Raw genomic sequence first — 60948 nt, 5'->3', positions numbered from 1 at the left:
CCCGCTCGCATTGTTGGGATTTGTGCCCTAAAGTCTCATGTCCAATAGTTTGTAAACAACTTTGTACGAACATTTGTGATGTATAATATAAATGATATTTACATCACTACTTGACTTTGCACATTTAGATTTTACCACAAACCAATAAACTTAATATCCCTGATTATCTGTATGTAACTTAATTATGTATGTGGTGACATACAAATGGATCATTTCTTGAGTGATAACTAAAATGATCTGTAGTATATGGATATAGAAGGGAAACTTTATCCTGGTAACGCTACGGATGCGGACCGCTTTGTGGAATGGTTACAAGTGTTGTGACTTGTCACAGATGGTCTGATCCTGATCATTCATGTAGGGACATGGGAGCGGGGGCATCCTATACAAAGAGTTTGTATAATATCTGACCACGAAGTGTTAACGTCTCGTCATATAACACCATTCATAACTGAGACTTCACTTCACTAGGATGACCATAGGTAACATGACCTCAATCCTGAGTGAGTTGGGAACTTCTGCCATTAAGGGCAGTCCTTTGATTTGCATGGGTGCGAGTGGCCAGAACGCTGACTCAAACCTACCATTTTGGGGATTCGTCTTATTTGGGAGCTGGGAACTCAGCTACACAAGATGGAATTCACTCTTTCCCCGAGACAGAGGTAAGTAGATAGATAACTCCCCTAAGGGCTGGTTCCAGGGCTTGAACGATGTGGCGCCACGCACCTTCTCATTACCTGAGAGGTGTTCACATATAGAAGGACTATGTTGTATTGTTCATTAGAGGGATCAGTGTTACTTAAGGAGGTAGATGTAATTACAGGGACAAAATGGTAAATTGGCCTGCTATAATTACGAGCATATGTGAAGGGTCATCGTACTGATGATTGGTTATATTCAATGTACATAGAAATATATCTATGGCAAGAAGAGTTCAACTGTCGGTCTTTAGTGGAATGTCTAGCAGTTAACGGATAGTGGATATCGTGACTAAAGAGTTTAGTCAGCTATTCATATACCGTTGGAGCTTCGAGCCATAGGTCCATAAGGTCTCCTTAGTAGCTTGGATACAAGTTGAGAGTCATTTTTTGGGTCAATTTGAAATGTTCAAATTGACAAGAGAGGGTTCAATTATATATGATATAATTGAACGAGTTAATTAAATATGATATAATTAACTTTATGTATGAGATACATTAATTTGGAGGAAATTGATATAAATATGATTTATATCTAGTAGAGGAAAAATATTATAATTAATATATGATATTAATTTATAAGTTATGAATGTGATAAGATCACATTCATTGGACGGTTATAAAAGAAATAGGAAGGCGCCTCTTCGTTCTAAATAAAAGATGAGTGCATTATAAATAGCAGATGGTGTGTTGATCTCGGGGTGCGCGGATATTGTGAAAAAGATAGTGTCATCGTTTAGAAAATCAGTGCCTATACGATAGTGACTGCACGATCGCTTACATATGCGATATTGCTAAGCGATCGCATACTGATTACACCGTTGCGTGTTATTATCTAAACGATTGTTTACCTTTTTCCTAAGCGGTCGTTTAGCTCCTGATATTTACTAAACGGTCGTATAGACGATCGATTAGTTTTTCTTATGCGATCGTTTGGACGATCGCTCACCCTTTTCCTACACGATCGTTTACCTTTTCCTACACGATCATTTAGACGATCACTTACTTTTACTACACAATCGTATAATTCACCTAAACGATCAAGCATATTGTCTATGCGATAGACGACTGCATCTCCCACTTACTTGATCGTTGTGTACGGTCTCTCTTACTCCTTCCCTTTACCAAATCCGAACAAAGCCCACACTTTGGATTCTCACTCCAAGAATATTGAGGGCTCTGAGTGTTGTTGTCTTCTTCGTTTCCTTCTGTTTGAAGGGTGACTGTTTGAGGTAGACGGTTGGGCTTCAGACTCATTGTGAAGAAGAAATCTTCATCTGGTATGATTTCTTGATCTCTTTAGCATTATGAAAGTATGTTTGAATGTTTATGCAGTAATTCTGTCACAATGAATTGGAAAGATCCGCTTCCGCTCATAGGTACTCTTGAATAAGAGTTCCTTCACGCATGTCCCCTACACGAATGATCAGGATCAGACCATTTGTGACAAGTCACAACACTTGTTACCATTCCACAAAGCGGGCCGCATCCATAGCATTACCAGGATAAGGTTTCCCTCTTATATCCATATACTACAGACCATTTTGGTTATCACTCAAGACATGATCCACTTGTATGTCACCACATACATGCTTAAGTTACATACAGATAACCAGGGATTTTATGTTTAATTGTTTGTGGTAAAGCAAATAAAACATTCGACTGAGCAAAAACAAGATGTGGAGTAAATATCATATATTATACAACACAAGAGTTCATACAAACTATTTACAAACTACAGGACACGAGACTTTAGGGCATCAAGCCAACATTAAGATGGCAACACGTTTCAGAATACCCGTAGCCAACCGATTTCCTGATCAAGTAACGAGCTTGGCCCATATTGCTAATGCAAACAAGATTGTGAAGGAGAAGCTTACCCCAAGGAAGTTAGACATGTTCAAGAGAATCATTTTTGGGCGATTTGTAGATGTTGACATGGTGTTTAACAGCCCAATTATCCATCATATGTTGATGAGAGAAGTGAAGAGGATGAGATCTGACTCAATGTCATTCTCTGTTTGTGGAAAGGTCGTCACTTTTTCGAAGGATGATTTTTTGTTGATGACTGGTTTGTGGCAATTTCCAACAAGAGTTGATCAAAATGAGCAGTCCTCGTATGAACTTGCAATCAAGTATTTTTGTAATCGAGTGACGAAGGACACCTTACATGTTCGTCTACTTGAAGAAAAATAAAAGGAGTTGGAGTTTGAAAATGATGAGGATGTTATGAAGATCACAATAGTTTACTATACTGAGGTTGCAATGATGGGAAAGAACAAACGAAAAAAATGCAGTGGATCTTAAACGTTTTAAAGACGTTCAAAACATAGAGTACTACAACAGTCTTGATTGGGGTACCATTATTTGGGAGAGGACACTGAATGCCCTAAAGACTATGTTGAATGATAAGAGTAGTCTATACAAGACAAAGGTGAAAGGAAATAAAAATTACGTTGTGAAGTACTCTATGTGTGGATTTCCATAAGCGTTCCAGGAAAATTTGCTTAACATAATAATCGTGTTGTTTGATTTAACATTACTATTGTTCTTAATATATGTTAAATTTTATTTAGATATGGACGTACGATATCCTAGCTGCATCAATAGTTGGGAACATTGTGGAGCGAAGGAGCAAGGTGGCTTTGCCCTGCATATTACGATGGTCATGCTCTCACTCAGTGTCCTTCAAAGTACTCGAGAAAGAGATATTCGAGTCTAACAATGTACATTTACTCTATGCATAATATGTTTATTTGGTTGTTAAATTGACACTAACCAGTTTACTAGGTTGTTAATGGAGATAAAGGTTAAAGAGGGTATTGTCATGACAGACACTGAGAGGGAGTTTTGGGATACCCTGTAGGAATTTATTAACAACAGTGGAAGCAACAAGGATCATTTAAGCACTCTAAATCATTGATTTTGGCAAAATATAAAGCATGCTCTTGCGGAAAACAAGTGAGTTTCATGATATACCTTTGTAGAACCTCTTCAAAGCACGAGCTTCAGCTACAATCTTCTCCAAATCTTGTTGCAGACCACCTCAAGATCTTCCCCACTATTCTTTTGGTGCTCTAGATTGAGTTGTGGGACTAAAAATAAGCTTGAATCAAGGGATTATGGAAAATTACTCACAGTAGTAATCTTGTTGAAGAACACTTTCTTCAGCACGAATTTTCTCTAAAATTCTCTCTTGATTGCATACCTCAAATTCACTCTAATCTCTTTAATATATTGTAGATCATCATGCAATAAAGAGATTTGCATGAGTTACAGCTCATGCTTGGAGTTAATGAAGAAGAGGAAATAGAAAATGTGTGAGCATGAAGAAGATGGATAATGGAAAAACTTGTTTTTCCATTTTGTGTATTGTTTTATCAAATTTTCCAATTTTATCTCAAAGTCAAAACTTGATTTTTTCTTTAAATCCATTTTGATTTTAAAACTGAAAAACTTTAATTTTATAAAATTAATTTTTAAATAAAACTTAATTAATTTAATATCAAATATTAAATTAATTTTTATTCACATCCATCTTTATATATTTAAATCATATTTAAATATAAATTATTTTATTCCGTTTAATTCTCAAATTAAACATGTAATTATATCTCATAAAATTAATAGTTTCCTTAATTTTAATTTCAACGTTTCAAATTAACTTATCACGCTATTCTAGAGCTAGTCCAATTACGAGCTAGTAAGGGAACCTCGCGGACCTACAGATCATAGACTTCAACGATCCAAAATTAATTGGCTAAACTCATTAGACCAGATTATTCCTCATTCATTAACTAATGGGTCACTCCACTAAAGCCCATAGTTGCACTCCCCTCATTGTAGATATATTATGTCCACATGATTTAACCATCATCAGCAAGTCGACCCTTCACAGGTTGTTCGTAATAACGACTGGGTCAAATATCTGTTATACCCACGAGATTACGTCTTATTTCTCAAGTTCCTACTGATCCTCTAATGAACAACTGGTTTGTGATTCAATCACTAAATCAAACTCTCTCAGCCTAGTGAGAAGGTGGGGACCTTTGTTCAAGACATGGATTCAGTACTTGAGAGCACAACCTTTCTTCTATCCCTAAATTGGGTAGGCGTGAACTCCGTCTTGCACCCTATGTCCCCAACTATCTATTAGGTCTTACCCCTGAAATAGGAGACTTATTGAGTCGCTATTGAGTCAACCCTCACCTATGCAAATCTAAGGATAATCTCGAATAAACAGGAGTTCATAGTTAGCTTAGGATTAAGATCGAGTTACCTAGGTTATCTAGATGAAATAGTCAGTCTTATACAGTAAACAACATTATAAAGTAAGAGTGACTTATTTCTTGGTTTGATCTTATGTAAATTCATTGCATAGGATGCTCCCACTCCTCATGTCATAACATGTACAAATTAGGATCACATCTTATGTAGCACTTTACAACTCTTTGTAACAATTACATAGTAGGTCGCATCAAATAGTGTTACCAGAATAAGGTACCCAACCTTATTCATGTAATGTACTATGGATCATTTTGACTATTTACTCAAATTTGGTCCACTCTTATGTCTCCACATAAAGTTCAAGTACTCATATAATAGTCATGGGTCTAAGTTTATTGGATTTAGACTTTCATACAATTTATAAAATCAATAATAAGTTTATTGATTATAGAAAGTGTTTATCATTTTACAAACTGCGAGTTTTAGGACATAAAACCCAACAATACTCCCACTTGGACTAAACTCCAGTTGATCAATATATACAATGTTGAGTTTACATAGAGAGAATAAAATATACAAATACAATAAACTAGGGCATTACAATACCCATAATTCTCCCACTTGCCCTAGTGATACAAAACTCGTAGTCCTAGTTCTACTAGGTGACCCTAAACACTTTAACCGAAAGGGTATTTTTAAATGGATAAGCAAAGTTGTCTTGTGAAGCAATTTGGGTGATGATTACGTTTCCTCTGTGTACAATCTCTCTGATTAGATGATACTTTCACTTGATATGCTTTCCTCTTTTATGGCTTTGTGGTTCCTTTGAATTTGCAACTGCTTCACTGTTGTCACAATAGAAAGTGACAGGCAGATGCATATTAGAAACTACTTCCAGATCTGTCAGGAACTTTTTGAGCCATACTGCTTCTTTTACTGTTTCATTTGCAGCTACATACTCAGCTTCCATTGTGGAGTCAGCAATACAACTTTGCTTGATGCTTTTCCACATAACTACTCCTCCGTTTAGAGTGAATACTAACCTCGAAGTTGATTTCCTCGAATCAATATCGGTCTGAAAGTCAGAATCAGTGTATCCGGTAAGGATAAGATCCTAAGCAACATACACGAGCATATAATCTCTCGTTCTCTGAAGATACTTGAGAATGTTTTTAACAGCAGTTCAATGATCATATCCGGGATTGGACTGAAATCTATTGACTATTCCTATGACATAGCATATATTGGGATGAGTACACAACATTGCATACATTAAACTCCCTACTGCTAATGTATATGGAATTTGATTCATCTCCTCAAGCTCTTGAGGTATCTTAGAACTTTGTTCCTTAGACAGGTGAATTCTGAAGGAAATTTTAAACATGAGTACTCATGAGCGCAAGTGGATCTTTCCGATTTCATTGTGATAGAATTACTACACCTACATTCGAACAAACAGATATGCATTGTAAACACTAATTACCGGCATGCTTTAACAAATAAAATACAAAAAATCGAGTAAACGTATCAGTTAAAGACTTTCTTCAATCAAGCTCGGTCTAGCAGAAGCGAACTTCTCACACTCATTATCGTCCAGCAATCGGTTGCCTACCAGCACAACGGTCCTCTACATGATCAGCCGTGCACAAACAAACAACAATCGAGGACGACACCACCACTCGAAGCCCTCAGTATTCTCGGAGTTAGAATCCAAAGGGTGGACTTTGATGGAATTGGTAGAGGGAAAGAGGAAAAGCGATCATGTAGAATGAACAAACAAATGGGAGAAAGGGACGACTATCGTATAGTCGGGTGCTTGTCGTTTAGGTCAGGGTACACGATCGTGTAGTAAACTCTAAACGATCGTCTATCAAAAGGTAAATGACCATAGTTCTGCTCGTGTGCTAAACGATCGTGTAATAAACTTAAGCGATCATTTAGAAATCGCGGGTGTTCGTTTAGTACGCTCTGCTCGCATGTCCCCTACACGAATGATCAGGATCAGACCATCTGTGACAAGTCACAACATATGTGACCATTCCACAAAGCGGACCGCATCCGTAACGTTATCAAGATAAGGTTTTCCTCCTATATCCATATACTACAAACCATTTTGGTTATCACTTAAGACATGATCCACTTGTATGTCACCACATACATCCTTAAGTTACATCCAGATAACCAGGGATTTTAGGTTTATTGGTTTGTGGTAAAGCAAATAAAACAAATAACTGAGCAAAATCAAGAAGTAAAGCAAAATATCATATATTATACATCACAAGTGTTCGTACAAGCTGTTTACAAACTACAAAACACGAGAATTTAGGGCATCAACACCAACATCAACTATGTGTCCCCAAAAAGAATTTGGTAACTGAGCGAACTCATCATGGAATGAACCATGTCCAACAAGGTTCTGTTTCTTCTTTCTGCCACACCATTTTGTTGAGGTGTGCTAGGGGCTGTGAATTGAGACTGAATTCCATGTTCTATCAAATAGTTCTTGAATTCTAAGTCCATATACTCACCACCTCGATTCGATCGAAGCGTTTTAATCTTTTTACCTAATTGGTTTTCAATCTCAACCTTATACTCTTTGAACTTTTCAAAATTTTCAGACTTTTGGTGCATTAGGTAAATATGCCCATACCTAAAATAATCATTTATCAAACTGATGAAATATTCATATCCTCCTCTCACTCTAACATTAAAGGCCCACAAAGGTTTGAGTGAATCAGCTCTAGGCGTTCTTTGGCTCTAAGACCTTTTCCAGAAAAAGATATTTTTTTTCATTTTACCCTCGAGACAGGACTCACATGGTGGTAATGAACTTTCTTCCAACTTATTTAGATGACCGTTCTTAACCAATCTCTCAATCCTATCAAGATTTATGTGACCCAGACTCAAGTGCCAAAGATAGGCATTTGGAGAAATCTTCCTTTTCTTATGAGTCCCAACGGTTTTAAACATCTTTATAAAACGGCTTTGACCTCAGTTGATTTTAACATATACAAGTTATTTTCTAATTTTGCAGAGCAAATCTATTTACTTTTTTTATTGATGAACACATCATCATTTTTGAAATAAACATTATAATTTTGTTCCATCAAACAAGTGATAGATATTAGATTCCTTTTCATTGAAGGAATATAATATACATTTTTTAAATAAATGTATTTATTTCCTATAAATAACTTTATATCTCCCACTGCTTTAACTGAAACAACCTCCCCGACCCCTACCTTAAAGATTGTTTCACCTTATGTCAATTGTCTCTAGGAACTTATTTCCTGTGAGATAATACAAATATGATTAGCGGCACCTAAATCAATTATCCAGATTTTATCGTTTTCCACTAAACATGCTTCGATAACAAGTAAATCATATTTATCTTCGTGTTTGAATTTTGCACTCTCATCTACATAATTCAAAATCTCAGATAAGTTGGGAGATAGAGGACAATCCCCTATTAAAGCCCTTTTGGTGTAATCAACCGCTAGTAATTTGTTTGTTAATTCGATTTTACTGTTATTTAATTCGGATGTGAGTATTCTAGAAGAATTTGACATGCTGATAAAATTCAAACAATTTCTAATTAGCAAATTGCAACTAAATCCAAAATCAAGTTTTAGAAAAAAGTAATAATGTACTCATAACCATTATTTATTTGCAACGATATTTTAGTGAGTCAGATTATGTGCTACCGAGGGGCAGTCAGATACTCCTTCACTAAAGCAAACAATTTTGACCAAACACTATCTCTGGAACAACTCTTATTTCTATTGTCTCCGAAATAACTCTTATTCCTATAGTCGTTTAGTTATCATTTTCAGTCAAGATCTTTACTGACAATTTAGTAATTCTTGTAAGTGTGACCCGCCATTTTTAGATCTTATAGGATGGTATGAATATGCCTCCGAAATAGAAGACAATATCCAAGACGGAACTATAAGACCCTATTCATTTTACTGAAGCCTAGGTTGTTCCGAATTCTATGTTACAACCCTCTGAGGGGATAGCCATCGTTAAACGACTAGCATGGGCCGCCTAAAGCAAACCAGCGAGCGCAACATAGGAATCTCACGGTTTAAACTAATGGAGGAAACCGTAGGATATATTGACAATTATCCTTCACCCACTTACTATTAACCATTTCCTCTATTTACCTTGTTATTGACTCATACAAAACACTTTTCGAATGGGGGTCACTCCCAGGGTGACACGAAATGTCATATGAATCTCACGGTGTAAATTATGTAGAGACATGGTAGTTGAAATCTATATATCATATAATAGACTCATGTTTGAATAACTTCCCCTTATTCACTGTAATCTAGATTTAAGTTAAAAAATACTTTCCGAATGGAGGTCACTCCCAGGGGGGCACGAAGTACCGCTTAAATATGGATTGTGAACTCTTAGGGACACGAGAGCTAAGAATAACATATCGTATATGTTATTAATCTCTCACTCAAGTTTTCTAATAACTATATCATATAGAATTTATTAAACTGCCACTTAAGTGTTATATTGAGTAGATTTATACTTAGGTTCTTTTCGGCTAATAAAACAACCCTAAGTCTATATGGTTTATCCAAGTATAACTCTTATAATTGGATTTTAACCTACGATGTGTAGGTGATAAACCATTTTATTACCTCACGTCGCACACGTATGCTTATAAAACCGGTTACCAACACTCTATAATTCAGCCATAATCTCCAGGTAGGAGGTATTCCGTAAGTACCCCCAGCCTTAGATAGGATTATATACCGGTTGAGTTTGTAACCTGAGTTTTATAAGTTTTAACTATTAAAATAGGTGGTCTGTAACACCTCGCACATTTTTTTAGTAATAATGTAATTTCAGTAACTTTATTATTTGGAATTCCAGTAATTGTTATTAGTTGGAGAGCATTTTTAGAATTTTGGACTTCAAGTGTAAGTGTGGGAATTTAATTGTTGGCATGAAATTATTCAAATTGGAAATTAATGGCAGGAATTAATTTTCTTTTGAAATGGAAAGGAATTTAATAGTATAAAATGGAAAAGAATTAAATGTAATTAAATTTATTTCCTTTTTTGTTTTATTATTATTATTATTATTGTTTTTTTTTTTATAAAAAGTCAAACCCCACCCCCCTTTTCTTCCTCACGTTCGTGAGCCCGTCTGACGCCGCTCAAAGCCACCACATCAATTTCTTCTTCATGACCTCCGTCCACCATTGCTCAAGCGTCGTTCGCCTTTGTCGTCATTGGATCTATCGTTTTGAGTAATATTTCTGCCGTTTGGGTTTGTTTTCGGTTGATTCTTGAATACTCATTTACTTTTGGCATCAATTGGTTGATACCCATTGTGTTTCAACTTTGGATTCAAGTTTGTGAAGGTATTGAGGTGTTGTTCAGTGAAGTTGGAGTTTGTATTAGCGAGTTTTGGTAAGTTTTATGCTTTGATTACCCTCTTGTGGATTAATTTTGGTTGTTGAGAAATTTTGGTAAAGTCATTTGGAAGTGATTTTTTTGACGAAGCTACATATGGATAATTTATTTGAGACATTAGTAGTGAAGTATGTATTTGATTCAAGCTTTAATCATGTAAGCCTAATTTCAAATTATGATTAGGGGGTTGGTTCAAGAATTTCATTCAAGATGAAGAAGAGTTTGGTTTGCTAATTATTTGGGCTTAAAATTGGAGGTTTGGAAGGTGAATTCGAATTGGACCACACCTTAGGTAAGGTTATCTGGAAATATTTTGTAATATTTGGGTGTTTGGATTTTGGCCTTAACTATTAATTTTAAAGCTTGGTTTATGTTTAGGCTTGATTAAGGATTCAAGAATTTCACAAAGATTCAATTGCTTTTTGGTTCGACCTAATATCAAGGTAAGTAATTTTACTACTGGAACTGCCCACGGGCCAGACATCATATGTATGCTAGCATGATAAATGAATATTATGGCAGAATGACAGCATGATAGATTGATAGTATAATATGACAAAAGTATGTTTTAGTACGAGATCTGAAATATTTAGTTGTGCACATAGAAACTTGAATGCTAGTATGAGATGGTATGTGATTCCATATGGTTGTATTTGATCTGATGATGTTGAGACATACATGTATGTTGTAGAACCATGATGTTGAGGTATATGTGTATGTTGTAGAGCCATGAGGTTGAGGTTTATATGTATATCATAGATTTGTACAGTGATGATTATGATGTTGAGACCGTGCAAGTGTCCTTACTGATTAGTTAGATGCCTATTAGATTTTATGTCTCCTTCGGTATTCACCAGTTTGTGCTCCTTCGGGATTCACCAGTTTGTGTCTCCTTCGGGATTCACCAGTTTGTGTGTCCTTTGGGATTCACCAGTTTGTGTGTCCTTCGGGATTCATCAATTTATGTGTCCTTCGGGATTCACCAGTTTGTGTCTCCTTCGGGATTCACCAGTTTTGTCTCCTTCGAGATTCACTAGTTTGTGTTTCCTTCGGAATTCACCAGATTGTGTTTCCTTCGGGATTCACCAGAGGTAGTGGGCATACTTAACTTCAGTAGGATAGAACTCAGTCTCCCCTTTATTTCATGTGTACATGTGTCTCATGAGGACTAGAGTAGTTTATAAGTTTCACCAGAGGTGGGTATCTAGAGGACATAGATGCCTAGCCTAACCCCAGTAGTGAGGTTACTTACTGAGTATTTTATACTCATTCTTTCTCATGTTGTTGTTTCAGGTAAGGGTAGAGATGCACCGGCGATGGACAAATAGAATTCGTGATCGAGCCACTGGGACTAGTTTTTACGCTTCCGCTCATGAGATTTAAAGTTCTTTTCATGTTCCTCTTAGCTTTTAGTTTTGATGCTTAAAACTTACTTTTAAGAATTGTTTTTCAAACTTATTTATTATCCTTTATGATTTATGGGTACCCTACTATTGTTTTAATATTTGAATTTAATGAAATACTTTTGAACTTACCTTATTTAATTAGTATTTATTTCGCCAGAACCGAGTGTCGTTTTGAGTTCCATGCATGCATGTATTTAGTAACAGCCTAACTTAAGTCATAGGGGGTCGGGTCGTTACATGGTCAACCTACGTGAGCATGCAACTTTTGTTTATGGATTTTAAACGTCTAACCCAATTTTATAATAATTTATAAAACTTTAGACATGTTAAACATCCATAACATACATAAAGGCATTCAATATTTAATATAACACTTATATTAAATACAAGAAACCCTAACATGCATACTATATATGATAACAGAATATAACATACTTTCAATGCATGTAACATGCTTCCTATGGTGGGATTTTAAATCTAAATGGCATACTGTATGCACATACAATATTTATTTAATTATAACATACATAAAATGCATAAATAATTAAACACAGACTGATATGGTTTTAATTTTGACATAAACAAGCAAACAAAAGTCTAACTATTACAAACAGCTTCAAAACCGTCTTTGAACCGCTCGAACCGCTCCAAACAAACCCAAGCATCTCGAATCGGACTGAATAAGTCTGAACCAGACCAACAAAGTCTGAACTGGACCAGCCAAAAACACTTCGAGGCTGAACCGACTCCTTTTGGTTCAACCTCAAAGTCTTGCTAAGGCCAATCGTGTAGCGCTAAAGGCAATCGTCTAACACCATTGCCTTGTGTTGAAAAGAGGTACACGAACGCTTAGTGTCATCTGTCTATCACATAGAGCAATCGCTTAGCTCTTGGGTAGAACTACACTATTGCTTGACACCATCGCCTAACGCTTGATGTCATCATTTAGTATCCGTCGTAGCTAAATGATCGCTTAGCTCTATCGTATAGAACATCATCGCGTCGTTCAGCACCGTAGCTAAACGATCGTGTAGTTCCATCGTATAGAAACTTCAACGCATCGCTTAGCACCACATCTACACGATCACTCAATGCTATCGCATAGCACTTCATCACATCGCTTAGCGCGCGTCGCAGCTACACGATCATGTAGTGCCATCGTATAGAAAATCCAACGTATCGTTAAGTTCCCACGCAAAAGCTAAATAATCACGTAGTGCCATTGCATAGCATTTGACTGCATCGTTTAGCTCCCGCAGGTACACGATGGTTTAGAGTTCAACATCACAACAACCAGCACCCATTGCTATACAATTTTCTAGCTTTTCTTCACATCATGTAGCGCTTGGAGCTAGACGATCACTTAGCAACTGAACCTCAATAACGATTTTAAGCAGAAGCTGAAAAACTGGAACAGCAGCTCGACTTCCTTCACTTGTTTCTTCAATTACATCTTAATTTCAACTCTAATGACTCCAAATAAATTACAGACTCTTGCTAACACATAAAAGCTCATCAAACAAGAGCCAATTACAAATTTAAATGAGAAATTAAAGAGAATTAAAATGCCAAAACTCAGAAAACCATATCAGTGCATCAGTTTCATATAACTCATATAAAACACCCACCACACCAAAATTAAACTGAATTGAATGCTTATATGATGCTCTGATACCAATTGTAGGAATGTATCAACAACAGCAAAAGCAACAAGGATAATTTAGGCACTCTAATTCATTAATTTTGGAAAAATATAAAGTATGCTCTTGTAGAAAACAAGTGAGTTTCATGACATACCTTTGTAGAACCTCTTTAAAGCACAAGCTAGAGCTACAATCTTCTCAGAATCTTATTGCAGACCACCTCAAGATCTTCCTTACTATTCTCTTGGTGCTCTAGATTGAGTTGTGGGACTAAAAAAAGCTTGAATCAAGGGATTATAGAGAATTGTTTATAGCAGCAATCTTGTTGAAGAACACTTTCTCCAACACGAATTTTCTCTAAAATTCTCTCTTAATTGCATATCTCAAATTCACTCCAATCTCTATATATATTTCAAATCATCATGCAAGGAAGAGAGTTGCATGAGTTGCAACTTATGCTTGGAGTTAATGAAGAAAAGGAAATGGAAAATGTGTGAGCATGAAGAAGATGGATGTTTTTCCATTTTGTGTATTGTTTTCCCAATTTTTCAATTTTATCTCAAAATCAAAACTTGATTTTTTCTTAAAATCCATTTTGATTTTAAAATTAAAAAAATTAATTTTATAAAATTAATTTCATAAATTAAATTAATTTTAAATAAAACTTAATTAATTTAATATCAAATATTTGTTTTACCCCCGAGATTATGTCTTATTCCTCAAGTTTCTACTGATCTTCTAATGAACAACTGGTTTGTGATCCAATCACTAAACCAAACTCTCTCAATCCAGTGAGAGGGTGGGGCCCCTTGTTCAATATCTGGATTCAATACTTAAGAGAACAACCTTTCTTCTATCCCTAAATTGGGTAGGTATGAACTTCGTCTTGCACCCTATGTCCCTAGCTATCTATTAGGTCTTATCCCTGAAATGGGAGGTTTATTAAGCCGGCGCTGTTGAGTCAACCCTCACCTATGCAAATCTAAGGATAATCCCGAATAAACAGAAGTTTATAGTTAGCTTAGGATTAAGATCGAGTTACCTAGGTCACTAGATGAAATAGTCAGTCTTATACAGTAAACAACGTTGTAAAGTAAGAGTGGCTTATTTCTTGGTTCGATCTTATGCAAACTCATTGCATAGGACGCCCCCACTCCTATATCATAACATGTACAAATTAGGATCACATCGTATGTTGCACTTTATAACTCTTTGTAACAACTATAGAGTAGGCTGCATCCAATAGTGTTATCGGAATAAGGTACCCAACCTTATTCATGTACTAAAGATTATTTTGACTATTTACTCGAACCTGATCCCCTCTTATGTCTCCACATAAAGTTCAAGTACTCTTATAATAGTCATGGGTCTTAGTTATTGAATTTAGACATTCATGCAATTTATAAAATCAATAATAAGTTTATTGATTATAGAAAATGTTTATCATTTTACAAACTGCGAGTTTTAGGACGTAAAACCCAACATACCCCAATGGATAAATGACCTATATTTGATCTAGGTGCCGAGGATGATAGTGCTGAAAGTAGCAATATGTCGAGTAGTGATGGGGGTAGTTCTGAAAGTGAAAGTGACGGTGATGATCATCGTGGAGATGACAATGATGAATGTGGAAGGGTGGAGGGAGGGGATGAACACGAGCATTCTGAGCATGAGGATACTGAATGTGGAAGGGTGGAAGGAGGGACATACACACCTAGTGATGATATGTTTCATGATGTGGTGGGGGACGTACGCAATGAGGACAAGTTGAACCCACCTGATGTCCATCTTGCGGACTCCCATAGAGAGCGGTCTGTGGATGAGGAGTGTCTTGAGTGTATTGCCTGCAGGGAGGGAGCCAATTCCAACGATTCTATTTATTCGTACCTACGGACCATTAACAACTCACTATCGAGGTTAGATGGCCATATATCGAGTTTAGATAGTTGTGTATCCAATATGGAGGAAAATATGATAGACGTGAAAGGACAATTGTCGGCCATCCTGTCACTATTGTAGTCTATGTGCAAGGTTTGCATTTACTATAATTTTATGTCTTTACGTGTTCATGAACTCATCATTTTACTTTACTAATTGAATGGTTCCACGGTGAATGAGGAGACGACAAAGTCACCCATCCCATCTCGGGATCCAGATACCACTAATGTGATTGCCTTTGATACTCTCATCCCCCCTGTAGAGCCTCAAAATACCACCACTTCACCTAGTCCCATCCCCCCTCTAGAGCCCGATACCACCACAACATCACCAACTGACGTTGAACCTACAGAGGCCGAAGTCCCACAAATAGAGCCTGACATGTCTGCCTTACTCACCATGCCACATATAGAGGTCGACATGTTTGACATCCTAGAGGCCGACACTTCTGGCATTGTTACGACCACAGAAAGAGTGGCACTGGTGAGTAATTTATTAATCAATAATCTTTGTTTATATTTTTATATTTCTTGATGAGTAACTTTTTGTTATATGTTTATGTAGGAATCTCAAAGAACTACTCATAAGAGGAAAGCTGTTGATAAATATACACCTCCAGCTCAAGTAAAGAAGAAAAGTGTGATTAAGCATCCTCTCCCAGGTGTAGCTACATCACTATCCAGAGCGATTGTCGCATACAACGTAGCACATGACGTTCCACACAATATCGTTACAGAAATAATGGGTTGGATCTCATACGAGAATACTGACAACGAGGTTCGAGAGAATTCCTTTAAACCACTTGCCAAATAAGTCTACGAGGAATTGATTTTCCCAAGTTCGTGGGTCGAGTGCGATATAAGTTTCCTAGTCTTGATTTCTTTACAGTTGAATATCTTGTACTTTACTGACATTGTAATTTTTTGTGCAGACCATAAATACTTTATTTTATTTTATGAAAGAAAAAATTTATACCTGACCTGACATGTGCATGCACAAGTTCACTATCTTGCCAATTGGTGTAATGGTAAATTTTGATATATTTTATTGTGCAGAGTCATTTTACTATGATATGTTTCGTTACTTAACTTCTCATTTTATTTGACAGAGTCACCTTAATGCTCGTGGCGGATATTTAAACGAATAAAGAATAAGACACTTCTGGAGGCTGCCCTAGCATGGGAGGATGAAGCATGTACAAGGACTACACCGGTAAATTCGATGTCAAATGGGTAGATGTGGATTTCGTTTATGCGGCAATGAATATCAGTAAGCACTGGATAGTCCTTGCAATGGATATTGACAGAGGCCACATATTCGTGTTCAATTCACTTTCGTCATACACACCAATGATAAAGCTGGTGAATTGGCTAGATCCATTAACTGTCACAGTACCATTCCTACTTCACTACTGTGACGTGGATCGTTCAAAGTCGGACTTATCCATAGCCCATTGGAAAATCTCGCGACCTATGAACGTCAACATACAACACAGGTTGCTTGATTGTGGCATCTTTGCAATAAAATTACTAGAACACCTGGTGACTGGTGCTGATCCGTCCGTAATCACTCAGGAGAAAATGAGTAAATATAGGATGTAGTTAGCGTGTCAATTATGGGCGAACACTCCATATTTTTTTATATGTATAGAACATGTATTTTTATTATATTTTTTTGTGTATGTAAAAACATGTATTTTTTATGTATGTAAAACGTATATTTTTTATGTATGTAAAAGATGTATAAAATCATTTTATCAAAGTTCAAAGTTCAGAGTTCAATATTATACATTTTATCAGAACATTTATAATTGAGCTACTGCTCTTTTCATTATATCAATGGTATATAAAACATTATATCAAAGTTCAAGGTTCAAAGTTCGAACACTGAGAGAGCGAGATTTTGATAGAGAGCAAGATTGAGAGAGTGAGACTTTGAAAAAGTAGAAAGTATGTTACAACATGAATATTGTTATTATAGAAATACTCCAGTTTGTTATTGTTTTTTGTTGACAAGATGAAAGTATGAATTATGAAGTGTTACAAGTATGAAAAACTAGAAAGTATGTTACAAGATGAAGTTTGTTACAAGTATGACGTATGAAAAACTGATCAATGGTATTTATAAAAAATGAAATGTTACAAGTTAGTTATAAACTAAACTATATGAAAGGTGTTTGTGTCACGGTTTCTGGCATTTTCAGCACGTCACATGGTTGTGAGCGGTTCGCTACAATTTTGGCGGTTATGCCTATAATTCCCACACCGACCACATTTCATTTGTCTGCGAAATTCTCCTCTGGATGGTATTCTTCTCACTCTCCATTGCCGAATTGTGCCACAAACTTCAGAGGAAGAATAATCTTTTCTACATATTCATGAGGTATCTTCCATTCAGATATGTGGCCAAGTGGATTTATAGGCTCTGCATACGTAGTCATTAGAAAGTCCACTGTATGAAATCGACTACAAAAACTCTGGATGGGTATATTTTGTTCCTTGGTAGCAACAATTGCATGCGAACACGGGATATCAAGTGAGTCGAATTCCTTACATATGCATTCCTTCTTGTGAAGATTGACAATACCGTCCAATCGATTATCTCGCACGTGGACCCGATAACAATCAGTAGGCTCAACCTGATATCGTCTGCCCTTATCGGTCTCACTTGCCAATCGGGTTTCACAGTAGTCAGAGTGCAATGTCGTTCGAGATGCCCATTAATTCCTCCGTTCGTAGAACCACGATTGGAGCATTCCTCTAACATGTTCAATCAAGCATACTATGGGCAATAGTCAATACTCTTTAGTTAATGAATTGAAACACTCTGCACTATTGAATGTCATGTTATCATATCTTCGTTCTATTTGATAAACCTGTGCCCACCTTTGAAGACCAATGTCTTCCAGATATTTCGTGACAACACCGTCTCGAAAAATACGGAGTTCGTCTCATTTTGTCTGGAACTCTGTCATGTGAAATGACTTTGCTGCATCTCTAAATATCCCAACAACCGTGCTATCCTTAAAGTTTGTAACAAGATTTTGTCCTATGTGTCATGTGCACAATCCATGAAATGCCGTTGGAAAAAATGCACGAATAGCATTGCCGATAGATACCATCCGATCAGACACAAACACTAGATTATTGGGTTCTTCAATACTGCATTTCAAGTTTGATATAAACCATTTCTATGATCGATCGGTTTTATTGTCCACTATTGCATGTGTTAATGGGTGTAATTGATTGTTCCCCTCCATAGAAACTGCAACCAACATGGTGCCTTTGTATTTTCCTTTCAAGTGCGACCCATCAACAATTATCATAGGCCGACAGCTTATGAAACCTCTAATACAAGGCACTAATGCCATAAACGTATACTTGAAATGCACCTCATCTTCAAGTTCGATCTTAAAGACTGTACTCGGATTCTCTATTTTTAACGCTTTTCCATAAGCATGTAGTATGAAGTATGAGTATTTTGGAGTACCTCTAGTGAGATCATATGTGGCTTCCCTTGCACGCTATGCTTTATCATAACTTATGTTCATGCCATAATCTCTCCTTATATCCTCAACAATATGACAAGATTTATAAATACGTCCTATTCCCGTGAACTTATCTTTAATCAACTGACCAACAATCGTAGCAGTTGCTTGTCTATAGTTGTGATTCATAATTCCAATGGAACATGTGTGCGAACTGCAGTACTTTGTGGTCTTGAATATATCAGACCCTTCCATTTTCACTGCATGAAGGCTCCACTTACAAGTCTCCCCAATACATTTGACAGTGAACAGAGATTTGGTTGACTTCCTGACCCTAAATTCAAAATTTTTGTTGATGGACAAAATAAATGATCTCATTTTCAAGTCATTTTTGCTAAAAAAATAGTTGACCAACTTCAACGTCCTCTGTTCCAGATGAAGAGGTACCAAGCATAATCAACTCTACCCTATGACTTGAAGACATAGATGGTGGAACCACTAAAGCTGCTGTAGAACGACGAACATCTCCATGATCACGATCCATTTTATTCAATCCTGTTGGTTGCTCATTAACATCCACTGAAGGACCACAACTTTGCTCTGGATGACCACAATCCATATAATCGAATCTAGATGGTCTCTCATTACCAACAACTGAAGTACCACCCAAATCTGAATTCAATCTTGCTGGATTAGCGCGGTCATTGTCTAGTGATAATGTTGATGATACAGTGTTGGTAGACAATGGAATATCATCATTTTCCTAACGAAATTGATATGATTCCTCGTATTGTCTGTCCACAGTCGTATCATCATAACCCACATTTCCAAACCCCATTCTAATATTTTCGTCCTCATTCGATTTCAGCGTTACAGATAACTGAAGTCTACTAAGGTCTTCTCGGAAAATAAGGAAGCGAATATTATCATTTTTTCGTATGTATTGTGGAGGGGCTTCATATTCAAGCTTATATTTAACTCTCAGTATAAGATCAAACTTTGAAGAACTGACATTTGTAACCACTGTAAATGTAAGATTTAAGTTCTTTATACTTCAATGAAACAGGCACAATGATTCTTGTCAACTGTCCCCTAATATACAAACTTTCATTCTCATCTTAATCACCTTTATATTGAATAAGTAGACACTTTTCTGTCATCCTACAAAGCAAGAGAACATTTGTCATTAAGTTGTACAAGCAATTGAAGTGTACTCTTACTCTCTCTTAATCTCGTTCTCGCTTATCTCGCTCTCTCTCTTACTCTTGCTCTCTCTCCTACTCTTACTCTTTCTTACTCTCGTTCTATCTCTCGCTCTCTCTCTCTCCCAAACAAAATTTCATAATGCTACATTTCCAGAAAAAATACAGTAAAAATAATTAAACAGACTCAAAATAATGAAACACCTTTATGAAAAACCTGTTCCATTCTGAAAAAGCCTCATCTTGTAAATCCTCGTTCAACAAAACACCATCGAAAACCAGAGAAGTAATCATCGTTGAAATGGAGTTTAGAGTTTAAAGAAATCACCATTGTATTGTGTTTAGGTATTATTGATTTGAGGATTCCGTTGTGAAAATTGTCAAATCATTCGTACACTGACGAGCAATCACATCAAACCAGGGAATTTCAAGCGAGAGCGAGAGTGTTTAATCAGATGAGAGCGAGACTTGCCTCATGAGGCTGGTGTAAGGGCAATTTACGTAATTTGGTATGGCAATGATATCAGTAGAGGGTCAATTGACATTATTTTTTAAAAAATGGATCATTTGACATTTTGGACCCAAAAAATGGGTCATCCGTACAAATTTTCATGTCGGATAAAAAGTATATAATTGAGTTAAGTTGGGTTGGGTTGGTAATTATTGTTTGATGAGTTAAATTGTTATTTGGTGAGTTAAAAAGTACAGAATTATCTATATTTTTTATATTGAATTTAGTTACTAATTATTGTCTGTATTCAGGGTGTTGAGTTGATTTGATCTAGAGTATGTGATGCATTTTTTTAAAGACAATTAGGTTTTTTTTTTTAAAAAAAAAAAAACTTTGCTATTGTTGATTAATTTTCAACTATACACTCAAATACATGTCATATTACAATAAAATTAACATTCTTCCTTCTATATGGAAATTACTTATAAATTGATTATATATATTAAATCTTGCTAACTTACATTGTTATAAAAAAAAAAATAGCATACTCCACACATAAACGTTGAAGCACTTGATAACTTAACAATTTATGTTTATATAACATGCATCGTCTATGTTAAAATAAAAGTGTATATAGAATATTTACCTTTCATTTTCACAATGATGTTGAGAATGGTGATTGTATAGTAAAATTACATTCTTTAAACATCACAAAAATAATATCGAACGGTTGAACATGTGCTCGTTCCAAAAAAAAAAATCACAAAATATACATTTTTGGATTGAAATATTAGGTGGTCAATCTAAAAGGTTCGAGGAAGTAGGCGGATGCAATATCGTTTTCGTGCCTTTTCCGATACAGCGTCGAAAATGTTAATCTTTTGTATGTCTGTGTCAATGATATCGATTAGGTCACATCTATCATCCTCAACCAACCCCTCAATATCAAATATGGCATCAACCACCTCCTTCCGACGTTCAAATTCCAGCTCGTACTTTTCTATTTGCCACGCAACGAGTCTATCCAATCTTATGTTGGTTGTTGTTTTATCCTTCGATCATGGTTTTTTTTTAAAGGCTTATAGGTATTAATATGTTCTAGTCTACTAACATTATGGGTTTTAATTATGATTTTTTAATAAATTGTTGATCCAATCAAAACTCCTAACATTATACCATAGTTTGTCTTCTTTTCAAATTATGTGCAATCAAATTTATATTTCAAAGTTTTGCACATTATATTATGTGCAATCATTATACCATAGTCTATCTTATTTTCAAAATATAAGATTATATTATATGTCATTATTATATCACAATCTATCTTCTTTTCAATGTTTTCAATATCCAATTTTGATGGAAAAGTAGGAAAAAGAAAAGAAGGGAAGGGAAGGACGCATGGTTTATTATTGAAGCGGCAAGAGGAGATTTAAAAAAAAGTAGGGAAGATAGAGACGAACCAGAACAAATATCAACAGAGGAAGAAATAATAGAGACGAATAAGTAAACAAAATAAAAATAGAAAAAAAATAACGGAGACTTGGTTGTAATAATATAACAGAAGTGGGAAAATCATAAGAGACGAAGAATAAACATATATAATGATCGAAAGAGGTAGCACGCACGAAGAAGAAGAAAATATTAGTAGGATAAAAATAGCAAGGTAAACATAATACAAGTGGGAAAAAAGCCATCCTAGGAGACGAGGGAAAAAAACGTAATAGAAGCAAAAATAAAAAAATATTAGCGACGAAGAGGGAAAACATATAACGACAAAAAAAAAAGAAAAAGAAAAAAAAAAAAAAACAACAGACACAAAGAAGAACCATAAACCCTATTCATAAAATGGAAACCAAAAAATTTGAAAGGAAAAAGACCTCACACAATAGATCTGCCATGCGAACCATCTATCATTAAAAAAGATAGAAAAAATAACATGTAAGGATGAATAAAACATGAGGAATCAAGATGAGAACGTACAAATCCAAACCTAGAAACCAAACATTCCAAAATATTTTAGATCTAAACAAAAAGACGCAGTAGAACGACAAAAAATAGTTAGATCTATAAAAAAATCGTTCGTATCTACTAGATCTAAAAAAATAACCATACAGAAAAAATGGAAGAAGATAAATGCAAAGTTTAGCAAGAAAATGCAAATATAGAATAAAGTTTGAGGAGAATACAACCTATACGAGCCAGAGGGAAAAAGAAGAGATGAGATAAAGAAGACGAATCGTGAAAGAAGAGAGAATATGAGAAGAGAGAGAAATAGAGATATTGGTGATAAATGGGTGAGTAATGAAGACACATGTAATAATTGGGGAGTTGAGGATAGTAAAATGGAGGTTACCAAAAACCCACATTTCAATGCTTATGCGTAATCCAAACGATGGTCGGGTAATTTAAACTCACCCAATCCAACTCGGGTTGGGTTACCAAAACCCCATGGTCTAAGCTCAAGTATGAGAAACTCCTTTTGTAGTTGTTATTTTTTCTATTTTTGAAATTTCTCATATTTTTATATACAAATTTTGAATTTTAAAATTTAAAATTATAGAAGTATTAAAAAATATAGTATTTCAGATTATAAGTTTAATTATTTTTTAAAAAAACAAAAAAAATTATGTAATGTATTATAAATTATATAATATTACAAGATAATAATTATAAAATAATAACATTAAACATGTTCATAAATAAATTAATAATAATTGTTAGTTAATTTAATATTTAGTGGGCACGAAACACCTGAAAGTATGAATTATAACACTGTTTTTATTCATTTTTAAATTTATGTTATCAGATTTATGATCAAATAGACGATCACGTTTTTTGTTATAAATTATCCGCAATAGTTATATTTCTGTAAAATTTAAAATCTAACACTTTGTCTTTAATTTTTAATAATAGTATTGAAAGATATATAGATATTTTTTGTAGTTATTTTAAATGTTTGAAATGACATTTTAAATAAAAATGATAACTAAAGAAAAGTAGGGAATGAGCGGCGAGTGAATGTCAATTAATGGCATGCTCCACTGAAATTAAAAATATACTTATAAATTATAAACTTATTGCGGGAATCAAAGTAGTGTGATAGTGACTACAAAAGACTAAAAACGGACCAACGAAAAAATTTGTGGGAACTCAAAACGCTTGTACTAGGGGAGTAATAGAATTACTTTCATCACGAAACAAAATAAAGAGAGTAGACATAATTATTTAAAATGTGCATATAGACCAATTGACCAAATACAAATATTTTAAATATTCATATTTCAAATGATTAGATTCGTACTTTATTACTTAAAATTAAAAGATCTCAAAGAAAGAATAAGGAGTAGATAAGAAATTGTGAAGTATACAAAATTGTGAACTCATGAATTTAATGAATAGATAAAGAATAATAACGATCTTTTTTAACGATGGAATAATCAAACAAGAAGTAGACTGCACAACTTTACTTTTTCCAACTCTTTGACCAAACATTCCCTATAGACAAACTCCCGTCTAACGTTTTTATTTGATACGAGGACATACTCAACACGTAACCAAACATTTTTGTAACAGAAAAATTGACGTGCTATGAGAGCCTTATATGTCAATTGAATTAGGTTGGATTTGGAATACCACACGAATGTCAAGAGCTGCCCATTTTGATTTGTTTAGGCCCATTAATAAATGGCCCAATACCAACGCTCTGACATTTCGATCACTACAGCCCACTTATGTGACCCGATTGCAGTGTGTCTATCCACTCGCCTCCATCACTCTTCGTCTTGTTCCCCGACTCCTCCGCCAGACCTCCATTTTCAGTCAGGTCGAGCAGCTTCTGCTTCAGTCCGAAACCCTACTCGAATCGCCTGAAGTCTCAGCATTTTCCCATCTGACTGGCCTTCTTGAAGCCAGAGGTCTGTCTCAGTTATGGCGTCAATCAACTTCAACCCCTTTGAAAATTGGTTCTCCAGGCGTCCTAATCCCATTCCTTCCCACAGTCTCATCGCATTTAGAGACTCGTTGTCTCAAAAATCCTCACCGTCCCCAAATTTTGCTTCAAGAAGCCTCTCAAACGTCTTCAAGAAGCGGCAGAAACCAGAGAAAGCATCCGATGAACCGGGGTATTACGGAAAAATGCTAGAACAGTTCTACTGGGAATGCGAAAATTTACCCGACTACAGGCACGCCCCCGAGGTTGAGAAAATATTGAGCGAAGATCCTGTTTTCGAGAACAAAGAGAATTCTACCCAAGAGGAGCTCGAAAAGAACGAGAAGCTCTGGAAAGGGATTCGAGATAGCCCTGTTGTGAAATTTCTGGAACGTGCAGAGGAAATTGCAGCCAAGTACAATGAACTGGAGCACAAAGAAAACGAGAATCCATACAGAGATGAGGACAAGAAGCTGTGGAGGGCAATTCCTCATGTTCCTGGTCTTGATGGGCGGCCTATGCCGAGGAAAGCAATAAAGACGAAAAGAGAATCCGATGACAAGTTTTGGGATTTTGCGAGACAGTTCTTTTTTGGGCTCTGGGGCTTCCGGCAAAGACCTTATCCACCTGGTCGCCCGATTGATGTTGCTCAGGCCATTGGGTACAAGCGCCTAGAGAAGCGGTACTATGATTGTAAGTCTAAATTGGTGTGGTTATTTAAAAAATGTGCCCCGATATTCCATTTACCCAATATGGCCTTAAGCTAAAATGAGCTGCGGAATCCACATTGTCATGGGCTGTTTCAGTTTCATCATGATACGGGCTCATAATAGAGCTGTTATGTTCAGTAGTTCAAGTTTCTTAGATCTTCATCACTTTTTGGAGCTAAATCGTAAAAAGTATTAGACAGGCACTTTGCTTTATCATGATTCTTCCCCCTTGGTTTTACTTTTACGCTGTTTGATATACCTGTATAATCTACGTTCCAATCTTGTTTGATCAGCAACATGAAGTTGGCTTAGTCATTGGAAAGTGCTTTCCTAATCTTGTCTTGTATTCATGGTTTTTAGAATGATTGTTTTGATTTTGCAGTTATAATGAGGAGCGGAGGTTGGTACTATAAGGATCGGTTAGGTCGTACTCGGGGACCATTGGAACTAATTACTCTGAAAACAGCCTGGGGAGGTGGGATTATTGACAAGGATACATTTATCTGGGGGGAGGACATGGACGAATGGGCACCAATTCACATGGTTTACGGATTGGAGCGTGCAATTGCCACTTGGGAAGGTCAGTCAAGCTTCCATGTTCATCTTTTCATTTGTTTTGGCAGGTATGAAGTTGAAGGTTACCATTATTTTGGGTATCAAGAAATTTTCCCTGAAGTTGTAACATCAATTATTGTATGCTAAATTCAAGCACTACTTATTATTGGTCTTTAAGCAGATCAACACAAGACAGTTAAAGATGAAGCGTTTCTTTTAGTTTATTGAAGAGATATCCCGAATTGCATTAGAACGTACTTCCTTTCCTTCAACTGTTTATTATAGCGACACAATAACAATCAAACTTTAAACATGACATATCATGAGCAAACATTTGCAGTGCATATATATGCTCTTTTTGGCAGATACAACCACCTCTAATTGGTTGCTCCCTGCTGATGAGTGATGTAGGGGTTTTATTATCAGCTGGGTTTCCAGCAGAGAGGAATAAAACATCATTTCTTCAAAGTGTTCTTAAACTGTAGTTGGAATTAGTAAATATAAATAAGCTCCCGAATACACCTGCTTACATTCTATAATGTGGTGTACAGCACTTGTAGAGTTTAGAACGAATTCAAATAACACCATATCGAACACGCGACCTCTCGCACCTGAAATGAGAATCATACCATTAGACCAAACACCCATTGTCAAATGACACCATATCCTAATAACTGTCCAGTTATAGCCATGTTTCATTAAGTTGTTAGCACTATAGAAGCTCAGGGAAGGCGGATTGGATAGCACAAACACTTCTTGTGCCTTTTCCTATCTGTCCGAACATTTGGAAAAGTAGCAAGCTAGATGCCATATATAGTAAAACCATACATCCAATGTCAATATCACTCAAATTGGAACTTTATTTGTGACCAGCTGCCTTCTTTAAAGCAGTTCCTATTTTTATGTTCTAATCCTGTTTGTTACTTCTCATTTATTGTTCCCACCATCCCTCTGTTTGACTCTGGTCCATCTAGTTGATTTATACACTCATGGCATATTGACGATCCTGTTACAAAGTTGTTTATTGGCTCACGGTTGTTTATACAGTTAGACTCGGTGCTGCTGCCACTGCTTTTCTTCACAAGTTGCAGAAAGGTATACCTCCATGGGTTCCTCTTAAGGGACAAGAGAAGAAAACCTACAAGCAACTGCAACAAGAAGCCTTAGAGAGCAAGAGACGAGATCTAGCAGTATTAGCAGCTAATGACGGTGTTTGGCCTGGCGTTAGAATCCCTAGCCATGCGCTTTTTCTCTGGGCTAGTGGATCTGAGCTGACATCTACTTTGGAGGCAGATCACATGCCAAACAAGTACATCCCTAGGGATCTAAGGTATGTGCCTAAACCCCACATTCTGTTCATTATGTCTCTATTATCTGAAGTACAACTATTTTAGTCGTATTAATTATAAATCCTTAATCCATGGTGGTAATTTTTTAAGACAATGGGCACTTGAGAGACTCTTGGTTAAGTCACTGGTGATTGAAAATCAAAGTGGTTGGCAAATGTATATTCTATACACTTTAAATAAGACAGTACTATTACAGTCTAGGAAATGCTGAGGATGTGTTCAGGCTAGTTATTTGTTTTTCAACTATGTAAGAAATGTGAAAGTTTATTTTCCTTGAATAGTTCATTCCATTTCTAAGGATGAAGTATCCTTAACATCGGCCATTGCAGTAACCTTTTTGGATATATAATCTAACTTTGGAGATCTCTTCTTCGTTAGATTCTTGTACTTATGTCGTGGTGGTTGTCTGTGGTGTGACAGGTATAAATTAGCTAAAATTATACCCGGGTTAAGACCATGGGAGGTTCTAAGCGTGGAGCAAGCAATGGAACAGATAACATATAATGGCGAATGGCATCGTGAACCTCTTGGGACATACACGACAGGTCCTCCATACATCAGGCATTGGAATAAAGATGTCAAGGTACAGTACTTACTAGGTTCACAGTCTTATAAGTTTGCTGATCTTGAATTGGCACCCTAAAATAAGAAAAAAGATCAACCACGCAGGTACATTTATGTTGTTATGAAACTTTTGCAATTTTCTATTTGCTATAGCTGCATAAAAGTCCTCTACTCAGTTTGCTTCAGTTTAATTTTGAATCTGGGCGAGGGTAATTACGTCAAGTAACGAAATCTCTGTCTCCTTTTTTGCAGAGAATGTTCAGGACATTCTTCAGTCTGAGCACTAGAGTTTACAATAAAATGGAGCGGACAATTCCTGGTTTCAGTAAAATAATGGAGAAGGTTCAGGGCGATGCTGCTGCCAGAAATGCTAGGCGGAAGGAGAGGAGGGAGGCAATGAAGAGAGCTGAATTCGAGAGAAAAATCTTTGGCGAAGTCAGAAACGATCGATAGATTATCGTTCTCTAACAGCATTGCAATGCAACGATTAAGGGAATGATTTCCAGAAAAAATCTAATTCTTGTGTAAACTTGATTGTAGTTTTCACATGTAGTGAGTGGCCTTCCTCTTCTGAATAGGATTGGAAGCTCAGATCCTTACCGGCAAAAAAAAAAAAAAAAAAAAAAACACCAATTTTGGGGTCCTTTTGTAACATTTGAGTAGTATTTTCAAGGATATATGTAAAGTAAATCATCAGTAGTTTCACATAAAGACGATGGGTATTGAGTTTGCACAAAATGCTTTGGATAGCTGAAAATCTCAGACTGATTTGCATACCATAATGCGAAGTGGTCATCTAATATTTCAAGCTTCATGGGCAATTAACTTGTAAATTATTTGTGTTGATAAATTTCAAATTCAATTTTGGTCTCTACGCTCGATAGATTTTTTCTATTTTATTATCTAAGCTTCAAATTCTAAATTTAATCTCTATATGAATTTATGTTGTTAGTTTATTGTTAAATCTTCTAAAAAGTAAGTATAGTCAATGTTGCAGGTTGTCCCAGGTAAGATTCGAAGGGCCACATGTGGGCCCAAAATCAAGAAAATTGAGAGGCGGCATGGAAAATAGTCAATATCGGGTTTCAATCTGACATATAGTGATATATTTGCATAGATCTCTTTCATAGGAATTAACTGACTATCTTGAATAGTTAAGGGGATAGCCTCACCAAGAGTACCAGCCAAGTGGGTGAATATATATTAATCAAGCAATAATCTAGTTATGCTTGGCCTAACACTTTGCAACTTCGATCCCCATATCTATCCTAACATGTTGGAATCATACATAACCACATGCATGTGTTAGATAGCCCTATCGACATCTTAAAAGTAGAAGAGTAAGTAATCGTTCACGGCTATCTCTAACCTTATTTTGTGTGTTTAATTGAACTATACACTCTTTATACTTAGGCATCGGAGGCTCGACACCATACTGGTGCAAGAAACTCTCACATAGGTTAACTTGAAAAGCGAGACTAGGTTGGTAGTCAAACCTACAAAAGGTTCGCAATGACAACGAACACATGCGAATTTCTTGCATCATTCGTCTTTATTAATTTTTTCTAATAAACTTGATAAATTTTCATATCGTGCCTTTTTTCAAAAGAAATTGTCATTATTGTACTTGATAAAAACAAACTTCAAACCAACTCTAAAAATTAATTTGAATTGAAATGAGATAACGTAGTGTATCAAAATAGTATATTACAAATACAAATGAATAGGCAGAAGGGTTAGTTATTTTAAAGTCAATGAATTTGAGGTAATAATTTGATTGCAATGAAGGTTAATTAGTCATTACTCCATTACTATAATTATTTCATTTATTACACAATTTTAAAGTTAATTGTTAAATTAGTTTAAGGTTGAAAAATGTCACGAGGCCGACATAGGGACAAGTTTTGGGAGGTTTTAGGCCCATAGCCGAGCCGATGGGAATGAGGCCCATTTGTCTGCAGCTAGGCCCAAAATAAAACGTGGTTCATATTAAAATAAAATAAAATAATAATTATAAAAAAAAAAAAAAAAAAAAAAAAAATTAGGCAGAGCGATGGAGTTTATAAAAAAAAGAACGAAAGAAAATAATTGGAGATAACGATGGAGGATTGTGAGCCAGTTAATGGTTTGGTTATTTGGTGGGATGTCACCATATTGTTTCCTTTTTCTCTTCTTTTCACCAAAATGTTGCAATTTCAAGTGTGGATATTAAAACTCTATCATTAATTTAAACGAAAACTGCCTTTTTAGAATAGGTTTATTAATTATTTGTTTTGAACTTCGTAATTTCGAAAGATTTCTATTCATAAAGGATTTCAAATGAATTCTATTGTTTGGTACTGCAAGAAATAGACTGATTTTAAAATCTGAAAGGATTTTAAATCTTGTTTTACTTAAAAACAAACTTTCCTAACCAAAATGTTTGAAGTTTGCTTGAAAGTCTAATTTTCAATTAACACATCATAATTAAAAGATTATATTAGTAAATTCATAACTTTTTTTTCAGTTACCATCGAAACACAAAATTTTAAATACATTCATTTCAAATCTTTCTCGTTCCAAATAAAGTAATTGATTTAAAATCATTTCTCGGATTTCAAATCACATGATTTAAAATCATTTTTTAAACTTTCTTGAATCCAAACGAAGGGTAATTTCCTGAATTTTCAAAACATATCTTTTTTAGTCCTCAAATTTTTAAAATAAGTTTAAAAGGTGCTTGAAGTATTTTTTTTTTAAAATAATGGTATGATATTTTGAATTAAAAATATAATTTTTAAAAATAATTTAGAGAAAGTTTAAGATCTTTAAACATATTTCTAAAATTTTAGAGACTAAAAATTTACATTTTAAAAAGCAAGTGACTAAAATGTATTTATTCTAAAAAATTCGAGGATAAAAATTTACATTTTGATTGGACCAAAATGCAACTATTTTCTTTTGAGTTCAACCATATGGGAGATGGTGTATTTTTATTTATTTTTAAATCTAAATTTCATTTAAGAAGAAGAGGGAAAGAAAAAACATACTTCATTATTTCCCCTTAAATTATTTGGTGGAAGAAGGCATTGGGTGTATTAATAATTGTGTAATAAATAATAAAATAAGAGAGTTTACCTTACACCAACACATCTGTAGGGAGAGCACGACCAAGTAAATTGAATGAAATATTGCAAAGGGTTTCCAAAGCCGAAGAATCAATAGTGTCAAAATTTGTCCATTCGAGCGGCTCAATCTTCAACCCATCAATTACCCTCTAAATATCATGGTTTAATTTCGCATATCTCTAATAGTTGATCTTTTAAGTTAAATCGGTTAGAAATTATGAGATTCATACTTCGAATTCTTCTATCTTTAATTGTATTAAAAAAAATTTAAACTTGAAGAAATTTTATCAAAATTCCATGATAACAAACATAAATAGTAAGGAAAAACTAAACAAAAATGTGTTGGTGCTTCACAAGACACGTTCATATTTGTGTATCACACTCTAATCATACACACAATAGTAAAAAAGTAGGATGACATTGTCATGTGACAAATTATGATTGGACAATTGAATAAGTCATAAAGATGGGTGTAGCTTAAAATGCACTAAATATTTTTTAAAGCTAAATCTCAATGTCAACTACAATTGTATATATAGAAAAATTGAGCAATTGTATCCCAACGCATTAGTTTGGGTAAATCAGATTAGTTTGTTTAAAATTTTTTAAACCAACCCCTTTTAACCTTAATGGTTGAAACATCATTTTAAAGCTAGGTTGGGTAATAATTTTTTGTTTTTTATTTTTGAAAATTAAACTTATTTTCATCTCATTTCTTACAATAATTTGCATATTTCTTTAAGTATAATGGTTGATTTTTTAGTCAAATTTCAAAAACAAAAATAACTTTTTAATTTTTTTTTTTTTTTAGTTTTCAAATTTTGACTAGGTTTTTTAAATCATTGATAAAAAGTTAATAACAAAGGAAGAAATTTGGAGGGAGAAGTAGTGTTTATAGACTTAATTTTTAAAAATATAAACAAAAAACCAAATAATTATCAAACGAGGTCTTAGTTTTCAATTTTTGAAAATTATGCTTATACACACTATCCTCACTTGTCATTTTCTAGTATTGTTATCTACTTTTGAATGTTTTTTAAAACGTTAAAAAGTTGTTTTTGAAACTTATTTTATTTTTCAAAATTGACTAAAAATCCTAGTGTTTAGTTAGAAATAATGAATGTCATAATAAAAATAAAAAATAAAAAAGAGTGAACATAATTTTAAAAAACAAAAAACCAAATGGAAATTAAATTAGAGTACACATTTACAAATTTCACCATATAGGCAAGTACATTTACAAACTTCTCAAATATATATGTTAGATGATATAAAATTAAATTTATCTTTATCCATGAGTTTAAGTTTTTAGGTCAATTGATTATTTAATATGGTATCAGAATAGTTGATCCAAAATGTTCTATATTATTTCTTTCCTAATTAATATTCATTTCTATTTATTGATTTATTTATCTTTACCTATTAACATAAATTTTTAGATCAATCGGTGGTTTAATAAGATACAAAACTGAAGTACATAAAAATTCATAAGAAGAACAAATTTGAAGAAAAGCTTGTATTCTTCGTAAACACCTTTATTCTCCTTGAAAAATAAATTAAAAAAAAAAATTCCCATACTCATTTCTCTTTCTTTACCTTATTCTTCAACGTGCAGCCATCTCCCATTTTGCAAGTTGCCTATTTGTTGTATGCCATTTTACACTTATGCCCTTGCATTGCCATTGTATTTACAATTACAATCCCACCCAAGTTTTGTCCACAAACTTAATCTTCATTCAACACGATGCCTGCATTTATGAGGATTTGTATGGTCCATATGAATTTTCCCACTTCATTTAAATAAGATGTGGTCCAACTACATTAAACCATCTCTGAAATTAGTGTGAACATAAAAGATAAAATTTTGTTGTATTATACATGTTTCTGTCTACTTTTTTTTAGGAACGTACTAATTTTTTTTAGTACAACTAATGAAGTTATGAGAATTTGAATATTTTATTTCAAAAGAAGAAATCATACTAATTATTATTGAATTGAGCTCATTTTGATATTAATGTATATTATTTTAAAATACTAAATGGACTGAACTTCTTTGGTAAGTGAACTTCCAAGTTCAAATGATTTTTTGGTAAGTGAGAGAAATGCTAAAATGATTAAGGAAGAATTACTTTCTCGAAGAAGAAAAAAATTAAAATACATATTTATTATCTGAACTTTCAAGTTTGTGTCGATTTGATCATGAAAATTTAAAAATTCTTTAACAGTTTTTTAATCTTGGTGTCTAATCATTTTCTATTATTTAAAAAGTTTCTAAACTTTTAATATGTATTTCATATTTTATTGAGTTTTCGATCATATGTATTAATAGGTCTTGGATTTAATAAACGTCTTTCTAAATCAATAGTGTATTAGACTCTATAAATTGGAAGAATAGGGTTTTATCCAACACAAAATTCAATTTTATTGTAATAAATGGGTTTGTTAAAACCTAAAGAAAAGGATTGGTAATTTTGTAAATAAAAAGCCAAGAAAGGGTATTTTGGTAATACCATTTGATAAAGTTACTTTGACGCCTGGTATTTATATATCCACGCACATGTATTTCGTCTGTGGTCCAAACGGGAAAGCCAAACGATCGATTGTCGAGAGGGTTGAGCTAATAAATCAACCGCCGGACCCGCCGTTAAGATCGCCGCCGTCCACGGCCGTGGCGGCTGGCAAGTTTTAAATCCTCTCTCTCTCTTCTTAATTATTTTTGTTATTTTTTGATCTCCTGTAGAATTTTTAAAAAGCTACTCTTCACTGGAAATGCTTTCGAAACCCTCTGTATCGTCTGTTCTAATAGACCAAATCAACGGCTCCGATTCAATCACCGCCTCAATCCATTGCCAGAAAAAGGCTCAGAAATGGTTCCAGGTGCCGGAATCCGTAGCCGTTTACCATACGCATGCGGTGGGGCCCAACCAGACCTGCTCCGCCGTGGTCCAAGAAATCGCCGCCCCCATCTCCACCGTCTGGTCAGTGGTCCGGCGGTTCGATAACCCGCAGGCCTACAAGCACTTCGTCAAGAGCTGCCACGTGGTCGTCGGCGATGGCAACGTCGGAACGCTCCGGGAGGTCCACGTCATCTCCGGCCTTCCCGCCGGCTGCAGCACCGAACGCCTCGAGATTCTCGACGACGAACACCACATCCTCAGCTTCAGCATGATCGGCGGTGACCACCGCCTCGCCAACTACAGATCCATCACCACACTTCATCCATCGCCGGCCGACGGCGGAAATAAAACCGTGGTGGTTGAGTCCTACGCCGTCGATACGCCGCCGGGAAATACCAAAGAAGAAACGGTGGTGTTCGTTGATACCATACTGCGTTGTAATCTGCAGTCGTTGGCTCAACTCGCCGAGAATTTGCATAAACGCAATAATCAATCTCCGCCATAAGTTAACTTCGTTGATTTTAACATTCACTATTTTCCTCTCTTCTCTATTTCTTCAAATTTTTGGCTTAATTGTCTAGAAATTTTCAGGGGCTGCCCAAATGCCTTCCGCCCTGTACCTGAATTAATATTTAGAACTTTGTCTCTCTTTTGTTCCAAAATAACAAAATAACTTTGTATTCTTATCATTTTACTTCATCCCATCATATTCAACTCCTTAGATGCAATTTTATTTTTATTAACTTGATAATAGGATTAAAACAAATTCAAAATAGGATTTAAACCATCATTTCACAAACAAAAAACTAAAAACTGTGGTGTAGCTCAAATTATACCTAATCAAATTTTGTCAGGTGACGACGTTATGATAGGACATAGAGAAATAAATGTGGTGGGTAAATTAGAAGGTTCTAGATAGAGGAGGTGAAACTGTTAAGGGCAGAGGGGACAGGTTTCTTTTTCCCTCTGCTTCTTGAATTTGCATGAGGAGTTTATTCATATATGTGTGTGATTTTTTTTTCTTTTTCTTTTTTGTTAAATAATTCTCTGCAATAGTTATTGCTGTGGCTCTATATATTCAAGTTTAATAAGTATTTACCAAAAATTTTTTAAAAGTATTATAAATATTTTAAAATATTTTTTATATTTAAAAAAATTCCTTTTATAAATTAAAATTGATTGATTGAAGTTTTTAAGTTCAGTAACATGTAGGATGAAATAATTCAAAATTTTAATCTAACAAGATGAGATGTTGTCAAATTAATTGAAACAAACATTTAATAAGAAAGTTTTGAAAAAAAAAAAAAAAAGGAGAAAATGGTTGAAATGTGAAGATTTGGATCGGTTTTTTTTTTTTTTTTTAGTCTTTGTCATTGAACTTCCATAGATTGTGAACTCTAAGGGGCCGTTTGGATTAAGATTTTTTCAATGTCCAGGATGTTTGGGAATTATTTATCTGAGAATAAAATTACTGGGAATCAAGCATAGTTATGTTTGATTGTGCATGGGAAAATAATATCTGGAAATAGTATGTGTGGGAATTAAAAAAAATTGAGATTGTGAAAACAAGTCCATGAGGGTTTATGCCCAAAGTGGACAATATCATACCATTGTGGAGATAGTTTGAGGGTCTTGTCCCTATCAAACATTTGTTGAAATGCCTTGAATGCGCTTCGAACAGTTATGACCCTAGGGTTTAGAGTAGTGCGCTATATAAACTTTCTAACCCTAGAGGCGCCGTTATGATGTAATTTTCTGAAAACATTCTCTCTAATAATACTGTTCTCCCTCTACCCGTGGACGTAGCTAACACACTATTAGTGAACCACGTATATCTGTGTGTCGATCTCTCTATCTCTACGTTCCCTTTTTTTTTGTGTTCTTTAATTGTCGATTTTGTAACAATACGATCGTTTAAATTATCTACACGATCGCTGAGCTCCGCTACACGATCGTTACAAAATACTATATGATCACTTAAATTATCTACAATCGTTGGGTAATAATGTAACGACTCGACCCCCTAGGACTTAAGTTAGGCCGTTACTAAATACATGCATGCATGGAACTCAAAACGACACTTTGTTATGGCGAAATAAATGCTAATTAAATAAGGTAAATTCAAAAGACTTTCATTAAATTCAAATACTAAATCAATAATAGGGTACATAAAGGATAATAAATAAATCTGAAAAAACGATTCTTAAAAGTACGTTTTAAACATCAAAATTAAAAATTAAGAGAAACATGAAAAGAACTTTAAATCTCATGAGCGGAAGCATAAAAACTAGTCCCAGTGGCTCGATCACAAATTCCACTTGTCCATCGCCAGTGCATCTCTACCCTTACCTGAAACAACAACATGAGAAAGAATGAGTATAAAATACTCAGTAAGTAACCCCACTACTGGGGTCAGGCTGAGCATCTATGTCCCCTAGATACCCACCTCTGGTGAAACATATAAACTGCTCTAGTCCTCATGGGACACATATGCACATGAAACAAGAAGGAGACTGAGTCATATCCTACTGTAGTTAAGTATGCCCACTACCTCTAATGAATCTCGAAGGAGACACAAATTGGTGAATCCCGAAGGAAACACAAACTGGTGAATCTCGAAGGAAACACAACAACAACAACAACAATAAAACAAAAAAGGAAGTAAATATAATTACATTTAATTCTTTTCCGTTTTATACTATTAAATTCCTTTCTGTTTCAAAATAAAATTAATTCCTGCCATTAATTTTCAATTTGAATTTTAAATTGAATAATTTCACACCAACAATTAAATTCTCGCACTTACACTTGAAGTCCAAAATTTCAAAAATGCCCTCCAACTAATACCAATTACTAAAATTCCAAATTATTGAAATTACATTATTACTAAAAAATGTGTGCGATGTTATATTAAATGCTATACGATCGCCTACCCAATGCTATACAATTGCCTATCAAATGATATACGATCGCTTACCAAATGCTACACAATCGTTGAGCTCGGCTACACGATCACTTAACTCTGCTACATGATCGCTGAGTAATAAAATGTTATACGATCGCCTACCAAATACTACACGATCACTTACCAAATGCTACACGATCGTTTAGCTTTGCTACACGATCGCTGAGTAGTTATACGATCGCCTACCCAATGCTATATGATCGCCTACCCAATGCTATACGATCGCTTACCAAATGCTACACGGTCGTTTACCAAATGTTACACGATCGTTGAGTAACAAAATGCTATACGATCGCCTACCCAATGCTACATGATCGCTTACCAAATGCTACACGATCGCTTACTAAATGCTACACAATTGCTGAGTAACAAAATGTTATACGATCACCTACCAAATGTCATACGATCGCCTACCAAATGCTACTCGATCGCTTACCAAATGCTATACAATCGCTCAGTAACAAAATGCTATACGATTTCACGACTGGAAGGAAGGAAAGTCATGGTAGGAAGCAGAAGAAGAAATGACAACCCACACTTCTCAATGGGTATGCAATTCCTTCATTTATGTGGGAAAAATATACCTAGGAATTGTCTTTTCCAAGATAAATAAACAAATCCCACCAACCAAACATGGGCTTTGTAAACCTATTCCCATTCCCACCTTCTTTTCACTCCAACCAAACGGCCCCTAAAGGGTAAGGATTATTCCCTTTCGTAATCATTTGATTTTTTGTTTTGGTTATTAAAAATTAAGTCTATTTCCTTTCAACTTCCACAATATTATACATATTTTTTAGGTGAAAAAGTTAAAATTCTCGTTTGGTAATAATTTAGGCTCCTTTTGGTAACTATTTGGTTTTTTACTTTGAAAATTAATCCTATTTCATTCACATTTCTTACAATGATTTGTATTTTTCTTGAGTACAATAGTTGAATTCTTAGCCAAATTACAAAAACAAAAACAACTTTTTGAAAGTTACTTTTTTTTAGTTCTCAAAATTTAGTTTGGTATTTTGAACCATCGGTGAAAATTAGATAATAAATAAAGAAATTTGGAGGTAAGAATAGTGACTATATGCTTAATTTTTAAAAATAAAAACAAAAAACAAAATAGTTACTAAACGAGACCTATTTTTAGTTTTTTTAAATTTAAGTCCTATAAACACCAATTTCATCTCTAAATCTTTTGTTTAGACAACAAAATGATAAATTTAGAGGTGGAAAAAGTATTTCTATGCTTAATTTTCAAAAATCAATAATGGTTATCAAACAGAGTGTTAGTGATTGTAGTTTCAAATTTTGTTATAATTTAGTTCGTGAACCTTATTAAATAACAATTTAATCCATCTACTTAAAAATTTTAATGATTTAATTTCTTACAAATGTATTATTAAATTAATTAGGGACACAATATATTTGTAAATTACAAAACTTGAAAATTTACTATTTGGATCAAATCTTTAGAAATTTAAAAGTACTTAAATTAAATGGTTGCCTATTAAAATATAGAAAATAAATGGTTACAAAATTCAAAATGAAAATTTTAGAACAGACTCGTTTAAAAATCATTTGGTTTTTTATTTTTATTTTTGAAAATTAGATTTATGGATACTATTTTCATCTTCAAATTTTTTCTTTTATTTCTACTTTTTAACCAATAATTTAAAAAACCAAGGTAAATTTTGAAAATTAAAAAATATATATTTTAAAAGCTTTGTTTTTATTTTTAAAATTTAGTTAAAAATGGAACCATTAAACTTAAAAAATATGAAAATATCGTAAAAAACGAGAGAGGAGAAAAGTGTCCGAAGATGGGGGAAAGCAAAAGAAGTGTAGAGAAGGCAGTGTCAAAACGACGTCGCTATTGACTGTAGAGATGCATACAGCCACAATATAGCCTGCAAATCTGATACGACAACTCACACAGCTAATACCTGATCACTTTAGAATAGATCAACGTTTTTTTTTTTTTTTTTTTTAAATGTAATTTTTTATTTTCCAGTTTTCAGCTATTTAAAGAAAAAAGGAAAATAATTGAAGAGTGAGAACCCCATGGAGGTAATTGTACAGTCAAAGTCAAACCAAATTTAGGTTCGTTTCAAAGCTCATTCACAGACGTTCCATGATAGCTGGAAGTAGCACGAAAAGAAAAGGTAAAGACTTTTAAATAATAATCAATCATTTCTTATGCAAAATATATGTGGAATGTTTTTATTACAAAGTCAAACGTTGGGCTTTTTGTTTTCAAGTTTTTATATAATTAAATTAACTTTATCCATTAACTTACATTTGTAGGTTGATTAGTAATTTAACATAGTATCGAGACTAGAGATAAATAACCATAAACAATCAGACACTAACACAATCAAACATACCAAAACTTCTCAACAAGACTGAGAGCAGAAAACACCATATAGAAAAACATTTTTTTAGATCAAAGAACAACTTTGAAAAGATGCTATTATTTTAATAGCATGCATGAGCAGATTTATTGACCTCTTGAGAGATGTGACAAAAATGAACAATATTAACAATGTTTCCAACCAAAAGAATGTTCTCAGTTACGATGTTGGTTGATTGATAATATTTTCTTTTATTTTGTTGCATATTTTGTCTCTGACTTGATGTTGGTATTTTTTCCTTATTGGTGACAAATTTGTTGGGGTGATCTTTTCCTTGTTTGGGTTGTTGTCGTTGGTGGTTTTCTTGTCGTTGGTACCTTCTGTTGGTTTTAGGGTAAGTCGTATTCTTGCTTGTATGGATTGATTTATTGTAATTCAAAAGGATTTCGTGTATTCGATGTTACTGCTTAATCAGAGTAAGAAACAAAGCGGTTCTTTGAAGCTTTGGCTAACCAAGTAGTTTCTCCATAGTGTTGTGGTAGAGTGTTGGTTGAGAGTTCTTTCAACTAGTAGGTGAAAAGAGGGTGAAGTCATTGTTGTGGCATCAGACTTAGGGGAGCCTAAATCTGTAGACTCATCATAAACAGTATCAGTGTTAAGGGGAGCCTAACTTGCTCACTAGTATTCAATTATGAGTAAACCAACTTTATGTAATCTTAGTTGAAGTATATGTTGTAAAAACTAAGTTGCATTCTAGTAGATTTCTTTTCACTTAGACGGAAAGCCTCCTAGGTGTAGATATGATTTCACTGAACTAGATTAACAAGTCTCTGTGTGCATCTCCCTTATTCTTTGCTTCTGTCTATTTGCCTTTACTTTTGTCAGTAGCTTTTTTACTAGTTTGTGGTATTATTGTGATTCACTCTTTTTCATCCTCAACGAGAATTCCTAACTCAACAAAAGAAAACCTCTCCCTATTAAGAAGTTTAACAACTTCTGGCGCATTAGACTCCATTTCAGTGAGAGGGTTGTTATCGAATCACATGCGTTTAATCGCACATAAATCTTCCAAAAACGCTTAGGCTTCCAGCAGACTTAGATCACCACCCTTTTGAGTGAATTTGCAGCCTCCAAGAATCGCATTGCCCTCATGGTGATGAAGAATCCAACCAAGCATGCCTCTACCTCTCACCGACAAACAAGACACCCAGTTGCCGAAGGGAGGGCACTTGGGAGGAAGTCAAGAGGACGACTCAAATCTCCCAGCACTGAGAAGCGTCCACTTGCTCCTACCAAACTTATAAACCATAATAATAATAATAATAATAATAAATCACAAATTTAATAGGTTCTGTAGGCATTCAATTGTATGGCTAATAAATCACAAACTTAATTAAAATATTTTAAAATTTATAAACTAATTAAATATTAATATAAAATTTTAAAGACAAAACTTATAATAATAATAATAATATGCGTAAGATATAAAGAATTAGGGGTGGAAGTCGGGGTTTATATTTGAAATAAATGGGATTGGTAAAAGAAAATGTGCGTGAAAACTGAAAAGAAAGGTGCAAGTTGGGTAATGTGGAAGTGTTTTTATTGGCAAATTGTGGAAGGGGATGGGGCTTTGAAAGGGACAGGGATTTGATTTGGAGAGCAACTTGGGGGAATGCTTTTAAATGTCTACATGTATTTGTCTGCTCCACACCACATGAAAGAATTGGGTTACATTGATTTGGATTGTTCAATTGGAATGTGAAAATGTAAAATATATATTTATTTAACATTGAGTCATGACTTGCAACTCACATTCAATATATACTCTGTAAATTAGATTTCAAATACTTAAAAATATAGCTTTTTAAGAATTATTAGAGAATAAATAATAAAAAAATCTATAAAACTAAAACTAATCCATGTATATGATACAAACTAATAGATGTATATGTAATTTTGACCATAAATAGAAATAATATTATGTCAAATTAATATTAAGTTTAGGTTAATTGTTGATAACTCAACCTAAATTGTATGAATCGAGTTGGATTTTTCAAGCCATGAAGTCATTTGAACATCCATAATGAGACAATCTCGATTGATAGTTTTTTACTTTTGAATGTATGAGAGATAAATACCTTAAACTCTTAAAAAAAATCCTTAAAACTTTTTATTTTTAAATTTTTTAATTCACTTTTTTGTGATTGATGGTTTTTTCCCTTTTTTTTCTATGCTTTTGGCCTTGTAGGTTCACCTTTTGTTTTAGGATCAATGGCAAATATAACAATCAAACTCACAGTGTTATATATGTAGCACAATACAAAAGAATTTGCAAATATAGCAAAATTTTGATCAAGCTCTCAGTGATAAACATATCACTAGAATCTATTAGCAATAGAGCCTATCACTAATAAAAGTTTATCAAATCTATCACTAATAGATTTTGCTATGTTTATAATTTTTTTAAAATGTTGCTAAACACTTTAGAGGTTGTTTGAGCCCCGTAATAGAATGGGTTTGCAAGTAATACAATCTAAAGCCCATGAATGTTTTGGACTCAATTTGTAATACCATCCTCATTCTATTTCCATAGTTTTCAAGTCAACCTTCTTTCTTACCGTTTTCACATTTCATGATCTCATTTTTGTTCCACCCTCAATTCCTCACTCATCTCTCATATCCCAATAATTCTGATTACATTCCAACCTCCCAAACAATCTCTTGATTATTAGAGCAAAAAATACTATCTATTGCAATTACCCTTTTTTTTAAAATAATATCTATGAGATTTATGAATTGATAAGTCATTGGTTAAAATGCAATTTCTTCACTCTTTCTTCCAATAATAATCCTTAAATTGAAAACTTATGTTAACAAAGGATGGTATGATTTGTTTTCTTAATCTTTTATTCTTTTAATACAATTATGGTGATGGAAGATTGCGAACGTTCGACCTCTAGAAAGAAAGGTCATGCTGATTACCCTTACTATGCTCATCCTTCCATCAATCTTATAGCTTATTTTTGTGTACTCCAAATACTAGCCATTATTATTTAATGACAATAATAATAATAATAAACAACTAAACAAGTTTTAACACGTCTACTAATTTGAACGCAACTCTATGAATAAATGAAGCTATACTAGGGTCAAAGTTCAAACACCATCTCTGCACTGTTCCACTAAAGCCTTTAAGATTTTAAAGGCTAAATTAAAAATAATGTTAAGTTGTACCAGACATATTTCCAGCTATCTTTCTTTTTACACAAGAAAAATGTGTACATAATTGATATACATCTAATAGAACCAACCCAAGACGTCAGTCCCTTTCCATGTATGGAAAATTTTTGGCAGCTAAATCAAAGAACAAAAGATGGAACTGAAGGATGAGCCACAAAAAGTTTTACTTAAATGCCACAGACGCCAGTCCTTTCCCACTTTAGCCCACAGGGCAAAACGACCTGCTCTATCTGTATTCAATGCACATGCTCAATTGCCAAATCTTGTTAATAAGACAGCAGGATTTATAGCTAAAGCCACATGAAAAGAATTTGCAATTCATGAAGAACTCCATGCGCCTTTTCATCCCATTCCCGTGATAAAGACCTTTTCTTTCTCTTCCTTTTTGGCAAGGATCTGCAAAGGGCATCGTAATTTTCAGAATATTGATCAAGGCTTTAAAGGAGAATCTCCAATTTTGGTCTATATGTTAAATCAACAGTAGTCTAAGTTAAGGAAATTTTGAGCTTTATAAACATTTTTGTGCTCTTGTAAAACTAAAACAGCGTGAATAGCTTATGTCTCAATGATTTTAAAAATTAAGCTTATAACCAATACTTGCGCTTATGAGTTTCTTTGTTTTATTATTTATTTTCTAAAATTGTATTCAAATTTCAAGTCAATTTGAAAACTATAATAGTTTTTAAAACTTGTTTTTTTATTTTTAGAATTTAAATAGAAATTCAAATATTTCGTTTAGAGAAAAGTAAAAATCATAGTAAAATTGTGAGTAGACAAGAATACATTTCAGAAATAGAAAACTAAAAAAAAAAAAAAATATATATATATATATATATATATTTTTATCAAATTAGGCCTTAACTACAGCGTTATTTCAAGTACGATTAAAAGCTGAACAATACACCAAAGATATAAATGCATAACTTTTCTATTTGTCTTGTTCATCAAATTTGAAGATTATAAACTAATAAATAAAATTTAAGACTATTTTATGTATATTATAGATACAAGTTTAGTCTTTTAAAATTTTTTAGTTGCACAATAAAGGATGGTGAAAATTCAAACCTTTAACCTTTTGGTTGAGATTATAGTACTTTAATCGGTTAAGTTGGGCTCAAGTTGACATTGACTACAAAGAAAGTTGTATATTTTGATATTAATTACTTCCTCACCTCTTGTTCTATGAAAATAAAAAGGTGCACAGGGACTCTTACATTAAATCAGGTCTGATCAGCTCCTTTCTCCATCTAGCCTTTACGATCATCAATCATAAATAAAATCTTCTTCCTGAGATTCTTAATAATCTGAATGGAAGAAACAAGGACGATGGATTAATTCAGAGAAACCAATCATCAGTGAAGTATACCATAGAACCAAAGTTTTCCGGAGTTCAATAATAGAGTACAAACTGAGTTAGAATTCTCTGCCCATCTTTTAGCAGAAACTCCAGCATTTTTCATGTGAGAACAATCCGTAGAATCAAAATTCAAAAAGTATGACGTATTTTCCGTTGCTTCTGCTACCCAGAGATGATTTATTTGGTCCTTTGGTCTCTTTATAAGATTGCAGAAACCTGCCTGAAGGAAGATTTGATCTAACAGTAAAATTAATGCTAACTATATAATTAGGTAATGATGCACTTTGGATTTGAAAAAATAATAAGAAAGGAAAAGAAAAAAGGGTTACATACAGTGGAACCGATGAGGTTGCAGTTCATTGGCACAAATGACTCATCATCCGCATACGGTGAGCAGAAACTAATAGCAAGCGGTGAATTAGATATGCCTTCTGAATGTGACTCAGATAGAGAACCATCTGCCACAAATATCCACTGTTTCTTCTGTTGAGCAGTAGTAAAAACTTCTCCCACATGTACAACAATTGCTACAACATCAAATTCACTGCATATAAAAGGACAGGATGTTAGGGATACCACACAAAATGTCTAAAAAATTGAATGATGCCTTTTAAAGAATTTAGTTGCAAGCTTTACCTGGATAGAGGAACTTCCCCCAAATTTGATAACAAAACGGATTTCCGGGGGTTATAAAAGGGCCTGCAGCAGAAAAGGCATGAGTTTGCAGCTCAATTTTACCAAAACAAGAGACATGCAAAGACGTACTCAAAGCATTTCATGGACTGGGGAGATAAAGACTGCCATTTGGTGGTTGATCCTTTTGTTTGCAAGTAAAGAATGTCCGCATCGCAATTTATTGGCACAAGTCCTCCAACAGCATATGCCTGGCCCTCGACCAGCTCGAGTTGCTATCACATTGTTTAAGTATATTCAGTTAGATACTTGTAAGGCAAATAAATCTTGCTTGTTCGTCATAGACACAAGGCAATTGAACTCGAGAAAAAAATTAAGTAAAATCATCCATTGGTGGAGAAAGTGTACAAAGGAAAACTCAAGTGGTAGATGACTCGAATGGAAAAGAAAATTGACATGAGAATCGATAGGACAAAGACCAAATGATTGGATTCACCTGCTTCTCTGATGGATTCCAGATTGTAATCAAGCCCTCCTTCCTATGGGTTTTTCTTTGGTTGCTTTTGCTTGTAAGTCCAACCACTCTCACTCTCATAAATGGAGTGACATCTCTCCCACTTAACCCAGCATCTGCCAATGCTTTCTCGATTGATTTTTCCATGTCTGATTGCCTGATTGCCTAAAATTTTAAAGGCGTGTTTAACAATCTGATTTAACCTGTCCCACAAAATAAAGTAAAATAAGAATAACCTCTATTTTAGCTTGGTAGCTCGCAAAAGAAGTCAACTGTTCAGGACTCATCTCTGCCATTAAAAGTTCAGGTTCGGCCGCTGTCTCGAGGATCTTAAAGAGCTTTGCCCCTTCTTCACTATCGCTCTCATTGTAGATACTACTCTTTGTCCCTCTCTGGAATTCAGAAACAATACCATCTACGATAGCTGTGCGCCTACAGTCAAAGCATCATTCAACCACAATACAAAGTTAACAAAACCTCCCTATTGCATCTGCAATTCTTGAATTCGATCTTTTATACTAAATCATATTCAATCTCTAACTTATAGCAGACAAACTAAAGTAATACATGGTCAATATTGTCCGTGTTAAAACAAAGAATTTGAAAGAAACACAGCTTGGGGGATCCACCTCTGGTCATATAATTGCCCGATCTTCATCTCCATCCTCTCAGTTCTTACTATGGATGCCCCATCACCTAACCTATATCAATCATGGCAAAGTTAGGTATCAAGATTATAGCATTGATAGCATTTCATACAGAATAGTCGACAAACTCATCTTGAATTACCTCTCCTTATAAAGAACAGGGTATTTCCGTGAGACTCCAACCAAGGTCCAAGGAACTGGACCCCCACTGCTCTTGATGCACTTAAAGGATAATGGGACACCGGCATTTTTGCCTGCACAGAAAATTGAAGTGTCGAGCATGCTTAAAACAGTAAACTATAGGCTCGAGTTGTCTGAAGTAGACAATTGGCATTATCAACAGAATTTCTGAACCACTCACAGAATCCCAGTCTATCCGCCCAATGAGCTCTATAAGTTCCATTTATATGCAACGTCAAATAAACAGTCTCTGACATCTGTAGTTGATGATGAAAGGCTCAAATGGTCAGGAATAATACAGCAAGTCTAAACCAGGAATAGACAAATAGTTGATTTTCATATTAAAAATTGTTTCTTCATGGTCCTTTTATGTTTATCATATCCTCAGTACAAGGGCTTCTATTATGAAACATTATCAAAGTATAGAAATTAAAATGAAATAATTTGAAGCATTAACACCAACGTGGAAAGTATAGGAACTAAATATGTGATTTAATCAAGAAATAAACAAAAACAACCTCAAGAGGTGAAACAGGCCCGATCCAACCACACAATCTTGCTCCCCATATCTTCAAAAGAAAGGCACGACCGTAAGCTGGAAGCACTTTCAATGAATAAAGGATTGGACAATTGATAGATAATTACCCGGAGTTTCTGTCCCACAAACAGTTTTCCCATAAGAAGTTGCTTTGACAGCGGCCCATCCAAAAGAGCATCAATGGAATACCTACCGCATCCAATATCAATGCCAAAGAACTAAAATATGTAATGAAAGTTCTATGGGGTCAGTTCCATACCATCCATCAGTCAGTTCAACTTTTGCCCCTTCACCATGTTCAAGCTCGTTGATCATGGATGAATAAACTTGGGCCCTTGATTTGCAATTTGAGTGAATAGCTGAAATACATAAAACTAACAACATTGATGGTGGTGCATCTCCTTCTAATATTCTCTTTATTGCAGAACGGTGGCCTTGATTGACTTCTCTTTCATACCTGTCAACCGTTAAATAATTTATTTCACTCTTTTTATAAACATGGGGTAGTTCTATTCTATCATAATTCAGTATAAATGCAATCATTCACCTATATTTTAATTCCTCGAGAACATTGGAAACTGCCAAAAATTTTCTATTTGATTTGACGGGGCTTTGCCTCTCATAACAGGCCAGTTTCCAAACAATCCACTTGTAGTGATTTGTGACCCACCTAAACAGCCAGAAGTGCCAAAGTTAAACCCATACCGAAGAAATTGAGAAAACTCAATATGGAGCAAGAACTGATCATATATCTCATATATCTCCCTCTGCAAACAGTGAGGCTATTAGGCTAAGCTACTCCAAGGTCCAAACTTCTCATGCACCCACAAGGGTAACAAAGAAATTCTTCATTGTGACCCGAATTGCATTTGGTTGGATTGCACCCTCTCATAGTAGTGTGTGTAAGGATTACAACAAGAAGAGAAAAAGTCAGAAAAATTTACAATTCAGAAGCATGTTGCAGAGAAGCTCCAGAGTCAGCTAACATATGACGAAAAGCTTCTACTCCAATACAATGTGTGCCAGAGTTGTCAGGAACTTTATATTTCTCTGCATTTTCTGCTTTGATCTTTCTGACTTCATCTGACAAGTAATCCAACTAATTCACCATAGTTGAAAATATTGTCTCAGTATCAAAATTCCACAGAAAAAAATAGGTGTGCTGGTCTTAGATCTACGTACCTTGTCATAGTTTGATGGAGGTTTTCCAAAATACTCCTTGATATACACCCTTGAAGTTTGATGTGGATACCAAGTGGAAACCCTTCTTTTGCAACTGAAGTTATTAGACGACGAAGTAGATAAACCTGGTCAAAAATATAATCAAGAATCCACAAAAATATTGAAACTAACGACTAAGTTGAGAAAAGGCTAAAGAAGGTAAGCTGACTTGTGGTAACAAGTGATGCATTTTTATTCAAGGGAGTGGAGAACTTGGAATTCCGGGGCCTTTTGAATGGAGATATAGAACTTGTACCCCAAAGCTTCCTCTTCTCGTTATTACTAGCTCTATCACTTCTACTTCTTGAGTCAACAATATTTGATATATCATTTAGCGGCCCACCAAATGACCGCTCACCTAAATGAATCCCTGATCTAATTCTATTTTCAGAAGCATTCTCTACTATAGTACTCGGCTCTCTAGGCTGGCTGCCTAAAGTTTCTGGCAAACAGGTTTTACTGTTGTCAAACCTACTGATACTTTCTTCTTCAGCTGCATCGAATTTCTTCATCAAATTACTACCTAATATACTTTTTGACTTGAATGAAGATTGCATAACTCTTGAAGATGATTGTAGTGGGGAAACAAAGCTTTTGGATGTGTGTTTAGTAGTTGACTCTTCCTTGCTGAAGGAAGGAGTGTGAAAAACATGTTTCCCAATCGACGGTGTTGCATCTCCCGTATTCCTCTTATAGCAATTCATGTCCCCTTCATCCAAGAAACTTCCCAACTCTGGGTCACCAAGGAGGCTTCTTGCACGTTCTAGTGCATCACTTGAAACAGATAAGGATCTTCCCCCGGCTGTATGAAACTTTATTGGAGGAGGCTTGGGAGCCTGATTAGGCAATTCAATTTGTCTAAATGACGGGCTAGCATGATTCTCTAATGAACTTCTTGAAAAGCAAGTATTAGAGACCAAGGGAGAGATGGAAACTGATGCACCGCTCATGTTCTCCATACCACACACACCTTTTGATCCCAAAAATCCCCCTTTCACATCGTATGGACTGATAGCTTGTCCGAAGCTTTGAAAATTGGAACAAGTATCACCTTCTTCCAGTCCCAACAATGTCTTGGCTCTAAGAAGACCTTCAGAAGATACGTTGACCGATTTCCCAGAGCCTGTTTGAAAGAGAGAATTGGTGAAATTACCTGCACTATGCAATTGACCTGCACGAATTGAAATAGTAGAGATTTATCCATCACGGATAAGCACTCTAATTACAGAAAACACACGAATTTCGCTCGTAAGTTTGAATGGACTATAAATTAAAAGTAAATTGGTAGACTGAAGTTAGTGAATATCAGAGATGGAATGTGAACCAAAATTGCTAACTGCATAAATTTTGAATGAGCAACAGTACGCAATCAAATTGAGAAGTTCTACACAGGTCATCCAAGTTGCATTGCACTCGAAGACTTGGGCAAAGTACAAATATGTGTGGATATTAACCGTACGGAAAGCAAGGCAGATTAGGTATTTATAGCTAAAGCCATTGATGGAATTAAGAGAGTGAAGAAAAACCTATATCTGGAGCGTTATCGTCGGCAAGCAGAGATAAAGCCTTATCGATTGAAGACTGTTTAACAGAAACCGATTTTCCCAATCCGGTTCGGAACATCGGAGCGCCGGCACCCGCATCCTCGGGATTTTGCATGAACCTAGAGCAAAGCAAGAGGTCAGCCATGGATGGGAGACGGGCGACGGAGGTGCTGTTACTCCGAGAAAGAGAATCATTTTGTTCGCATAAGGATTTGACTTCGAGACGCTCAGCGGAAAGTTCCCACCGGAAATTGTTGCCGGCATCAGAAGAAATCTGCCACGACGACATGCCCCGTCGCAACGTAGGACGCAGCGGAGTTTGCGTCGCCTTTGGCCCTTTAAGCTCAGTCTGTACAATTCTTCCAAAATGTTTCCCGAATAAGTGGCGGGAAATTTCGCAACCAAGGAGGGAAGAATATCCGACGGGGGAATGGGTTAAACGTTAGAATCACGGAACCTTAGCAAAAATAAATAGATATTGTTTTTTGGGCTAATAATAGTAGATTTTAATTTTTCATTTACCTTTCATTCGTAAAAATATTAAAATGAATTAAAAATAAAAATAAACAAATTTATAAAATTCTAAACTATCTCGAGCCATATAAATAGAATTACAATTGACTTATTGAGAAATATTCGTAATTACACTATAATTACAATAAACATCCGGAGATTGTCGACGTTTCTCTTAGTTAAGTTCTAAGCACCACGACGACTTCTTCTCCGACCAAGTCACAACCATTATTCTTTTCGAAATCGGCTCCTTCACCAATTGTGGCAACACCTCCGACTTCAATTCTATCTTCATCCCCTGCTACATGGCTCTATCTCCTTTCACCAAAACTTCACCACCAACTTTGGATTCAGCTCCTTATCCATTGACTTCATTTATTGCTCCTTCGGAGCCACTAATGATCACTCCAGTTCCATCTTCTTCTGTCTCAACTTCTCCGACACAGGCTCTGTCGTCGACTTCAACCCTAGCAATGGTGTTGTCATTAATAGAATCATTGTCTCAGAATCTATCATTGCAACCATAATTTCCTTCACTCTACTACTTCAAATGTGATTAGTTTGTCTTTACTTTTCACTCTACTGCTTTAAGGAAGCCATCGACACAAAGAAGAAGATGGAGGAGGGCGTACAACGTTGTTGGGTTAAGATAACTTAAGTCTTTTTGGAAAAAAAAAATTATATTAACTAGGAATATGATTTTCTAATTTAAAACATGGGAGATATTTTATTTAAAAATAAAGATTTATAATAAAAGAAACGTGCAAAGGAAAAAAATAGCTACAATGTAATTCAGATGAGTGAAACTTCTTGCAATATTTTCGATGAGATATGTACGTAACCTACAAATACACTGTAATTAGTTTCAAAACTATGCCCAACAAATAAATGCAATTGAAAATTAATTAATCAAACTATCTAAATCGCTATTGAACTTACTCAAAATTCCTGTAACAATACTTGTTCTTGCTCTAGACCCAAAACATCGGTTTGGAAAATGAGGAATAAACTGATAAAAACTTTATCTAAATATATGCATTCGTGAAGAAAGAAACCGATTTAGATTGGAGTATGAAAATCTCAATTAAAAATCGTCAACGAAATTACTAACTAATGATGATGTGGTGTTGATGTCAAACGGGAAAATCTCGTGAACAAATGAGAAACAAACAATATTTGACGATGATACATCCTTCCTTGATAGAATATGTCAAGGTGGGTTTAAGACCCAAGGGAAACGAGTTAATATCAATACTGTCTATATGCTTGACCTACCTTTTCACAGTTGCTCTATAGGGATCACTTAGTGTCTATATGCTTGACCTACCTTTTCACAGTTGCTCTATAGGGATCACTTTAGAAAGAACAAACTTTGCAACTTAAACTCTTGGTCGATGGTCGACTAAGTCGAGCCTTCATCTATACACTAGTAGATTTGATCAATTAAGTCAAGCCTCCAAAGTAGACCTGTTGTCAATGAGAATAAAAAATAAAATCAATAAAAATAATTAAATTGAAAAATTAAAATTAAAGATAAGATCAAATATGATAGTTGAAAAAAAATTACAGATTTGTTTAATTCAAAAATTTACAAATGTTATAATTAGTTGTAATGTAACTATGAACGCATTTTAGGATTAAAGAAAAGTGGGAAGATCATTTTGCATAAGCAACTCTTCAATGTTTATAAACAAATGCTTTGCTTCTCTTCCACTAATTTCACAACCCTGTAGGCTGAGACTTATAATCGAACAACGTATTTAAAGGTTACGTATTTGAATCTTCGAGCTTAATAAGGAAACCTTTGATGTCTTTGGACGAGTCTAATAAGAAAATGAGAAAAAGTATCTTTTTAGTCCCAAGTTTTTAAGAATAAGTACAATTAGGCCTTGAGGTTTTAAAATAGTCATTTTAATCTCCAAAATTTGAAAAATAAGTTTAAAAGATCTTGAAGCCTATATTCCTCATCTGACTACGATTTTTTTTTTTAGATATGACCTAACGTTTTTAAATTAGAAAAATAAGAAGAATGATCAAGTTCGAAAATAATATGGATTTTCAAATTATTGACAAAAATGGGGTACATAGGAAATTTTTTTTAAAAATAGGTAGGAATGGAAAGTAATGACAAAAATAGGGTAGTTTTGGTATTAAGTAAAATCATGTATGGGGTGCACGATTAGCATTTAATCCAATCAGTACCATGTCGGCTCAGTTGGTGGACCGATCGAAGAGAGACTCGTGGACCAGGTTCACGATTTTTTTAAAAAATTCGATTGACTAATTATTTTTTTAATCAAAGATGTATAACAATATTAAGACTCGTGGACCGAGTCCACAAATTCCTTTATTATTAAACTTAATTATATATTTAATCTACGATGAAAATATAATTATTCTGCACCCATATTAAAAAAAAATGTCATGATACTAAAGAAGATTTACAATTAGTTATTTAATTTGAAAATAAAAGTTTACATGAAATTTAAAGACGACCCCTAGCCTTTACCCTACATAGGGTTGTCTTCATGTGTCTTTAAATTAGCTTCACCCTGTTGTCTTCATCATCTACAATGAATACATCTTCAATGTCAGCAACATTGAGTCGTATTGTTTGTTGAATAATACTTTCTATGTTGACCAATGTTTTGGTGACACATTGAACCCAACTCTGGTAAATTGTGTTGTATTGAATATTGTTATACATCTCCAATAAAATTATTCTATACGATGAAAAAAATAAATATTAAACAATATTCATATCATATATTTGGAAAATGTCTTATTTTAAATCTCTTACCATGCAGTGAGCGTCGTCGGGTGTGATAAATTGCCCCGTGATTGAATTTTACTACGGAAAGTATTGATACAGCTGGTCTATCTATTATTTCTCCCTGTGCACAACGATCATGTCGTCCATGCTAGTAGGATATATATTCTGTGTGAATTTGATGCCAGCCTTGGTCGTGCTTACCTCTCAAATCAATCTGGTGTAGTGCTGGGAGTGTATAGCATGATGAATATATCGCTTGTCGCAAACCAAACTGTCTCAACACACGATATGGATGATGCCACTCTACTATATGGAAGCATATAAGAGGGATAGCGGTCAACCAGATATCTTCAACATTACAACAGTAATCAGGTAATGATGACCAAATATCTTGTGTATATGGCGTCTAATTAATCTGACAAAAAAAAAAAGAAGATAATTATATACCCAAAATGTTTTAAATGTTCATTTATATATACATTTGTTATCTGATTGTGCATCAATCTGTCAAATATTTTTCGATATACTAGCAACATATTTGCTGATTGTTCAGAGGCAACTAATACACCATTTCATCAAAAATTATAAAAAGTACAATTATTTTATATTAGTACATAAAATGATAACGAAATAAATATATAAATGAAATAATACATGACCCTGAGTGGACGATGACCTGGGTGTAACTGGACTTGTGGTGCTATAAATTGAAATCTATCATAAGCCCATACCTGTAGTAGTATCAGCGGCCCCGCTATTGCCAATGTTTGTGCATTGGTAGCCCGACAAAGTTCTTTATAAAGCCATGCAAGACATGCACCACCCCACGAGTACACAGCATGCTCGAAATCAGACAGTAGCGGGAGAAACATGAGATGTACTAGAGCGTTCGACTTGTCAACAAACAAAAATCATCTAGTAAGCTGCATAATGTATGCTCGTGCATACTATGTACGCTAATGTCATCGGCATCATGAGGTAATTTTGGAAACTGGGACGCCAACCACGGGATACTCAATCTTGAGCCTTTCAGATCATCTGGACCTAAGAGCTCGTCACAAACATTCTTCCACTCATATTGTAATGAACTTGTCAATGGTTCTCCGTCCACTCGTAACCTAAACTGAATGGCAACATCCTGCAACCCCAAGAAAACCTGCATGTGCAACGTAGGGAATAATACGTTGATAAAATGGGATAATATATTGTGTAGATGCCTCCATTTTCCGACAACTCAAAACTACGGTAGAAGAACTATCTCATATCGATTGTGAACTATGCATATTTTGTTGATAGAGTTGTACAGGATTAAAAGGACCAGACTCCATTAGCTCAGAAGTTCAAATTACATTACATAATAAAATCTATCACATAACAAAATCTATTTCCTAAGAATGAATAAGATAAAATAAATTCATTAAATAAAAAGTACAATTACATAAAAAATATAAGTATATAAAAGATACAATTACATAAAAAATAAACGTACATAAAACCATCACAACCATCCTTCCTTCCACTGTTTACAATTTTTATACAACAAGTTTTAAATCTTCTTTAATATTAAATAACATTCATTTCTGTATTAAACTAAAATTATCTACACATATACTTCTTTTCTCTAAAGTTGACCCTTGTTCACATGTTGAATTAGTAATTTTCTAATCTATTTGGGTGAACATATCCGACGGTACCATCTCAAGATCATATTTCCCACTTCTATCATTTCCAAATAATTCATCAAGTTCAACATCAATATTACTGTCTCTATCATTTATCATTTCCAAGTTTAAGAATAACTAAATCTTCACGCATCGACATATTTATTATGATTTTTTCAACTGTTATAGTTGAAAAAAAATATGTGTTAATATGAAAAAAAAAATTATTTCTTCCTTTATAAGAAATCCAAATATTTTCTTAAATTAATCCAACAAATAACCCAACAAAGTCTAATTTCTAAGTTCAACATATAAACCCAAATCTAATATCCACATATTATACATTTAAATCAGCCCAAATGCAAACAAAATGATATATATATATATATATATATATATATATATATATATATATATATAAAGCAATCTTCATTTTTATAAACAAATACATATAAATAGCCCAACAAAATCCAATTTCTAAGTTCAACCTATAAGATCTAAAGATTGTATATTTAAATCAACAAAAATCTAAGATCCATAAACTATACATTTAAATCAACCTAAATGCAAACAAAATGATATATATATGAAGCAATCTTCATTTTTATAAACAAATACATATATTGAGAAAAAATAAAGATTTTTTTTTACCTAAGATGGACGATGACAAATATTGGAGACAACGGATGGTAAATCGGCTCACGACGGCAACAACAAGAAAGGAGAAAAAGGTAATCGTAAAGACGGTGGACGACGGTGGATTTGGTGACTGACGGTAATGGGGGAAGAAAGGAGAAAAATGTCTCGGATGGGGGAAGAAGAAGGGGCTACGACGTTTGAGGGACCACTAAGTCGTGTACCTGGTAATCGTGGACCCGATCCACAATTATCTCGGTCAACGCTACATGACTGCCACATTGACAATTTGTGTATCATAGGGACTCATGTACCGAGTACACGACTTAGTTCTAATCGTGTACTTATACACTATTAAAAAACCTATTTTTGTCAATGTTATCTATCCAATCCTATTTTTGTTAATAATTATTTAAATAACATTATTTAAAAAAAGATTATAAGAAAAACGAGAATCTCTCTCGTTCCTCTCTCTTCTCTATTCATCCTCCACATTCCCTCTTCATCTTTCTCTTTCTCTCCTTGTTCTCTCGATTGTTGGGCCACAAAGCCGTTAAAATTTTCAGCATCTTTCTGTACTCACTTAAGCCGCCGTCCAGTGAGATAAACAGCTCCAAATTGTTCCAAAAATTTACAATTCTTCAAGAACATAAACACAAATCAGAGACAATCCATTTCCAGTTGTAGTATGTTTTTTGGATTATTTACACATGTTTTCGACCTTTGACTTATTGTAACATTTTTTATTGTTAATTTCGAACCTTTATTTTTTTGTTGATAAGTACTATATATCATTGATAATTGTATGTTTAGAATTTGATAATTTGTTGAGCATTTTGTATGCATTTTATGTGCATATTGTTTTATTTTTGTTATGTGAAGCTCAATAATTTTATTTATGTTATATAATGACCTTCATAAAATTTTCTGTTTTTGGGCATTTTGGCAATTTGGACAATAGATAATTGTAGATTTGAAAGATCATAAAATTAATTTTAAGTTTTTGTTTTCATTGATAAATAATTATTTTTGTTTTTAAAACTAAAATTGAATCATAACAGCACCACACTTAATTGTAGGTTTGAAGACATGTTTTTTTAAACAATTTGGAAACGGAAATTTGAAGATTTATAAATTCACATTCATAAAATTTTCTAAGTTTGGCAATTTCCATAATAATAAGTGTAGAATTGATCAATTCAAATTGCAGAATATTTCCATAATAATAAGTAAAAGGATTCTTTTTTAAGAAAAAAGAAATTATGATGTTTTCATTCACTAGCCACTTCCAAGTACATAATTGATATGCAATGAGTAACTTTTCTACCTAATATTATTATTTTTGGGTTAAAGTAAAATTTTGATCCATATATTTCAAAATTTTCCAATTTTAATTTTTGTACTTTAAAAAAAAAATCTTTAATTTAGTTATTCAAATTTAGTTTTGTTTAAATTAGTTAAATAATATAATAGGTTATTAAGCTTTTATAAATCATAATTTTCCTTACTATAAGCATTCACCTAAAAATGGTATTTTCAGTTATTATAAGATTCCACCTAGAAATGGTTGGAGATTAGATGGGGAGGGTCCATATGAACCTTTGAGTTAATACTTATTGGGAACAAGCATTTGCCTTTTAGGTTATTCCAACAAGTGAGGAATGTGTAGGACAATAAAATAATACAAAACCATCAATACTTGGGTTTATTGTTGGAGTGGTCGTTATATATATAGGATTTAGTATTAGCTCTTAATGTACCTTCAAAATTTTAATCAATATTAGCTCTCATAGTTTTAGGAACAATTTCAACATATTTCCTATCTTTGAATATAGAAAACGAAGAACTATTTACCATCATACAAATCATTACCACCTTTTAGGGAAAACTATTGGTAGTTGTACCTCTTTCCCTAAATAATCATCTTAGAAAAGCAATAATCGCTTATTAGAAATCAGATTAGGCAAACGAACATCATTTGACTTATTTATGAGAATGACTTATGTTGTCGCGAGAGCACATGAATGGATAGATGGACGTTTGCCATCCTTTGTAACATGCTTAGGACGACCAGTCGACTGATGCCTACTCAGTGTGTTGATGTCGAAGAGATGGTGGCAATGTTCCTCCACATATTGCCCACGACGTTAAGAATCGAATAGTTCGAAGACAATTTGCACGGTTTGGTGAAACTGTTTCATGACATTTCAACTTCATCCTTGCTGTAGTGCTATAACTTCATGAGATACTGTTAAAAAACCAGAGCCCATCACAAATGACTGCACTGATGAGAGATGGAAATGGTTTGAGGTATTTGATCGGTTTTATAAATACATGGTCAAATACTAAAGGACTTTTTTTCAAGAAACCACAAACTTTAACTTATTTGTGACGTATGAACTCAAACAGAATTGTCTGGGTGCTTTGGATGGCACATACATCAAGGTAAATGTTAGTGCAACCGATCGACCACGATATCATACCAGGAAGAGTGTGATAGCCACAAACGTGCTTGGTGTGTGTTCTCCAAATGGAGAGTTCATATTCGTTAGCTAGGGTGGGAAGGGTCCGCAGTCGATTCTAGGATGCTTAGGGATGCGATTTCTTGACCTACTGGATTGAAGGTCCCAAAAGGTATATGGAACTTTCCAGGACAACATTTTTTGTGTGCAAACTCGAATATCTTGTCAACTAACTATTTATATAACCTGTATAGGTTATTACTGCTTATGCGATGCTGGATATCCCAATGCTGAGGGTCTCTTGGCACCATATAAGGGAGAACGATATCACCTTTCAGAATGGCTTGGTGCTGGAAATACACTGACTCATCCAATGAAATTTTTCAACATGAAACATTCATCTGCTAAGAATTTCATAGAGAGAGCGTTTGGTGTACTGAAAGGTCGATAGGAAATTCTTTGTGGAAAGTCATTCAACCTAGTGGAGGTCCAATGTCGAACAATAACAGCGTGTTGCTTGCTTCATAACCTAATCACCAGGAAGATGGGGTCAGCTGCAATGTTGGAAGCATCAGTGGATGAAAACTTTGTACCTAGTGGATTAGGCGAGAATAATATACAATTTATTGAAACATCTTATGAATGGACCAACTCTAGGGATGATTTGGCAAGTAGAATGTTTGATGCATAGGAACAAGCATCATGAAGAAATACTTTATCATTGAAACTGCCTTCTTATGAATTTAACTTTAATTGACTTTGTTTCATATTCTTGTAAGCTCTAACATTTTTTTTTAATGAAATATGTCTTATGTAATTTATACTACTAAATGTATTTCTCTACGTATTCCCTTTTTAATTTAATTAGATGTACAAATGCATATAGCTTAATGGCCAGTCGTGATAAGATAAAAAAAAATACACTTGGTCCTAGGTTGAAGATATAAAGCTGGTCGAGTCGTTAATGCATTTGGTCGAGAATGGGTGGCAAGCTGATAATGGAACTTTCAAGCCTGGCTATTTGCAACTACTTGAACGTATGATGCAGGAGAAAGTTCCTAATTGTGGCATTGGAACATCGATTATAGAGTGCAAGGTGAGGTTCATAAAACAAGAGTACACAACAATTAATGAGATGTTGAGCAATGCATGCAGTGGCTTCGATTGGAATAAGGAGTTCAAATGCCTGGATGCAGAGATGGATGTGTTTGATTTATGGGTTCGAGTAAGCTAATACATTACGGTGTATTATCACAGTTAGTATACTTTTTCTAACTTAATATATATTCATTTGCAGTCACATCCTAATGTAAAGGGTGGGAGGCACAAACCACTCTCATTTTGACGAATTTTCCCTTATTTTTGGGAAGAATAGAGCTATTAGTGAAAACTGTTAGATTCCTATCGACCATGCATAGGAAATGGCAGAAATATGAATGCTTCTAGATTGGAATCAGAGGATAATGAGGAACCAAAGGACCAAGTATTTGAGAACATAACGATTGTTGACGGCATGGATGAGTTTTTCTCAGATACATTTAATAGGCGTGTCAGACCAACCGACACCACCTCGAGAGGAAGCAAGAGAAAGAGGAGTACATTCCAATATGAGTTTCTCAACATAGTCCAATCAACTAGGGGTGTACATGGTCCGGGTTGAAAGAATTTTGTGGACCAACCCAAAAAATCGGGTTGGCTAATAATGAACCCTAACGGTTCATTTTTAATGGTCAACCTAACCCAACCCAACCCAAAATTTTTGGGTTGGGTCACCGGTTCCTCTTTTTTCTTTCTTTCTTTCTTTTTTTTGAATTTTGGATTTTTTTTCGTTACTTCCCGTTCTTAGTTCTATTGAACAATTTGATTTTTGTAGGTCAATAAACCTCCATATTTACACAAGTGAACTAATTCTAAATATATTATCAATTAATAAAAATTTAATAATAAGAAACATGTAATATTGTAATCTATGTGAAATTTTAACATTTACATTAAAATACAACCACCATAAATTCAATATAAACTTCAAATAATTCAATTCAAATGTTCAAGTTCAAGGTCTCTACTCAAAATATTCAAGTCTACATTTAAAATAGAAACAAAAAGTCCAACACTCCAAGTTTAATAATGACTAGTGGCCTATTATATTTCAATAATAACATTCAAAAGCTCCAAGTTCAATAATAACATTCAAGAACACCAATGCACCATGAGGCATGACGAATGACTTGAGTGAGTTTTCTTCTTCATCTTTGGTCTTTTCACTTCTCATTCTCAATGCCTTACAAATACATTAAACATAGAGGATCATTTATAGGTAATAATAATATTTGATCTTATGGTAGTAAAACTTACCATTAAAATCATCATTATGCTCCAAATCCAATAGAAGATGATGAACTCTCTAAAAAAAAAAATCATGCAAAATTAAATATATTAATTATTTGAGCATAATACATGTTAGAAATGTACAATAAATAGTTTAGATATGTACAAAAAAATTATTTAATTACCTGACTCAATATTTTCACACATCTCTAGTTCTTCAAGTTGTGGATGGAGATCTAGTAACATTTAGCCACCACGAATCCAATTTTGTATACATATCAAGACCTCCACTGTTTTTGAAATCAAAGAAATTCAAAATGAATCAAGAATCCTCCCGTACTAAACGTACAGATTTAGAAGCGACTGTAGATATCGATACTGCCAAAATATCTCGAACAATTTTTGATAAAATGTGATATTTGTAACCATTCATTTTCCACCCGTACAATATCTCAAAATTATCTTTTATCTTCTATAACCTTGTCAGGCAAATAAGAGGTCAAATCATTCTCCACTCCCAATGAACTTTGTTCTTCTCTCAATCTCTTAAAAGATATCCACGGATCATCTATTTCTTCGTCCATCCCATGATCATCTTCATTTATAGCGACAGTTGATTGTTGAGAATCATTGGTACATGACTATCTCGAGGAGAAGTGTTATGTGATTTGTAAAAGTCATATAGACGATACAAATATAATTTCATACTTTCAACCATATCCTTAACCACATCATTGTCATAAACATTGGAAAGACAATAATTCAAATACTTTAACTTGTACCGAGGATCAATCACCATAGCCACAAACATCAATTTATTCATTTTTTCAAGCGAATCCCAATACTTATCAAACTCTGTCTTCATATTCATAGCCATCATACTTAGAACGGTATTGTTGCTCCATTTGTTTAAAACAAACTGAATTTTATTAATTTTCTTATAATCAATATTAGCAGTTACATATGAAGATCCACTTATCGTTATGGTGGTTTCATAAAACCTTTTTAAAAACTTAATAAACACACCAACAGTCAACCAATTCGATGTACTTGGGGCCCCAATATTTTATTTCCACGGTCATCTTCCTCGAAGTAATCAACAAAATCTGAGTCATCTTTCTCCTCCTCTAAAGTTCTAAAAGCTTTCTCAAATTTAATTGTATGTTTAAGCATTAAATAAGTAGAATTCCACCTAGTTGCCACATCTAAACAAACAAGCCTTACACTGAATTTTTTCTTGTTTCACACAAGCTTTAAATTTTTACATTCTCTTAGGTGATGATTGAACATATCTCACAGTATTACGAACACTGACAATAGAATCATGCATATCTTTCAGTCCATCATTCACGATAAGATTAATAATGTGGGTATAACACCTCATATGTAATAGTTCTCCATTTAAAACAATCAATTTCTAACTTTTAAGTTCTCTTAACATAAGAAATAACCACATCATTAGAACTTGCATTATCAACGGTGATGGAATTTTTTTTCAATCCCCCATTCCAACAAACAACTCTCAATCATCTTCCCAATAGTCTCCCCCTTATGATTATTAACTTGACAAAAACTCAAAATCTTCTTATGCAAAACCCATTCAGAATCAATAAAATGTGCAGTGATGACCATGTAGTTCACATTTTGTAGCGAAGTCCATGTGTCGGTAGTAAGACAAACTCTTTGAGAGCTTTTAACTAGAAATGATTTCAACTTTTTTTATCCTCAAGATAAAGTTGATATACATCTCTAGCGATTGTGACTCTTGATGGAACATCAAACTTAGGACAC

General features: G+C 34.3%; 2 protein-coding genes and 1 pseudogene across 4 annotated transcripts; 2 read left to right on the top strand and 1 right to left on the bottom strand.

The window, feature by feature from the left end:
- The first annotated feature begins 23898 nt into the window (after positions 1-23898).
- On the top strand, positions 23899-28404 carry LOC120091677 (histone-lysine N-methyltransferase ATXR3-like protein). The gene is made up of 5 exons (XM_039049782.2): positions 23899-25111; positions 25511-25708; positions 26731-27013; positions 27453-27615; positions 27849-28404. The coding sequence occupies exons 1-5, from the start codon at positions 24418-24420 to the stop codon at positions 28047-28049; spliced, it is 1539 nt and encodes a 512-aa protein (XP_038905710.2). The 5' UTR covers positions 23899-24417; the 3' UTR covers positions 28050-28404.
- Positions 28405-33262: 4858 nt separating this feature from the next.
- LOC120089981 (abscisic acid receptor PYL4 pseudogene) lies at positions 33263-34294 on the top strand (annotated as a pseudogene). Its single transcript, XR_016524779.1, has one exon. The product of XR_016524779.1 is annotated as an abscisic acid receptor PYL4 pseudogene (transcript).
- Positions 34295-42016: 7722 nt separating this feature from the next.
- BRCA2B (BRCA2-like B) lies at positions 42017-49247 on the bottom strand. 2 transcript variants are annotated; one of them, XR_016524778.1, is made up of 19 exons: positions 48767-49222; positions 47410-48411; positions 47202-47326; positions 46964-47118; positions 46567-46689; positions 46279-46476; positions 46127-46208; positions 46000-46050; positions 45663-45738; positions 45444-45555; positions 45284-45355; positions 44891-45086; positions 44637-44819; positions 44273-44415; positions 44144-44206; positions 43841-44051; positions 43560-43723; positions 43365-43454; positions 42017-42546 (listed from the first exon to the last, which is right to left on the bottom strand). XR_016524778.1 is itself a non-coding variant. In XM_039050381.2 (19 exons), exons 1-18 carry the CDS (start codon positions 49071-49073, stop codon positions 43398-43400), a joined length of 3324 nt encoding a protein of 1107 aa, XP_038906309.2. In that variant the 5' UTR covers positions 49074-49247; the 3' UTR covers positions 42017-42546; positions 43365-43397. The 2 variants fall into 2 exon arrangements, 1 of the variants encoding a protein (XP_038906309.2); XM_039050381.2 differs by having other exon boundaries at positions 43560-43727; positions 48767-49247.
- Between the last annotated feature and the right edge of the window lie 11701 nt (positions 49248-60948).

The sequence above is a fragment of the Benincasa hispida genome, chromosome 11 (genome assembly GCF_027475165.1).
Source record: "Benincasa hispida cultivar pf3 chromosome 11, pf3_genome.v1.1, whole genome shotgun sequence".
NCBI lineage: Eukaryota > Viridiplantae > Streptophyta > Magnoliopsida > Cucurbitales > Cucurbitaceae > Benincasa > Benincasa hispida.
This window is presented reverse-complemented; position numbering and strand designations above follow the sequence as displayed.

Bases quoted from the DNA above. Each gene is read 5' to 3' on its own strand.
- LOC120091677 (XM_039049782.2), top strand. From the start codon at position 24,418: ATGGCGTCAATCAACTTCAACCCCTTTGAAAATTGGTTCTCCAGGCGT. The intron at 27,014-27,452 runs GTATGTGCCTAA...GTGGTGTGACAG, and splicing joins TACATCCCTAGGGATCTAAG to GTATAAATTAGCTAAAATTA. The intron at 27,616-27,848 runs GTACAGTACTTA...CCTTTTTTGCAG, and splicing joins ATTGGAATAAAGATGTCAAG to AGAATGTTCAGGACATTCTT.
- BRCA2B (XM_039050381.2), bottom strand. From the start codon at position 49,073: ATGTCGTCGTGGCAGATTTCTTCTGATGCCGGCAACAATTTCCGGTGG. The intron at 46,209-46,278 runs GTATGGAACTGA...TGGATGCGGTAG, and splicing joins GTTGAACTGACTGATGGATG to GTATTCCATTGATGCTCTTT. The intron at 44,052-44,143 runs GTAAAGCTTGCA...TTTTATATGCAG, and splicing joins GGGGAAGTTCCTCTATCCAG to TGAATTTGATGTTGTAGCAA.